Source organism: Coenobita brevimanus, chromosome 84, assembly GCF_032717465.1.
Source record: "Coenobita brevimanus isolate Jiangsu-jjx chromosome 84, ASM3271746v2, whole genome shotgun sequence".
NCBI classification, from domain to species: Eukaryota; Metazoa; Arthropoda; class Malacostraca; order Decapoda; family Coenobitidae; genus Coenobita; species Coenobita brevimanus.
The window spans coordinates 47,023,419-47,095,507 of NC_137037.1; the positions used below are offsets into that span (position 1 = coordinate 47,023,419).

Consider the following 72,089-nt stretch of genomic DNA (forward strand, 5'->3'; position numbering starts at 1 on the left):
CATCCACATGAAGGCATCCCTCTCCAGCACCGAAGTCTGAGCAAAAGAGTAATGATGGTACAGTGGTTAAAACGCCCCAGTTGGAGTGACGGCCTTGCATAGGTTCGATCCCCAAGAGCTAACTGATGGTTCTTTGATTTTATAGTGTCACCAGTGGGTAATAGGCTGATCTTCTACCCTCAAATATACTGGACTACGGTGGCCTAGCCTAGGGGCCCGTACACTTCGAAGGAAGGTAAAATGGGACTTACTGTTACCGATTCACCTAACGTCCCCGCATTGTTGTTATGGTCCCGGGCTCATCTGAACATGAACCCAGTGGACTGCTGACTGAAGATGTCCTCCTGCAATCTGTCGTCCTCCTTTTGGGGGACAAGGAGCGAAATGATGGACGTTTGTTCAACCGGGCAGCCAAGCCGACCGGCTATATCTGTGCCACCCCCTAAGGGTGACCCTCTCCAGCACCATTCTCATATTACAGAGTACAGGTCCCATAAAACTTCTCATCCATGCTCGACTAACTCGCCCATCCCTCCCTAACATCCTGTCTCGCTGGCTGTCACTGTTCATTTGCCCTACTTGACAAGGCTCTGCCTAATGTTGCCTCACTCTCACAACTGAATATTCTGCCTTCCTATATAACACCCTGCCACTCTGCCTCCCCGTGAGCGCCGCCTGGTGTAATGGCAGCAGTGGGAACGACATACAGGGCGGTCCCACAGGCGGCTGGAGGCAACGGGCTAGTGTGTGTAGTGTGGTGTGTGTGTATGTGCGTGCGTGCGTGGGAAGTGGAAGACGCGCCCGCCGTTGGCGCGCCACGCCTCTCGCTTGCCCCCATTGGTGTGTGGTGGCGGGTGTAGGCGGGGCAGTGACGGGGGCGGAGCAGGGCGCGACACATGGCGGGTGCCGGGACGCGGGGTGGCGGCGGACTGGAGTGCCTGCCCCGAGCCCGCTGCTGCTCGGCTCACCTGACCTGTGTGTGTGTGGTGCCGTCACGCTGCCGCCGTGAGCCGCCGCCGCCGCCGCCGCCACCACATGGCCCTGGGCTGAATGATGCCCTGCGCCCCCCTCATGAAGCCCAAACTCGGCTTCTCCATCGAGTCGCTGGTGGGAGGGAAGGGCGACTCTGATGGCCGCGCGTCGCCGCCGCTGGCCGATACCTGCAGCGACCGCGGTGTGTCTCCGCCCGCTATGCCACCCTCACCACTCTCGCCCGGCCCACCCGCCTTCAGCGACCTGCGGGCGCCGCTGGCCGTACGGGCGCTGCTGGAGGACAAACCACTACCAATTCAAAGGCCACAGCCCATTAACGGCGCCACTCAACGACCGGCTCAAGAGATCAGCCTGCCGCCCTCGCTGCTGGCCGCCGCCAAGCTGCCCACCGGTCTGCCACACGCCCTTCTACCGCCACACCTCAACCTGGCCGCGCTGCCACAGCTGCAAGGGTTGCCCGCAGCCTTCCCGCCGCACCTCAACCCCCTCATGATGGGCGGCGGGCCCGGCTTGGCCGCACACCTGCCTCGCGAGTACCCGCTCTACCCGTGGCTCCTCTCACGACACGGCAGGGTCTTCCCACACGGCCTACCCAGTGAGTACCCCCACCCTCCCTACACACGCAAATCGTAAAAGAAATTCTTATAAAGCACGCAAACAAGACAAGTGGAATAACCTTAGGGACGCTTCTGATTACATAACAGTAGGCAGCAAATTCTGGAGTACAGTAATAAAACATTCACATATCCAAAAAGTCAGTCCTTCCAAAAGCTCACCCCCTCCGACAAAAAAAAATCAGTACCCAATAACATCTTCAGTAATATCCACTGTCTCACATTCTATATCCTACTTGATAATAATTCCTTTTTATATTAAGAAAAGCCAGCAAATTTACCCACTCCCAACTTCGGCTCATCATTATCCTGCCCTACAACTCCACAAGATGCACCTTTATTAACACCTGAGTCGAACCATCACCTGCATAATTAACCCATTCACACTTTACCTGTACCATCATCACCATCAACATCATCATCATCATTACCCTGCCTTACCACACTCGCTAAATGCACCACTATAAAGCATCCCTGCATCATCATCACACCTGCATAAACTAACCCATTCACACTTCATCATCATCATATCATCATTATTATCAATTATCATCATCATCATCATCATCAACACCCTGCCTTACTACCCCTTAATGCACCTTTATTTATCACCCCACCATCACACCTGCATAAACTAACCCATTCGCACCTTTATCAATAACACCTTTACCTCACCACCACGACTACCACCATTACCACACCGCAACCACAAATGATCATCCCACCTAACATCGTCTCGCCTGGGTCCTGCCTGATCCAATCCACTCATTTCACTGCCTCACTTCTGGCCTACCTCATCTCTTTGCTGCCTCATCCATGTTCTACCTCACTCCTGTTCTGTTTCGCCCCTGTCTCGCCTAACCCCTGTCCTACCTCACCCCTGTCCTGCTTAATCCAGTCCCCCTGCCTGCTCTCCTTCCTGCCTCACCTCTACCTACCTCAATAGGTCATTCAGATCAAAGTTTCGCCACCACCCTCGACAAACAGAATCTCTCCCCACTACTGTTAAAAAAGCTTCCCTCCGGTCTGTTCGCAGGAGGAGAGGAGGGGAGGTATGTTTCTCTCTTTCTCTCTCTCTCTCTCTCTCCATGGCAATTATATCCTCCAATTCTGCTCGCCTTCGCTAATTAACGCTGACACAAAACTTCCTCAATCTACATACCTCTTCCTTTCCTATTAGCCAATTAACCTTCATTCCAGCTTGCAAATATCATCCCCTTGTGCTATTTCCTTCCTTCCTACCAACCCTCATTCTTCCTCTATTATTTAACCCCTCCATTCTTTAACTGTCTCTTTTCTGTTCTTTTTCTCACATCTCTCCCTCCCGTTCTTTCCTTTTTTTTTTTTTTACCTTCATCTCCTACATTCTCTTCTTCCCTTCATTTCAATTTGACTTCCCTCTCACCTCATTTCCCCTTTCCCTTTTTCTCCTCCCTCCGTACCCTCCCTCCTTCTGTTTTCGCTCCCATTACATTCCCTTCTCATCACCTTCCCCCTCCCTCTGTCCCTTCTCTCTCGATCCCTCCCCCCTTCCCTGTCTCCCTCCCTTCCTTTCCTGCCTTCCTCCTGCCCAGTGAACACCCTGCCCACCCTATCCCCTCTCTGCCAGCCCTGTGTCAACACTTATTATCGTACTCACCGCCCAGATGCCACCCTCCCTTCCTTCCTTCCTTCCCTCCCTCCCTCTCCTCCTTCCCACCCTCCCTCCCTTACCTCCCTTCCCTTCCCTTCCCCTACCTTTCCTCCATCTTTCTCTTTCCCTCCCTTCAATCCTCCCCAGTCTCCTCCTGCCTTTTCTCTTCCCTTCCCTCTCTTCAACCCTTTCTATTTTTCCTCCATCTCATTCCCTCCTCTATCTTTCCTCCATCTCCCTCCCTCCCTCCCTCTCCTTCTACCTTCACTTCCTTCTTCCCTCCGCCTACCTTCCCTCCATCGAGTTCCTTGTCTCCTTTTAATCCTCCCTTCCCTCCCCCTACTCTTTCTCCATTTCTTTCCCTCCCTCGCTCCACTCTTATCTTTCCTCCTTTTACCTTTTTCTCTATCTTTCCTTCCCTCACTCCCTCCCTACCCCTCCCCTACCTTCCCTCCATCTCTTTCCCTTTCTCTCTATATTACTTTCTTCCTTGGACCCTTCCCTCCCTTCCTATACCTTCCTTCTATCTCTCTCCTTCCCTCCTTCAATTCCTAGCTTCCCTCCCCTGATAGTAACTGGTATACAGTAGGAAGGGACACACACACACACACACACACACACACACACACACACACACACACACACACACACACACACACACACATACAAAGTACATGTTTAATCAGAAGGCTGCGAACTTTTCCCTAATGAAACAAGCTGAAGGATAGTCTCTTTCCCCAAGGACTTATTTTATTATTATTGTTATTATTATTATTATCATTATTATTTTATTATTACTGTTATTGTCATTATTATTATTGTTATTATTATTATTATTATTATTATTATTATTATTATTATTATTTATTGTTGTTACTGTTGCTCTTATTGTTACTGTTGTTGTTGTTACTATTATTATTACTATTATTATTATTATTATTGTTATTATTATTATTACTATTATTATTATCATTACTATTATCATTACTTCTACCTCCAGACGATTTTATTCAGTTTAGAAATAATCTCTAGTACTCAACGGATTACTGACGGCTGTATCTAACCCCTTCTGTTAAGACAATCAGTCCTAAGCTAAATTAAATCGTCTGGAGATAGCAAGGAATAAAAAAAAATCGCAGTGAAGGAGTTACGGGGGGAAAAAAAGCGAATCTTGGGGTAAATAAATCCCTTCCTCCGTTCAGATTTTTTTTCTCGTTTTTTTTCTATTTTCATATTTGTCTTTGTCTTTATTTTCCTTCTTAACCTTTTTACATTACCTCCCTGCTTTATTGGCGAGAAAATTATTATTCGTTCTGATGGTTAGCAACTTTATATGATACCCTGAGTGGTCTTTGTGTTCTGCATGGCGAGATAACATGCACGTGCAAACACCTGTGCTTCTGGCTACCGCACCTGCACTTAGCCAAGCAGGTGTGTGTGCTGAGGCTGCGTTCTCTTTCATTTTCTCATTCCCTTCCCCTCAAGCCTCTATATTCATTCACTGTTCTCTCTTCTTATAGTCTTTTTTTTAATCATTTCTTTTTCTCCCCTCTTTTTCCCCTCTGTCTTCCTCCCCACAACCCCTCCTCCCCACCCCCGTCCCTTTTACACATTCATTATTGTTCATTATTTTCATTTCTTTTTGGTTTTGTTTCATTTCCTTTTCTCTCTTCCCTCTTTTCTCCTTCTATTTTCCTCCCTCCCCTCAGTCCACTCACCCATCTCCCTCCCACCCACCCCATCCCAGGTCTCTTGTCTATTCTCTCCCTTTCACCCCTTTCTCTCCCTTTTTTTCTCCCCTGTATTTCTCTCCTCCCTTTACATTCCTCTCCCCCAATCCCTCTCCCTCCTTCCCGCCTCATTCTAACATCTACTCCCTTCCTTCTCACCCTTCCCTCCTATTCCCTCCCTTCGTTTTCTCCCTCACACTTTTTTTTTCTCCCCTCTCCTTATTTTCCTACCCCTCAACTCCCCTCTCCCCTCCCCCACCCACCTCCTCCCCCTGCTCACTCACTGTCATCTCTTCCATTCTATCACCCCTCTTCACTTCTCTCTCTCTCTCTCGTTTTCCCTTCTTTGTTTCTCAAGATCACACTCATCCACCTAACATCCACTATTTTTCTCGCTTTCATCCACGTCCTGCATCCACCACTCACATCCACCTAATCCACCTCATTATTTACGTTATTCACCTAACATCTAACATCCACCCAACATCCATCAAACAGCCACCTATTATCGTTCTCATCCACGTCCTACATCCACATCACGCATCCACCTAATCCACATCAACCTAATCCTCCTAATCCACCCAGTCCACATTCACGTAATCCACCCAATCAACATTCACGTATCCACCTAATTAACATCCACCTAATTCATTCAATCCATCCAATCCATCTCATCTACCAAACATCCACTATCCTCCTCCTTGTCAGCCTCATCCACACCTCACATCCACCTCCACTACACTAACATACCCATGAATATTCAAGCCAATCATCCTCCACCCCAAAAATCCACTACATAGACCATAATATTATGTGATGCTTCTAATTTCAATGCCACATCAGGGGAGGAATTTTCGTCTATACTCTTTTCACTCTCACCTGGCTCAGATTTCTCGTCCTAAGCTTATTTCACGTATTTCAGTGGCAGGTTAAGACAATGCTACAGCTCTGAACTAATTCCAGAGCACTTCCTCTTGACTAGCGTGATATTCTAGATTGATTTATTGTTACAGATGAGTATTTTAGATGGGAAGAAGGCAATTTTTGGCCAAGTTAGAGTGAAAAGACTAGTTGCTTCATTTTCTTCAATATATAAAAATCTATGCACATGAATTTCACATCATTTAAAGACATATTGTGTAGTCCTAGTTTTTATATTCCTTAACACTAAACGAATTTATTTCTCCTAAAGTGATTTCTCATCCTCAAATGATTAAAAAAAACAAAAACAAAAAAACGACCCTCTCAGCTCGTGTGTAACCCTAAAAAGTCCTTCAATTATTAGATATATTTCTTGAGATGGTTTTATATATTTTTTGAGATGATTTTATATATATTTTGAGATGATTTTGATATAATTCTTGAGATGATTTTGTATAGTTCTTGAGGTGATGTTCTATATTTCTTGAGAAGAGTTGATATACTTAACATTACTTTATGCTCTTCTTGAGATGATTTACATAACGTATATTTCTTGAGATGATTTCATACATTTCCTGAGATGATATGATGCATTTCTTGAGATGGTTTTACGTACTTCTTGAGATGATTTGATAATTTTCCTTAAGTCTTTTATATATTTCCTTGAGACGATGATACGTATTTACTGTGATGACATTATATTTCTTGAGAGTATTCTACACAGTTCTTGAGATGATTTTGTACATATCCTGAGATGATCTTATACATTCCTTGAGATGATCTTGTACATTTTTTATCATGATTTTATTGAAGGGACAGGCATCTAGTAGTGAAGGGGTTAGGAAATACCATATCTTACTCCACTAGGTCGATAATTTCCAAAGCATTTTTATACAACCTGACCGTAGCAATAAGTGATGGGGTATTACTTTTTCTTATTCATTCCTTCACTGCTATGATGTCTTTACTGCTTTACTCAGGCTACACTCAGACGATTTTACTCAGCTTTAGGAGGGATTTCTAGCTTTGAGGTGGCTGATAAAGACTAAGGACGGTATTCTAGTAAAGTTAGGAAGCTTACTAACTCCTCTTCCTTACCGATTTATTTCTGATCCTGCTCCGTTTACTATATTCCTGTGTGTTGTTCATGCAGTCTCTGTCGATATTGAAAAGACTTAAGAAGCAACCCAGGGGATATTAAAGAGTAGTTTGGAAAATAAATCGCTAAGGAAGAGGTGTTAGGGCCTTACTCGATGCTGAAAAGACTTAAGAAGCAAACAAAAAGATAATCGTGAGTTGTTTGGAAAATAAATCGCTCAGGAAGAGGTGTTAGGGCCTAAGTCTAATCCTTACAATTAGAAAAGTCTCCCTAGGCTTATTAACAATCTCCCGGAGAGGCCAAGAATAAAATATGAATAAGTTAATAATAATAAGTAGGATTAAATAAGGACTCTCACTCCCTTCTCCCTGCTACCTCAAAAGCACAATAGACACTAAAAATAATAACAAAAATGCAAACTTTACCAACATTGCATTTAACTCTTTCCACGTCCTCGCTAGAGAATACAAGCTGCCCTAATGTTACTTCCCTAGGAGCTTAGAGGTAAGAAATAGGCCTAGTGTTTTCCTTATGTTCCGAAAAAAAAACACAGAACACATAGGAAGATAGGGAAACACAGCAAGAACAGGAAGACACGAAAACACAGTAAAACACAGGAAGACAGGGAAACACGGCAAAACACAGGAAGACAGGGAAACACAGTAAAACACAGGAAGACAGGGAAACACAGCAAAACACAGGAAGACAGGGAAACACAGCAAAACACAGGAAGACAGGGAAACACAGCAAAACACAGGAAGACAGGGAAACACAGCAAAACACAGGAAGACAAGAAAACACAACAAACACAGGAAGACAAGAAAATACAGCATTATAATTGTGATTTTTCTTAATTCACTTGTCTTTGTTTTCGGGTCATTTCCCCCATTTTTTTTTCTTTTTTAGGAAGTCTGTGTTACCTTCTTCCCCCTCCCTCCCTCACTCCTCCACCCCCTAGTCCCCCTGCACTCACTCCCTACCCTCCACTCCCCCACTCCATGACGTTCCCTCCCCCCACCTTCTATTCCCCACCCCCTAACTTCCTCACCCACACCTCCCTACCCGAATTCCCCCATCCATATTCCCCAACCCCCTAACTCCCCTATCCCTAACTCCTCTACCTGTGACTCCCCACCCCTATTCCCCCAGTCCCCACTTCCAACCCCAACCCTACTCAGCCATTTTAAATAACAAATGCGTACAAATAAATTACCCCCCAAAAGAGAAGATTGTGACGCCGAAATTACAACAGCTCTGGAAATTATAACTAAGATAATTAATGTAACACGTATTTAATTTTGCACCATTACTCTTTTCGTCAGGTGAGGAAGCTCCCTAGCACTTTTTCCTAATCGATTTAGTTTTGTTTATCACACCTTGCTGTCCTCATCTGTATTACACAAATCCTTCTAATTTCGCTATACTCTGCATGGATAACGTACAAAAGGATAATAACCACCCATATCCAGAAATAAATCGTTACGGAATAGGTGTTAGGGAGTGATAATACAAGCCTGGGAAAGTTCATTCTGTAAGCATTAACTCTTTCGTGGACGGTGCTAATTTAGGATTCAGTTCCACTCACCGCCAGATGACTGAAATTTATTGTTAAGTGACCCATAGGAAGCTGAGTGTTAGTATTAGTACCATTAACCCTCTCATGGTGGGGACAGCTCTGGTTATGCTCGTAAAGCTAATGACCTACGATTTTATTAAGCTGAGAGTGGGTCATAGGCGTGTCTTTGCGTCTGGTATGAGTGTAATAAAGATGAGTAAAGTTGAATTAAAGCGCTGTTTTCGTCGCTGTTTGGGCTGTCTCCTTCCGACTGATATTAACATTTTACTTCCTACTAATAATAAAGCTTTCAGGCTCCCATTACTTACCCTCGGCTGCGTAAAATCGTCTGGCATTAGAAGCAATAGACTACCAGAGCTGTACCGACCATGAAAGAGATAATGCATATAGTATTAACACTCTCAGTCCCCCATGACTCTATGTACACTGAAAAACATTGCCTGACGTTAGCTGGGATAGAAAATTACAGAGTGAAGATAGAAGTAAGACAGTGTTCAGAGCGTCACTTTATGCAGCAAAAGGTGTATAGAAATTTCAGTCAAAATAGGAGAGATTTTTAGACCTGAAAATTTCCATATAGCCTTCATTAACCCCTTCACTTCAATGAGATCAGCTGAATGAAATCGTCTGGAGGAAAAAATAACCAAAATGGGGGGTAAATATGAATCCCCCTCCACTCCTCTCTCACAGGCGGGGGAGGGGAAGAAGAGGGGGAGGGGGAAGGGGAAGAAGAGGGGCGGGGGGAGGGGAAGAAGAGGGGCGGGGGGAGGAGAAAGAAGAGGGGAGGGTGGAAGGAAAGAAGAGGAGAAGGGACTGGGGTGCGGCTAATCACTTCATAATCCCGAGTAAAAACCAGGGTCATTTATCTCGCTTAATATCCCGCCCCCTCTCGTAATTGACATAAAAACCCCGCAGCGGCAAGGGACAATTAGTTAGTCACGTTATTAGGGCATTTATTCTGGTTATTAGTGATCATTTTCGCGTTCCTTAATGAGGCTTTTAATTCGCTTGATGGGTTTACGTAATTTTATGGCCTGCTTAACCCCTTCACCCCGAGGTCGTTAATTATGCAGGGTGGTCCATGGATAGATAGATAGATAAATAGATAAATAGATACACTGCCCCCTCTCGTGTGTTGCGGGGACGGCTCTCTTTACCCTCCAAGACCATGACGTATTTAATTCTTGCTAATGACTCTCTCTCTCTCTCTCTCTCTCTCTCTCTCTCTCTCTCTCTCTCTCTCTCTCTCCTTGCAGACGGGTTAGGCGTTTACGTAATGTTATGGAGACTCATTCTGTTTCGTTATGAGTGATCATTTCGACAACGCGTTCGTAAACACTCTCGGGGTCGCATTCTACGTGGCTTTGGAGATGTCGCAACACCTCCGCTTTACGGATTTTTTCTCCATATTGGACTCCTGTATCCTCTTGTATATTACTAAGGCAATCTCTGTCGATATTAATCCGAAATAAATAACACGCAAGGGAATATTTGGGTGTAATATGCAAAATAAATCGCTAAGGAAGAGGTGCCACGAAAGCCTCCTATATTAATACGATATAAATAACAAACGAGAGAATTTTCGGGATAATATACAAAATTAATCGCCAAGGAAGAGGTGCTACGAAGCCTCCGATATTAATACGGAATATATCACATGAAGAGGATTTTTAGGAATAATATATGAAATAAATCGCTAAGGAAGAGGTGCAACGAAGCCTCCCATGTCACCCAGAACACAGTCCTTGGTCTAAATGGTCCGGTGGCAGGAGGGGAAAAAAAAATCTGATTTCTTGATTCCTTTTGGTCCCTCCTAAGGTTAATAAAATCGTCTGGCGGGTGTAGATATAATCCGGAATCGTCTTGGAAGAGAATGTACTTGAAACCTCTTACTTAGCGATTTATTCTACTTATTACATCTTACTGTCCTCCTCTTTGTCTAGATTGACTCTATTTGCCTTTCCTAAGTTAACGAAAGCGCTTTTTGTCAGTAAGAAAAGACTACAGGTCCGTATTTTCATCTTAAGAAAGCTCCCTAACACCTCTTCCTAAGCGATTTATTTTAGCTACTTATTTCACCTTCCTGTCCTCTTCTGTTATATAAATCCTTCTAACATCGCCACACTCTGCATAAATAACTCAGAAAAGGATATTAACCAGCAATACCCAAAAATAAATCGTTAAGGAAGAGGCGTTAAGAAGCTTCCTTAACCGACGAGAATATGGGCCGCAAACCACCAGAAATATCCAAAATATAAATCGCTAAGGAAGAGGTGTTAGGGAGCTTTCTTAACCGACGAGAATAGGGACACATCGCAGTACGGACGGGGTTAACATCGTAAATCAGCGGCTTATTTTGCAGTCTCTTGTTCTTATTTCCAGACCATATTTTTTTTCAGTTTTGGATTGTCTTTTTTTATTTGAGGGGGGGTGGGGGTAAAATTAGCTTTGGTTACCCCTATCAGCGTGGAAGATCGTCTGGAGGTGGTATGAATAAATGAAAAAATAAGCTAAATAAAAAATAAATATACTGAATGGATGAAGCCACTAATGGAAATAAAAGCAAAGTTCAATAAAACAGGTTATCATAATGAAAGGATGAAGGTAGTAAAGGAAGCAAAAGTAAGGTTTAATTAAAAAAAAAAACTAATGTAAAGATGCAGAATTTCTAGGATGGCTTTCATATCGATCACCGTGGCATCTTGGCGCCACGCGGAACAGCTGGCGCCGACAACGTTCCCATTGTGTACTCCGTCGCCAGCCACCATCACTCTCCACACTCACGATCACCCTCGCCCTTGTAGGTGGTATGGGAGACTCCGCAGCGTCCCATTTTTAGCGATTCATTTCGCGGTTTGCAGATTAATTTCATCCTTTGCTATTTATGTATTTCTGCAAGAGGATTAAAAGATGGTATGGGCAAAGTAAATCGCTGAGGGGAAATGTGTTTTGATACCTCTGAAGCAATGAAAATATGATCCTTTCTCTGCCATTTTTCACGTACCACACACACCTTTGCATATCACGACTTCGGCGCTGATATCCACCGTCTATACTGAATACATGCTAGGATTTTGACATGATTTCTAAACTGTGTAAAGAGACTACTGACGGCAGAGGTATCAGGAAGTGTAAAATTAACAGACTTGTGGGTCGTGTTATGGGGAAATGCTTGGTTGCTGCCTCTCTCTCTTAGTCTCTTGGTGAAGATGGTTTCCTCGTCACAATAGCACTGTAATTCCCGGGTGTAGCCTATTCTGGGTGTTGAGCGTTTCCTTAGCATTGTCGCTGTGTGATTCGAGGGCATATTGTGAGGAAAGAGCTTGTGTGTTCTTCCCGTCTAAATCGTTCTGTGATAGGTTCTTTTCCTGTCATGAGCGCTCAGTGATGCGTGTTTTCCTCTGCCTTGTAGACGTGTAACTGTCGGGAGTATGCATGGAAAAAAACTGGGGTATTTTCCTCGTCTCTGTCTCTCGTCGAATCCTGCCGACCACACCGCGTCACGCTGTTGGTCATGTGCAGGTCGATTTAGCAGTCATAAAGGCTAAACATGAGGGAGGGATGAGACACGCTAGGGAGGGCCGATGGAGGCGAGGGGACACATTAACAAACCAACAACCATCCCTATACCATACCACTGTTTGCTGTCACTACCTTCTGCATGAACATCTATGCCTCTCAAACACCACCATCTTCTGTTTCCTCGACTGTACCAACCAAACCTACAGTACACCACAATACCGTCTTCTACAGTAATCTTCAGTTTTATTATTTCTGCCTTGCATGGGTCCTACCTTCCTCCCAGTCCACACTATACCTCTGTCTACTCCCACCATCTTTTTGTCTGACCGTCTGTGCCAACCATCTGTCCTACCTTTTCCCTAACCCCCCCCTCTGACACTATACCCTTCATCAAATCGCCGTCTGCTTCTACAGTCATTTGCTTCAGCTCCTGTCCCTTGTATGTCATGTATTACTGCTGACTTCACAACTCTTGCAACGTCTCTGTCAGTGATATATTTTGCAGTGTACACCTTCATAATCGCCCTGTAAACTATTGGTGCAAACTAAGTAGATTTAGAAACACACACACACACACACACACACACACACACACACACACACACACACACACACACACACCTACCATAAAAGATAAAGTAACAAATATGCTAAAATAAGTCGGTTAGGAATAAGTGCTACGAAGTCACCTATGCCACTAAGAATGGCACTCACCTCTACTACCCTCTCCTAACCCCTCCGTGCCGGTAAAGATGAGGCGGACGAAACATCTCTTCCTTAGCGATTTACTTTTGGATTTTATAAATTAAATATGCAGAGTATGACAATATTAGAAGGATTTATGTGACACAGAAGAGAACAGTTTATGTAACACAGACGAGGACAGCAAGGCATAATAAGCCAAATAAATCGCTAAGGAAGGGGTGTTAGGGAGCTTCTGTTACCTACGAGAATACTGGCCCAGGTGTCTCTGTACGGGAATTTAAGCGACCTGAGAATTAAAGAAGAGTCTGCACGTGAATCAGGAATAAAGAGGATAGTATGGGATAAGAAGCTAAATAAATCGCTAAGGAGGGGGTGTTAGGGAGCTTCCTTTATCTACGAGAATACCGGGAATTTAATCGGCCTGAGAATTAAAGGAGAATCTGCACGTAAATCGGAAATAAAACACTTGGCGATCCCTCAAAAGCGTACGGTATTATCCAGCAATTTTTGGTGGGGGAAGCGAATTTGTTGAGAAATATTAGACGTTTGTGTCCATGTCGTATAAGAATATATATCCTAGTACTGGGGGGAATATTTTCATGGTGGGGGGGAGGAAGGACATGCGAGTTAATATTAAAGATTTGTCTTGATGTCTCTGAAGTATAAGTATTCTAGTATTTATGGGAATACTTTCATGTGGATCTCGAAAAACAAACATGAAATTTCTCAAGATACACAATACAAAATCCACAAAATACAAAGAAAATACACAACAATAATATATGACGAAAAATATAGAGAAAATACAGAGAAAAACACAACACGCCATTGGCCCTCAAAATACACAGGCTTACGTAATAATTTTTGCTGAAATGTGCAGGTAAAGGGAAAATATTACAGGTGTTTGTTTTCCGATGATCGTAGAGCGGTGGTATTAATTTTGTATGATTTAAAGGGAGATTTAGACGTAAGAGTGTATCATACCTATATATATAACAATTTTTTCAGGTATCATGATAATAATAATGATGATTAGAAGAAGAAGAAGAAGAAGAAGAAGAAGGAGGAGGAGGAGGAGGAGGAGGAGGAGACATAATAATAACAATAATAATAATAATAATAATAATGACAATGATAATGATAAAAACTCTTATGAACAGCGTACAGGCTAGGACATAAAAATCTATATACTTTAGAACGATAAACAACGAGGCGTGAACAATGGCTTTTGAAACACTCCTCTTATCTTCGGAGACCAACAAAATATTCAGAATATCATGTAAAAGTTTCATAATTCTTAGAGAGAGAGAGAGAGTAGTTTCTTTCTCGATGCCACAAAGCGAATCTAAATTTCCTGCGATTCAAGAGAGATATTATCACGTGAATCTGGTATAAGGCCCATAATGATCCTCTAACTACACAATATTACCGCCAAACGCTATAGCAATATCATTTATAGTGGAAGGAGAGCACACGTAAGCCTGTATTTATTCATTTATTTCATTTATTTTTTTTTTTTAGGTCGGGGACCCATTTTTTATTTTTTTCTTATTTTTTGCTTGTCATCTCCTGCCAATTTCAGTCAGCCTAGGATTTTTCGACCTGGAGGAATTAGAGCCTTAATACAGGAGAAAAAATACACGTGATGATTCCCAGAGCAGACAGTGCTAGGTCAGCACGCAGTAGTTAATCACTTACGACGGAAGGACACACGCAAAGCAGCATTTATTCTTCTGGCGGCGGCAAGTGTCTGAGTTGAACAATATCGTCCGCGATAGGCTAGAATAAAATATTGTACGAAGGTCTTCTTCCATGGTCAAACGTTTATTATTATTTTCTTTTCCTTATGCCGTAGGTGTCTCGTCCTTTGTAACATTAGGTAATGGGTGTCCATACCAAGCTGTGGAACGTTTTCCAGAGAGAGGAACGGTTGAGTCGAGTAGGCCTAGCCATTAATGGATATTGTGTTAAACGCATATGTTACATGCACCACCTTCCAATGCAGTTTCATCTTTTCCTTTAGTTAAAATGAGTTTCGGTGTGTTGTTTCCTCTCCTCAAAAATCAGTTATGCATGTCGCGACTTGTGACTGGCACCAAAATCTAATCCACGCGCTCTGCGTAAAGCGACAGCGGTACCAGGTGTCACAGAACAAAATCAGTCACTCATCATCTCTTATAAAATCGTTTTTTCTGAACTAATTTTCATAATTTCATTAGTAAATTTTATGTTTTTAAAGACGCCCAATCAGATACAGTACTCTTTTAAAAAATCGTAAATTCAGTTATGGCATCACTATGATATTTTAGAAAATACCTTCGGCATCTTTTATATAAATTCTGGTGAATTTCGAGAAAGTAGTTTTCACATGGTCATATTTATTTTTCATGAGAATTCCAAAAAGGTATAACTCATATCTGCAAGTTCAATATTTCCACAAAACTGTATGACTAGAGGCTGCCCTAGTTTACACTCCGCCCACCCGCCGGTATGGGGAGCAAACGTTAACTGTGTGGGAGTGTTGTCGCTCGCATACTGGAACAATTACCTGACGCTGACCGAAAGTATAATGCAAAGTCGGCATCTCGCAGCTCCGCCTTTCGCAGCTCGGTATTCCGCAGCTCGGGATTTCGCAGCTTCGCCTTTCGCAGCTCGGCATTTCGCAGCAAAGGCATTTTACAGAAAGGCCTTTCGCAGTTCGGCCTTTCGCAACTCGGGATTTCGCAGCTAGAAGGTTACGAGACCCGTATGGATGTCTTTGCATGGGAATTTGTTTGAATGTTATAGTACTTAAAGGGGTATTTTTATGTGTAACTGCTGTAAGTACTAATTAGCCTTTTAAGTACGTTGTAAATCCCTAAAGCCGGGCTACAATTTGTAAATGAGAGGAAATAGTTTGTACAGAGTAGGGCAAAAGTCTGGAGGTACAAAGGGAAGGGTACATTACAGGATATCCTCAATGTGTCGTCCAGTAATCTCTCTCTCTCTCTCTCTCTCTCTCTCTCTCTCTCTCATTAAATTTTCCCCCCCAGCTTTCCACACCTCTTACTCACCCTCTAGGTTTGCTGTTTTGGACCGTATTTTACGGTAAGTGGCTTTGGATATGTCGCAGTACCTCTCCCTTAGCGATTTATTCTGCACGTTGCATGTAATAATCCTCTTGTATGTTTCTGACACAAACTATACGCTCATATTAAAACGAAAAACATACAACGAGATGTTAAGGTGCAATACGCAAAATAAATCGCTAAGGAGGAGGTGCCACGGATTCTTCAGTGCCACTTATAATAGTCCTTCTATGATTTAAAGGGTACGTGAATCCAGGACAAAACCCGCAATGACCCACAAATTACGCAATATCAACGCCAAACGCAATATCAATCACGCTGGATGGGGTACACACGCAGAGCAACACTTAAAGGCCTTTGAGAATAACTGCGTGGGTGAAAGTGTACATTTTCTATTATTTTAGGGGATACTTCGGTGTAAGGATGTCGTAAAACACACAATGGTTCTCCCACACACTCAGTATAATCCAGTCAATGAGAAAGAAGAAAATGTACGAAACGAGAAATATAACACCGTACCTATGGGGACCCTTGCTTGGACGTCTGTGCATATTTTCCGTTATTTGAATGGTTATTTAGGTGTAAGGTTCCCGTAACACACAGATTAGTTCACCCAGATACTCGATATTAATCCAATTCGTGAAAAAAGAAAGTGGACGGAAAAGGAAAAGTAACATTATTAAGGACATGTGAGAATCATTATGTGGTAGCCGTTGTATATCTGCTGTTATTTCAATGGATACTTTGGCGTAAGATTGCCGTAAGACACATATTAGTTCTCCCAAACACTCAGTATTGATCCAGTTCATGCAATTAAGTGGAAAAAAAAATACAGAGGTTCGATTGGCGATGATGGAAACTGGGAGGCGAAAATGGGATAAAAACAGTAATTCGCCTCATGAATACTAAAATATGGCCAATGCTGAATAGCTGGCAAAAAAAGAAAAAAAAAAAAAAAGAAAGAAAAAGAAGGAAAAAAGAAATACTATACCAACTTCTTTCTCTATATCACAGAACGGGAGTCAAATTTTTCGAAGAGTTAGAGGGATATTACAACGCGAATTAGGGATGAAACCCGCGATGATCCACAAAACACATATTAATGGCAGTCAAACGCAATATCAATCATGCCGAGAGAACTATACACACAAACCAACACAGAAGAGACTCATATGGAGGTGACAGCGCTGGAGTTTGGCTTTCTTATGTAGTTTTATGGACTCTTTTGGACGTGAGACAGCAACAGACTCTAAATATTGCTCTAAATACACACACTTTTCTCCAAATCAAGTTGAAAATCGCATATACGAGGAAAATAACTTTTTTTTTTCCCAGTGTTCTTCTGTAACATTACGGCACCAAAACTACTGATCTATTTAGCTGTATTTAATGGGATTACTAACACGTGAGCCAGACGTAAAAATTATAACAATCCCAAAAGTACACAATATTTCAGCCAAGAGCAACGCCAATGATGCTGCATAGAGGAAACACGCAAGACTACACTTAAAAGCCTCGTTAAGAAGTCATTACGTGCGAGTTCGTGTCAATTCTATATTATTTTAGGGAATATTTGGGTGTCATACGATCATAAAACATGCAATAGTTCTCTCACACGATATCGGCTGAATATTTTTGCGGAAAAGTAAACAAAAGCGGAAATGCTACAGATATGTGTGTAGATCATCGTAAATGAATCCGTGTCGGTTTTCTATTACTTAGTTTTTTTACACTTATATTTTATTTATTCATGTATTTTATTTATTTATTTCATGTGTTTCTACCTTGCCACCCAGCGACTGCTCCAATATTCAGGGGAACATGTCACATAGGGGCCAAGAGGGAGGGCTATGAAGAGGGAGAGCTGTGATGAAGGAGAGCTGTGATGAGGGAGAGATGTTACACGGAAGAGCTGTTATATGGAAGAGCTGTTATAAGGGAGAGCAGTTACAAGGGAGAGCTGTGATGTGGCAAAGGGCAGCTACGGAGGGGATGTCAGGGGAACTTGCTGAAAAATCCCTTCCCACTGAGGGATTCGAACCCAGACAGGCCCAATCCTCGCAGCCAGAGCGCGGCACGCTACCAGCGTCGCTACGGTCACCTCTAAGGGCGTCGCACACCTGGACCTACGCAAGTCACGCTCCAAAAGTGTGCTACGTGTCTTTGAACTACGGCTTCGTATATGGAGTGGGTTACGCGGCGTACGTAGCGTGGCATCTAGCATGAGTTACGTCACTGAATAAGCTCAGTTGTAATTCCGAGACACGTAACACACACACACACACACACACACACACACACACACACACACACACACACACACACACACATCGCCGTAGCGTGATTTGAGTGTGTGAGGCGCCCTAATGTGAGGCTGCCAAAAAAAACATGCAATTCTTCTCTCATAAAATACTAGCCGATCATTTTGGCAGAAAAGTGAAAAGAAGGATAATAATGCAGATAAGTATTTGGATGTCATCGCGTACTAGTCTGTCAGTTTTCGAATACTTTACAGAATATATGAACACCTCGATTAAAAAAAAAAAATGGGTAACAAGAAAGTTTATAAAAATATTGTTTCTTCGTCCTGCAAACGGAAAAGTAAGTTATCCATATATTCAAAGTTTTTTTTTTTTTTGCAATCAGAAATAAGTTCGTAAGAGCTAAAAGCAGTTATTTTACGCAGTACGTACTATCATATACTTGCCTCCCGTAGTATAGTAATTCTTAGCTGGTCTCCAAAGACTAATAATAATAATAATAATAATCATCATCATCATCATCATCATCATCAAATACAATACTGCCCAGCATCTTTGTCGCAAACTGTAGTTACAAAGAAAATAAATGAGAAATTTTCATCGTATCACAGCCTAAAAAAAAAAAAATCTAAAAAATCATAGGACAACTGCATCAAAAAGTGAAATAAAACATACAATATACCCTTAAAGTACGCCATATTGTCCAGGATCTCTAGCTAAAGCACTGTGTATACAAATTATGTTGTTTACAGTTACAAAACTATTTATATTTCTCTATTTTATATATAAATTCACGAGATACTTGTATGAGAAAATTAAATTGAATACGCAATGAACCCTCAAAATACGCAACATTGGCCAACATCTCAAACCAAAACATTGTGTATATAGAAAATGCAAATTACTGTTAAGAGAGACTATTTCCCGTAAATCTACGAGATATTTGCACTACAACAAAAATTAAAACAAGCAGTCACCCTTCAAAAAGCAGTTCCATGGGTACCTATAGAGTCGCTTTGCCTGCCTCTCTCAAGTTACAGACGTTGTATCGAAGAAGTTGTGATATTTTTGAACGTTCTGTTAAAGAAGGGGAAGCGAAACTAGAAAGCGATGATGGAAAAAGAACGGTAAGGAAGGACAAGCATGGCATATGGCATAAATGAGGAGGATATATATTCAAAGGGAGGGAAAACATTAAAAAAAAAAAAATAGAAATACAAGAAAAAAAGGTAGAAGAAGAATTCCAAATTACGAGGAAAATGAGACTAGGAAATGGTGATGACAAAGAGAATGGCAAGGAAAAACCATGATTTATTGCACAGTTAGCCCGCGTTATGGAAAACTATCAAGTAATTTCATAAAAGCATAGCAATCTCGTCCCCTTCATGTCCAGCGAATGACGAAGAATTTGCACAAAATGTCATTCCTGTCCACGGTCATCACTGTCCTTCATCTTCATCGTCTCGAGATCCCTTGTACTTGAGCCATCATGAGAAGACTTAATCCTGCGGTCCCCCCTCTCCCCTTTTCGTCACATAAGCCCCCTCACCCATCCCCCTCCCTCCTATGGACTTCCCCACTTGTCTCCGTCACACAGACCCCCTCTCCCCTCTCATAAACTCCCCCAGACCCCCTCGCATGGACTACCTCTTCCTTCTCCTGAACCCCTCCCGCCTCCTCCTTTACATGCTCCCACTCCCCCTCCCTTACATGTCCCCAACTCCTCCCCTTTTAAGTGGACCCCCACCCCCTCCCATCATCAGCTAATCCCCCTGATAAACACAACGACATTAATTTTTTCCGGAAGACCGCGATTGTCAGGAACTGGAACACGCGCCTCTTACACCTATCCCTCCCCAACCTGATGGCATTACTGGGGAGACGATGGGGAGGTTAGAAGCCTCTTGGAACCCTAGTCTTCCCGGCCGTGAATGAACCCCTTTAAACCCATGAACCCCCAGCTGTTAAAACCCAGTATCTAGTTCCTCAGTCTTTATTCTACCCTGGAAAACACATGACCCCCTACGCATGATTCTTATCCTTCAAACCCATATCGAGTCTCACCGGCTTTGATTCGAACCCTCCATAACCCATGTCTCATTTATGATTCGAACCCTCAAACCCATTTCTAGTACCACCAACCTTGATTCCAACTTTCAGACCTTATGTCTAAACAGTATTTACATAAACCCCCCAAGCCCGCGTCCCCCTCAAAAGCCTGACTTCGACCCTCACAACCCGTATCAAAAACCATTGATTCGAACCTTCAAAATCATTTTTAGTCTCATCTTGATTCCAGTCCCATAAACCCAGGCCTCCTAGTTTTGTTTCTAGCCCCTAAAATTCATGCCCCCCCTCTTCCCTAACCCTTATCTTACCCCCCAAATCCCCATACAGTTTCATTCCTCGCCCCCAAACCCCCTGCGTCATGGAATCAAATTAAAGCGTAAGAAAGGTCGACAGGATTTTCCCGGCTAAAGGCTTGTTGATGACCTCTGTCGCCAGATTATCCCACGAGGAACGGCGGCCACGACGACACAAACGACGAGGCGACACATCACGGAGCGACATAAAAACGGTAACAGCCAGTCCCATATTACCCCTTCGGAGCGTAGGTTCCTGAGGCTAGGCTTCTGAAGACTAGTACACCTAAGGGTAGATGACCTGCCTATTCCCCTGGGCGGCAATACATGATCTAAAACTCTCCACTCACATCTTGGGGGTTCAACTTATGCACGGCCGTCACTCAGATAAGGACGCTCAGACCACTAAATAACCAGGGAGACCATTTTTGCGTGGCTATGTCAATCGAGTTCTCATGCATGTACGTACAGTATAATCCCATAATGTCTTTTTTTCGTTTTTCTTTTTCGTGATGAGGTTGGCTTGTGAGTACGACGTGTCTTGGTGAAATCAATTGTAATGTGCAAACAGTTTAGGCAAAAATATTACAGTAATGACCCGAACATCAGAGCGCATTAAATAAATATCATAATACTCCGGATTTGCCAACGCTATAAAAATGGCACACGCGAAAATTCCTTGACCTGATCCAGCGTCATACACAATCGAGGACATAAGTGTGCTTAATACTTCACCTCACCTGCTATTTCAGTTTCCTCTGTTGGCTGATATTCCTAAGTTGAAAGAGGATATGTTTCTCTCCCTCTATATTGGGCTCTTTGATATGATGCGTCGGGGTGGAAGGTGACGGACATGCCCCAAGCGTGACGAAGCATTAGCGGAACAGTAGGGGAACTTTTGACCGTGACTGTAGAAGGGACCTCGAGACTACGAAGATGGACAGGTAGGCAAACTTTTGTCCCCGGCTGTAGGCTACATCAGAACCAGAGAGTGCGTTTTGACGGGGCACATAAACCCACATCCAACGACGCATAAGCAACATAATCACGGTCAGTCCTCGATCAATTGAAATGAGATTAAACCTTTCATGGTCGGCGTAATTCTAGTGTTTTATTCTAGATAATGTCAGGCGATTTATTCCGCCAATACTGAGTAGCATGTGCCTGAGGGTGTTAATCCTTGGGTTGGTATGGACACTCTGTAATACGTACCTCTCCTTTTTCGGTGGAGGGGAGAAGGGGGGAAAGGCAGGGGGGGGGGGAGGGCGGTGATGCACAGGGTAGCACGTTCACCTCTACCTTTCTAGCATCAGGGGGACGCCTTCACGTGTTGGCACCGATATAACTGAGCGGCTCCTCTGCCTGCTTATACGCACATCCCTCAACTCCCTCCCAACCTCTCAAACGGTGATGGTAGACTGCCGGAGCTGGGCAACTTCATCCTACAGTTTCAGATGAAGCTAGGGCTACAACTACTACTACTACTACTGCCACAACAACTACCACTACTAACACCAGACGGTTTTGTTCAGCTCAGACCCAAGATGACGATGTGCTTTTTACTGTACTCTTGCTACCTTCAGACGATTTTATTTAGTTTAGACAAAATTTTCAGAGCCGGAGAGGTTAGATTTACCCTTCATTAGTTCCTCCCTGTCCCGAAAGGAGGATGGTGGACTGCAAGACAAGGGCCCGTATTTTCCTCGGTTAAAATAGCCTCCTAACACCTTTTCCTAAGCTATTTATTTTGCTTATATCACCTTACAATCCTCCTTTGTGTTACGTAAATCCTTCTAGTGTCACCTCCTTTTACACACATAGCGTATAAAGGGGTATTGACCTGCCATATCCAGAAATAAATCGCTAAGGATGAGGTGCAAGGGAGTCTCCATACCCGACAAGGACACGGACTAAGGACAACTTTAGCCTGCAGTCCACTGGGATCACGTTCGGACGAGGCGGGGACGACAAGAACAGCAAAACAAGAGAAAAATGTCCTAAAATGAAATAACATCGTCCGAGGGAAACAAAAACACCACAACACAGGCGTCTGATGGCCATGAAGACGTCGGCGGAAATGGATCAGATGTGAGAGTGAGTTTGTAAGAGAGGAAGAGGGGAGGAAACGGAAGGGATATTGTGAATGGGGGAGAGAGGGGAAGGGAAGGAGAGAGGGAGAGAAGGGTAGATATGAAGGGGAGAGAGGGAAGGGGAAACGGGGAGAAAAAGGGGAATATGGGAAAGAGTGAAGAAGGCTTAGGAGAAAGAGAAACGTTATGTAAAGGAACTTGAAAGAGAGAGGAGGGGAGACGGGAGAATACGAGGGCGTTAGAGAGAGAGAGAGAGAAGAGTGGTAGGAAGAAGGAAGAGAGAAGAGGGAGAAGGGAAGAAAGGGGAGAGAAGAGGGAGAAGGGGGGGAGAGGGAGAGAGTACAAGAAGACAATGACAAAGGGAAAGAGAAGTGAATGAGAAGTGGGGGGAAGGAAAGGGGAAGAAAAATTAATCAAATGTGAGATATATCATAAGGGAGAAGAAGACCTGGGGAGATAATAGGAAAGACAGGAATGGAAGAGAGAGAAGAAAGGGAGATGGAGGGAGAGAACGAGATAGTAAAAACAGGAAGAGGGAAAAAGTGAGGCTAAATACACACAAAAAAACAATCGTCAGGAAAATAAGGAAAGAAGAGAAACTGGAGAAAGCAGGAAGGGAGAAAGTAGGAAGGGAGAAAGTAGGAGAGAATGGGAGAAGAGAGAGAGAAATGGAAAAGGGTGAGAGACTGAGATAACAGGAAAAGAAACGAGAAGGGAAAAGGGAAAAGAATAACGGGAAAGGAGAAAGGCAAAGAGGACAGGAAGATCAGATTAGGAATTAAAGAGAGTGAAAGTAAGAGAGGAATGTGATGAATGGACTTGGGAGATGAAGAGAGAGAGAGAGAGAGAGAGAGAGAGAGAGAGAGAGAGAGAATTAAGAAAGAGGCATAAAGGAAGCAGAAATTAAATAAAAACATACAGGATGCAGAGTAATGGCGGAAGTGCAAGTGAGAGAGAGAGAGAGAGAGAGAGAGAGATGGGGGAGGGGGAAATTTGTGTGCGTATGTATATATCTATGTATGTATGTATATGCGAAAAGAGTTACTTCCATATGTGAGAAGGGGGAGAGGAAGGGCAAGAGGGAGGGGAAAGGGTGGAGGGGAAGGGGGAGGGGAACGGGAGGGGGGGGGAAGGAATGGAGGGGAACGAGAGGGAGGGAGAAGGGACGGGTGAAGAGTGGAGGGTGCAATGAAAGGGGCCCTGTTGAACCCTTTTATCGGCTTTTAATACATCTGGTGATTATGTCCGTCCCACCCCCTGTATTTACGACACCAGGCCTGAGCGAAGCCTCCCAGGGGTTCAATCCGAAGGTGTAGGGTTCAGAACGAAGCCTCGGTGTCCCCCTAGCCCTAACCAAGAGCGAATGGCTAATGATGCTGAGTTTTTTTGGCGATGTCGAGTGCTGATCTAGATGACCAGTGCTGAGTTTGGATTCTATTATATCCTTTACTATCATGACGTCTTTTCAGCGTCATTTCACTGATGGGAACTCTCACTTAGAGGAAATAAAATCGTCTGGAAATAGCGGAAAGAGTTTTAGAGGCATCTTCGTAGTGAACGGGCCAAGGAATTTGTGTACAGAGACGGAAAAATCGCCCCGAAGTTTGACGAATACATAAGGGAAATATCGAACCCTCTGAAACACGCTTTAGTGGAGATAGGGTTTTCACTGTACTTCGCCCTTTGTAAATTACCTTCAGACGGAACTGGGAAGATGGTTATTTCTTAGGCTTGTACCAGAACCAGAGAAAACAACATTTATTTTGCCCTTTTTCTTCCATGATGTTGATAAGGGAATGATGATTTTTTAACACAACTAAAAACGTTCTCTGATATAAATAAAATCGTCTGTGTTTCGTTATAATAATCGTCTGTCCTTCGCTATAATAATCGTCTGTCTTCCGTTATAATAATAGTCTGTCTTTCCCAATAATAATCGTCTGTTTTTAGTTATATTAATCGTCTGTCTTTCGCTATAATAATCGTCTGTCTTTCGTTATAATAATCGTCTGTCTTTATAATAATCGTCTGTCTTTCGTTATAATAATCGTCTGTCTTTCGTTATAATAATCGTCTGTCTTTATTATAATCGCCTGTCTTTCGTTATAATAATCGTCTGTCTTTCGCTATAATAATCGTCTGTCTTTCGTTATAATAATCGTCTGTCTTTATAATAATCGTCTGTCTTTCTTTATAATAATCGTCTGTCTTTCGCTATAATAATCGTCTGTCTTTCGTTATAATAATCGTCTGTCTTTCGTTATAATAATCGTCTGTCTTTCGCTATAATAATCGTCTGTCTTTCGGTATAATAATCGTCTGTCTTTCGGTATAATAATCGTCTGTCTTTCCCAATAATAATCGTCTGTCTTTCGTTATAATAATCGTCTGTCTTTAACCATAATAATCGTCTGTCTTTCGCTATATTAACTGTCTAAGAGGTAAACATTTCCCTGACATGAGTAGAGTCGTCTGTCTTTCACTATGAAGAAGTACTTAAGTGAGTCCCTGGCCACTTAAGGAGTTAATTAAGTTGTAAGGACTGTAAGTACCAGTTTTAAAAAGGCAAACACTTATTTCACCAGATTAAGTTAGTCAGTGAGTAGAATAAGTTGGCTATTGAACTGTGCTTAGGTAATGGCGAATGCTGATTAAGTTAGGATGTAAGGGCTGCGGGAATCTGTTTCATAATAGTTACACTCATTTCACCTGATTATGTTACAGTGAGTAGACAGACAGACAGACAGACAGACAGACAGACAAACAGACAGACAAAAACAAGAATGGAAAAAGGAGAGCAATGGAAAAATGATCATCCTGGGAATTTCAAACTTAGCGAAATCTGTATCTAGGTCCTGGCATCTTCATTTTGTATATATTTATCAATCTATCTATCCATCTATCTATCTATCTATTTTCTACGGAACTCGTCTACCTCGTATAACACTACATAAAGACGTAGATTATATGAACACCTTTGCTGGCGTGTTTATATCCGACTCCATTGATATTAAGGGGTTTTGTGCTACATATTATCTGAGGTATTTATAACCCACTCAAGTATTACTAATCGTTATATCAATAATTTCCTGCTTCTAAAGGCCGATATGTGAGAAATGATCAAGCAATGATTTACAGTTTAACGAAATAATCTTGAAGGTCTGTCTGTCTATATCTATCTGTCTATATCTATCTCTTTATCTACATCTTTTTATCTATCTATCTACCTCTTTGTCTGTCTGTCTGTCTGCCTGTCTGTCTACTGATTTTAAGTGTCATACCTATAATCTGACGACCATATTTGCCATGAAATACTGACAAGGACAAATGTTAAAAAAGAAAAAAAATGAACAAAAATGAAAGCAAAATGCAAGAGAAAAAGAGTCAGAAAAATATATAAAAAAAAATAGGAAGAAAAATAAAATAGTAAGCAGAAAAAAAAAAAAAAAAAAAAAAAAAAAAAAGAAGAAGGGCGACAATACATATTAAGAAAAAAAAACGCATGAAAGAAATGAAAAGCAAAAGAGGAATAGGAAAACAAGGAGAAAAAAAAATACCAAGAAAGGGCATAGCATAAAGAACCAACGAGGAAAACAGAGGGAAAACGAAGACAGTAAAAAAAAAGAGGGAAATAATCAAACAATCAAAGGAAAAAGAAAAATACAGGAAAACAAAGAGGGAACAATAACATAAATCATAAAGGAAGGAAATTATCTTCGAAGTTAAGATATATAAAAGAACAAATGGGCGAACAGAATAGCGAACATTGAGAGAGGTCAGAAATTACAACCAAAAAGAGGAAAAGAGAAATCAGAAAGCCTAAAAGAGAGAAGGGGTGAGAGACCGGAAAAAGAGGGGAAAAAAGAGTAAACAGGAACATATATCGTCCAACAGTGTCCAATCACCTGCGCATACCTGACAAATATATTGAGGAAACTGCATTCTCATTCTGGATTTACTCTCTCTCTCTCTCTCTCTCTCTACCTACCTACCTACCTATCTACCTACCTACCTAAACTAAGAACCTCCTCTCAGTCTACCCCTGTCTTATTAATTTACTGTTTTTTCTACCAATCATACTTCATCATCTCATTTCCACCCTTCCTATACCAGCTACAGAATTCTCTCTCTCTCTCTCTCTCTCTCTCTCTCTCTCTCACTAACAAGGACATCACAACGCGTACGTCTGGTGGCAGCGGCATGACGGCGTAAGTGCGTGGCTGCCGGGGACATCTTTATGCAGGAAGCAGCGTATTACGGGCTCTCAAATTTCGCATAATTATTTTCCCCCGATTTCAACCCAGGATGTTAGGCCAATTTGGGTGTTTCCTCGACGCCCTCTCATCTATACGGCACCCCAGGCTTCCCCTCCCACCCCATTTTTCTATATAATTTATGGGCTGGATATAAAATTTAAGAAGAGGGTCTCCATTTCAGCTTCCTCTCGTTGTGGGTAGATAAGGGTGAGTCTTGTGGATATTCATTAATGGGGAGATTATGAAAATGGAGGGGAATATTCACTTTCTCTCTGTCTCTCTCTCTGTCTCTGTCTCTGTCTCTCTCTCTCTCTCTCTCCGTTGGATATTCATTGCCGGGAAGATGATGAAAATGATGGGGAATTTTCTTCTCTCTCTCTCTCTCTCTCTCTTACCTCTGTGACCGGTGAGAGTATTACTTAAGCCCTTATTCTCCTCATTTAAGCAAGCTCCCTAGCATCCCTTCCTTAGCGATTTATTTTGGGTATGGCTGATTAATATCCTTTGGTACTCTATTAACGCAAAGTATGGCGACGATTTATACAGCACAGAAAAGTACAGTGAGGTGTAATAAGCAGAATAAATCGCTTAGGAAACGGTGTGAGGGCCCCGTACTTGCTTGAAATCTTAGCTATCGGTGCACACTTCTTCCAAGACGCTGTTGTAGGAAAAAGGTGAATCATACCGCAAAATACCTGTTAATTCTACACCATGATATAGCCTGGTTTTATGAGGGTGTATTAAACTGCCTGCTGGTGTTACTTCCTGGTCACCATTGATACCAGAGGAACACTGGCTTTATAACAGATTAATTTTCTGCAAGAGTTGTATTCATCGTTTAAGATATCAACGCCTCCTTCATGCGCGATATTTCTTGGATCTTGTGTTCATATATCCCATGCTATACCGACGATTATATTACTACTATACTAGCACAGTACTACTTAAACGTTATTGTGCTACGATTCTACAGCTGCAACTACTACTACTTCTACCACCATCACCACTACCACCACCACCCATGCCGCCACCACCACCACCACCACCACCACCACTACTACTACTACTACTACTATTACTAATTCTACTACTTCCTGTATACGCGTGTAAGGAAAAACACTCTTCTATTAACGAATGACTGGGAAATGAAAAAAAATAATCATGTCCAAGAGAATCATCAACGGACAGAGAAACATACCAAACTTCTTTCAACTTAGGAATATTAACTAGCAGAGAGAAGTAAAAAAAAGAAAAAAAAGTGAAAAATTAGGTGAAAATTTTTTGTCTTTGCAACTGGGTCAGAATGATGATGATGGTGATGATGATGGTGATGATGACGATGATTTTTATATCTGCGGGAAACGGAGTGATGATGATGATGATGATGATGATGATGATGATGATGATGATGACGATGATTTTTATATCTGCGGGAATCTGAGTGATGATAATGATGATGATGATTATAATGATGATATTTATATCTGCGGAAAACTGAGTGATGATTATGATGATGATGATTATAATGATGGTTTTTATATCTGCGGAAAAGTGAGTGATGATGGTAATGATGATAATTATAATGATGATGATGATGATGATTTTATGCCATTATGGGAAACTGGGTTCTGATGACGATGATGATGATGATGATACTTCTCTATATATCCTTTTTCAACTCAATATATCTTTTCTTTTCCTCTTTCTTTTTCCTTTTTTTTTCCTTTGCCTTCACCGTGGCGTGGGTGTCTGGCGCACGTAATTCAAACTTCCCGAATGTAAATGAAGGCAAGCGTAATGCGGGTGTAGCCAACAGTTTCCCTTCCAGGCGAGGCAGGGCACTAAATTAAGAGCCCACGGAAGCGCCCAATTGAGCTCTTAGGTACCCAAACAACCCAGCAGTTACCCAGGGAGAGATACCAGGTTACACAGACCACACAGACCTTACTGGACTAACGAGGCCATCCGGTAGTTAACCCTTATGCTACAAGGTGTCTCGTTAGCTGACCCGACTGAGTTCTTTATGGGGAGAGAGAGAGAGAGAGAGAGAGAGAGAGAGAGAGAGAGTTTGCCAATTGCAAGTATAACTCCTTCACCCCAAGAACATTTTTATTTTCGTTACCTCCAAAATCGCGAGGAGGTATAAGTACACAGAGATCTCCAGCTAAGATTCTTAAATTTGGGGAAGATCATCTAAAGTGACGGGGTTAGGAACGGCCTCCATCAACCTCCTCCATAACCTCACTCCTCCAAAAGCTGAATAAGAACCTGAACTCCTCCCTCAAAGCTGAATAAGAACCTGAACTCCTCCCTCAAAGCTCAATAAGAACCTGAACTCCTCCCTCAAAGCTCAATAAGAACCTGAACTCCTCCCTCAAAGCTCAATAAGAACCTGAACTCCTCCCTCAAAGCTCAATAAGAACCTGAACTCCTCCCTCAAGGCAGAATAAAGAACCTGAACCCCTCCCTCAGAGCTCAATAAGAACCTGAACTCCTCCCTCACAGCTCAAAAAGAACCTGCATAATTAAGAAAAGAATAAATCACAAATAAATCACACTCTCAGGCTCCTATGACTCACTCTCACCTAAATGAAATAATCTGATGTGAACAGGAGTAGATTAAGAGAGTTGGTCCATACTCTGAGAGGCCCCAGTCACCTGAAGGAAATCGTCTGGCGTTGAAATAGTATAGTATGAACTGTCCCGACCATGAGAGGGTTAATGGAACCAGTTATTAACACTCTCAGGCTTCTGTGATTTCCTCTCTCAACTGAATAAACTCGTCCTGGCTGGATTAGAGCACTAGAGTTGTCCCGGGCACGAGAGAGATAAGGCAGAGCTGAGAGGAGTTAGAGAGAGCAGTAAGAGGCGATTAAGAAAAGAAAGAGAAAAAAAAAGGAAAATTAGTCAGAAAAATGAGAAAGATGGAAAAGGAAAATTAAAACGAGACATAAATGAAGAAAAAAAATGAAAGAAAAAGGAATAAGAGAAATACGAAAGATAGGTAACAAAATAAATATGTGATTACTTAATAAATAAAAAGAAAAGAGAAATGTAAGTGAGATTTTGAAACTGAGAAATGAGAGAAGAGGGAAGTGCAATTAACAAATTTAAAAAACAAAAAGACAAAAAGCAATGTAGGATAGAGAGTGGGTGATAAAGAGTCATAAGGACACAGAAAGATAAAAGATGAGAGAGAGAGAGAGAGAGAGAGAGAGAGAGAGAGAGAGAGAGAGAGAGAGAAATAATAAACACATCAAAGAGGAAAGCTGCAATAAAGGAAACATAAGCAGGAAATAAGCAATGGTTTAAAAAAGGAGGAAAATGAGAGAATTACACGCCATTTGCATCTTAACAAAACACTCGTAAACCAACAATAACAAGACCATCTCCCGTTTTCTTCCAGGGAGTTTTGAGGGGGAGGGGCGTCTACCCTAGTTGTACCTAATTTACTTGTCTGCCTCGCCTTTGAATAATACTTTCTCTACGGTAACGTGGTGATCGAGGGGGAAGCCTTCAAGTGGTGGCACGGAGATAACCCGCTTAGCTGCCTGATAATACAAACTTCCCTCTGCTACTTCCCAATCCCCTCAAAATAAGATGGTTAACTGCATATCAGCTTAAGCCTGCAGTCCACAGGGTTCACGTTTCAGATGAGCTTGGAGCTACTACTACTACTACTAGTACTACTACTACTACTATTACTACTACTACTTCTACTACTACTACTACCACTACTATTACTACTACCACTACTAACTACTACTACTACTACTACTACTACTACTACTGCTACAACTACTATTACTACAATCACCACCATCACCACCACCACCACCACCTCTACTACTACTACTGTTCTACTACTATTACTACTACAATAACGTATGGTTTGGCTTATTCTTACTATCTCCAGACGATTTTATGCAGCTGACGAGAGACTTTTCGAACTGGAGGGGTTAGAGAGAGACTTCATTAATCCCTTCTCCACGAGGGGTTTCTCCTAATTACACTATACAGTAATTCTCTGCTGAAAGCATGAATAAAGTTTACAATACTCTCTCAGGTGAAGAGGTTAATTGAATATGGCAGGTGTTAAGGGAAAGACATGTCAGTTTTTTACACCTGAGTGGCATGTGACAGGTATATGACAATTTGAGGTGAGATATGTGACTGAGAAGCATGACTGTAGAGGCAGGTGGTGAAGAAGTGGGAAGGATTGAAAGGAAGTAAAGGAAGGTTCGTGTGTGTGTGTGTGTGTGTGTGTGTGTGTGTGAGAGAGAGAGAGAGAGAGCGAAGAGAGAACAGAGCAAGAGAATCGAGTACAGAGAGAAAGAGAGCGAGCCACAAAATCCCCACTCGGCCACTAATCCGGCATCATTTAATCCCCGTTTCATCCCTCGGCTCCATAAATGCCAACTCCACCGCCCAATTACCTGACACGGGGCCCAGGTGGACATGGCACTCGTGTCGGGTTATTCGGCCTCGCTCCGTGTCAGCACTCTCACGGTCGGGACAATTCTAGTATTCAGATCGTTTTCCTCTCTCTCTCTCTCTCTCTCTCTAAATACTTGGGAAAACTCTGGCATTCTTTCCAGCTACCGCCAGACGATTTTATTCAGCTGAGAGTGAGTCATAGGAGCCTGAGTGTGCCTGATATTGGTACCATTAGCCCTCTCATGGTCGGGAAAGTTCTAGTGCCAGACGATTTTATTCAGCTGAGAGCGTCACAGGAGTGCGAGCATTAAACCCTGCTCGAACATGCACTTTTTTTTTCTTTTTTTTTTTTTTCTTTTTTTTAAAGCTACCATTTCATTTACTTAATTTAATGAGGATATGGAGACGTGTATACGGTCCATAAAAGCTTCAGTTACCTTCTCAAGTTCGAAAAGCCAGGCCTTTGAAAGAAAAATATGTAAAGAAATAAAGAATAATATAATAATAATGATAATAATCGTCTGGAACTAACAATTACGGAGCATGAACTACGTCCTTGGAATGAAGTGGTTGACTGTTGCAAGATCGCGTGTTCTCTGACATTATATTGCAACTAACGCCTATCGATAGATGGAACATAATACAAGAGTTGCCCCAATCGTGAAGGGTTAATGGCCAAGTATGAACACTTTTAGGCCCTTATGACTCACTCTCAGCTGAATGTAATCATCCAGCGTTCGCCAGAGTAAAAAAAAAAAAAGAGTTGTCTACATCTTGAGTGAGGTAATCCATCCCCGATTTATATGTCAGAGGAAAAAAAATCGTAAAATCATCCTCACACCCGAAATATCAATGTTTTCAGGGCTTCTGCAACACATTGATCAACACCAAACACGCTGTCACTTTTTTGCTTTTCGATAATATGGAAAAATGATAGAAGCACTGTGAGTAAAGTGACAGGAAGCATGTACGGTTGAGGACAAAAGTTAGCCTATTATTTCACCTCTAACACCCCTTGCTTTTCTTTCGCTGGCTAATATTCCTAAGCTGAGAGGGAATTGGTATGTCTCTCTCCCCACAGATGATTGTCTTTGATAGGATGCGTAAGTGAGGAAAGTGTGACATGCCCTACGTGTGACATGGATGCAGTGGAATAATATGAAAATTTTGGCCCTGATTGTACAAGGGTGGAATATTATACACTACCAGGGGATATATTTATAAATTTTCTTGTGCTTAAGATACGAATGTGTTCACTGGTTTATAATGTCGCTAAACACTTCATCATCAAACTGGAATGAAAAACAGGGCAAAAAATAAAGCAAATCTAATTGACTTGTGAGAATAACCATAACTTCCAGCCTACATAGGGGTATTTATCGTAAGGACTGATTATGGTCCCGCAAAAAAAAGAAGCCAGGCATCCGAATCGCCGTTGTGTTCTACATTATACACTCGCTTCATCCATACATAATTTTGACAAATCGACACCACACCTGCAGTACCACACAGTCATTATCACACACACAGACACACACACACACACACACACACACACACACACACACACACACACACACACACACACACACACACACACACACACACACACTAGCACTAAAACACAACGTACTCATAAATCACACACCGCCTTTATCACAAAGACAGAGTACACATTCACCACGCAAAGCAAATACGTCATACAGACATCTCATACATTTCTGTTCTCACACACACACACACACACACACACACACACACACACACACACACACACACACACACACACACACAGAGTAGGTGTTTGATCTTTTCATATCTGATTCCCCACACCAATCCCATACCTCTCTCCCCACCCCATCCCCAAAAGTATCACCCCATCACACCTGCGTCTAACACCTGCGCAAGTCGTAAACAAACAGGTGTGCTAAAACACCTGTTGCCTCTACAGAAGAATAACACTTGCTCTGTAATCTCGCGCAATAACCAGCAAAACCCGATGTCAAATGCATATAAATCGACAGGTAGCTGTATTTACGAAGAACAGACTACCGGGATTTTATATATAGTCTCGCGATGTCGGATTTCTAAAAACGATAGTGTTGTGCATTTTCGGAAAACAAGGAAAATATTTACACAAACATCAGTCCTGCTCAGAAATATGCATAAAACCCACATTCGTTATACAAGAATAGTCCCCTCCAGTACCACATATGCAGCTGGCTACAGACTTCACGCAATATGGCAGAATTGCACTTGTTTATATTCGACTGGATAAGCCTCTTTATAGGAAATGTAGTGTGGAATCACCAGGAAATTACTGAACAAAATTTATGGTTTCAAAGATGCTCATGGTAACGTGGGGCCTTTGTGTGCGCAAAGCTGAGGGGAGACTGTAGGTTCAAAATTTATCTCCTAAAATATATGCGAGTATGCCGTGTACTTTACTCGTCCCCATCTTTGCACTCGTACTATAAACAACTCTCTTTACGGGTACCTACTGTCACTTCCCCAGGCTATCCAGCAGTTTGGTGGAGAGAGAGAGAGAGAGAGAGAGAGAGAGAGAGAGAGAGAGAGAGAGAGAGAGAGAAAATCCATTAGGTCAATATTCGTGTTTTCTAAGCTTGAGGAGTTAGACACGGCCTTGGTTAACCCTTTCATTATCAGATGTGTTTTCTTATAAAGTCTTGATTTAACCATATCCCTACAAGAGGTCCTTACAAAGTTGAATGGAATCGTCTAGTAAGAGCATGAGTAAATAGCTGAAGAAGTCCTCGGGCTGAGGGTGTTTATAAAGCCAAGTGACCAGGGCGTCGTGTAACCTGCCAGATAATTGCCAAACCCCCCCAGCTACCCCCCCCTCCCCCGACACCCTGCTACCCCCCCAATCCCCCTGCGACCCCCTCCCTACATTTCCCTGCCACCCCCTCCCCAACCCCTGCTACTCCCCTGTCCCAACCCCATCTATTCCCCTCCCTAAACCCCCTGCTATCCTACTCCCACAATCTCCCTGCTACCCCACTCCCACAATCTCCCTGCTACCCCACTGCCACAATCTCCCTGTTTTCCCTTCCCCAACCCCTGCTATTCCCCTCCCCAACCCTCCCTGCTACCCAACTGCTACAAGCTCCCTGCTACCTCACTCCCACAATCTCCCTGCTACCCCCTCCCGCCCTTCCCCACCCTGCCCCGCCCCTTCCTAGCTGAGGGCGTGGTCAGCCTTCAGCGCGGGTAATTGGACGTTTTATTGGAGTAATTAGGCTAATTAGCGAGGTGAGACGTAGTCATAATCGTACCCAAATTACCTCCACAGCCATGAAACTCAGGCATATAAAACCCCCTCCTCCCCCTTTCCCCCCCTCTCCTACCCCCTCTCCCTCAACAGCCACGCCAGGATCCCCCCCCCCCTCCAAGACCATATCCCTAAGTGTCATAATCCTACCCAGTCCTGCTGTGTGGTGAACCTTATTGACCCCCCCTTGCAGTGCCTCGCATTAGCTTATTCTCGCTGGTATAGGAGACCGTAACACCTCTCCCTTTGCGATTTATTTTACACACAGGATCTTCATAGTCACTTGTGTGTTCGTAGCAGCTCTCCGTTTGCGATTTATTTTATACACAGAAATTTCCATATTCTCTTGTATGTCATTTATTTTTCTGTAATATAAACATAGTTTGTATCAGTGCCATACAATATTATATTAAGTACTAAATGCAAAATAAATCGCTGGGGAAGATGTGTTACGGTCTCCTGTGCTAGGGACAAGGCCCATAGTCTTAGCTGAATAATTCCCCACGTCCCTCCCATCTACAGCACTCCTTCCCCTCCTCCCCTTCGTTACATACCCAGCCATCCTTCTGCTCTCAGTCTTGTTATACCCTCTTAATGCATTCAACCTTTTTCCCATTACTTTCACAACAGGTAGTAAATTTCCAGTCGCATACTTGTTTCCACTTTCATATGATTTAAGACACTAAGAATCTTCCTCTCTCATATATTTTGTTTTAGCTTTTCGTAAGAGTTAAAGCGGCAGATAAAAGTTGCAGAATCCTTTTCTGTATCCAAGTGTTCTAGGTAATTATTAATTTTTTTACTATAAATCCACACACTTCCTCAACACCTATAAACTGTTTCAGATCAGGCAGACTCATTTTCTTTGCCCCATCATCATCATCATCATCATCATCATCACTATGACCGTCATATTTTATCATCATCATCACCCTGAGGCGGCCCACTGCATCCTAAAACCAATCTCACATCTGTTTACTCTGATATTTCGGTTTCTTCAAACTTTATGTAAATGGCCAACATATTTACAAATTTATTCCCGCATTTTCATACTTTTCCCATCTACGACCACTGAATTCTCTACGGTTTATTTCCTACTCTTGTTACACTCTTAATTTCCAAGTTCTGCTGCCTGCTCATTACTAATCGATTTAGGATTTTTCGTTTTACGCCCATGCTTACATATCCATTACTCTATTAGCCTAACATAATCCATATTCTTAATTCCCACTACAATAGCGGTTCATATTCCCATTCCCATACATTCCAAGGTAGAATTCCCAGTCCCCCACATTCCCAGTTCACATCCCAGCTCCTCACATTCCCAGTTCATATTCCTAGCACATTTTCTCAGCCTCTCATATTCCCAGTTCACATTGCTAGCCCCTCACATTCCCAGTCCTTAACATTCCTAGCTCATTCCCAGCCTCTCCCAGTCCCAGTTCATATTCCCAGCACATTACCTAGGGAGGCTGGCACACAGGAAGGAAGATGTTAGCTTAGATGGCCGGAGCTTAGGAACAATTAGGAGTAAAGCAGAGGTGAATTGGTTAGACGGGCGTTGTGGGGAGGAGTGTGGGGAGTGAGGTGGGGATATGAGGAGGACATGGGGAGGAAAAGATGTGAGGAAGAGGGGAGACCATGGGGATAAGATCGAGGTGGATAAAGCGAAAGGATGAGGAGGAAAGTGAATGGGATGGAGAGGAGGAGGAGCGAAGTGGGGAGATAAGGAAGACATTGGGAAAAAAAACATATGGGGAAGAATAGAGGGAATGGGGTGGAGATCGAGTGCAGCAAAGTGAAGGGATGAATAGGATGGAGGGGAAGGGAGTAGTGAAGTGGGGAGAAAGGAAAGACATCATCGAAGTGAGAGGTAAAAAGTATATACAAAAAAATAGAATACCACGATCAAATTTCTCTTTCGATCAAATTATTAGTTAGAGATAAATGATGGTGTCAGAAATGAAAGGGTCAATACGTAAATAATTTATAAACAAGATAACACGATCAAATTTCCGATAAATGAGAAAGAGGGGAATTAAAGAAGAGAATAATTTAAATGGAATATCTTGTTTAGGATATTTACAGGAGAGAAAAGCGTCATACAACAGAACTGAAAGAGTTTTTATGTTAATAATACACAGATAAAAATTAACATAATCAAGTTTCCGTCAAGCGAGAAGGAAGGCATACATACATAAATAAACACACAGAAAATACATACATACATAGAAAATACATACGTACATACATACATACATAGAAAATACATACATACATACATGCATACATATATAGAAAATACATACATATATACATACACACAGAAAATAAATAAATACATACATACATACACACACAAATAAAACACAAATACAAATAAGCTGTCTCGTTACATGGATTCTTAAAGAGAGGAAGGATTTACGGTGTCAGCAAATGGAAGGGTTAAAAATGTAAATAATATAAAACCAAAATAACACGATCAATTTACCGCCAAATGAGAAAGCTATGCAGGAAGACACTTATGGAATGTCTTGTTACCTGCAGGATGTCTTACTATTACTGCTACAAGATTATTTCATGCGTCTTAAGAAAGCTCAGTGGTATTATAAGGTAGATGAGGAGTTTATGTACAGCCTGAATCTTGAACAGTCCCTCCTAAACGCAGTGTGTCAAGGCATCTCGAAATGAGCGAATCTTTAATTTGGCTCTCTGTTATCTTGTCTCTATTTTTTCTTGAAGGGAACACTCTTGCGGGCTTCTGGTCTTTGGGTCCTTCTTCCTTGCATTAAAAAAAAAAATAATAATAATAATATAATCCACTATACATGACAAAAATAGACTGGAAAAAATACGTCACGGTACTGAAAGAATTAATGCCTGAATGATAATGATAATAATAATAATAATAATAATAATAATACAGTAATACCTGGTAGCCCACAGAAAGAGTTAATACCTGAATAACAAAAGAAATCAGTAAAAACAAAACAGGATCAGGTTTTCACTACGTGGGAAGACTGAGCAGGAAGACATTCAAGAGATGCCGAACGTCTTAAAGGAGATCTGCAAGAGAGGAAGACGCCAAGATGGTACCAGAGCTGGAAAGGTTAATACGTAAATAATAAGGAAACCAGGTAACTCGATCAAATTTCCAAGGAACGAGATGGCGATGTAGAAAAACACCCACATAAATAGGCTTGTTAAAGACATTGCTGTATTCCGCCCTCCACATTTCCCGCTCCTCACTGAAAGTTATAGTAATTTTTGTGCTTAATGTTACTGCCACGTAAAAATATTTCATGTCACACTTTCCAAAGCATCAACTGGCAGGAAAGTGTCGGCGAATTTTTGATCGTAATCCTGCAGATCATATACTGTAGGCCATAATGGATGAATGTATGAAAATTAGGGGATATATACACGATGCAAAAGACTATGACAAAACTAACATGATGCACCGACACACATATGACAATGAAAATACTTACATGGCGCACAGACATACAAAAGACCATGACAAAACGTACATAATGCACAGACGCATAAAAGACCATGGAAATACTTACACGATGCACCGACATTTATTTTCATGGAACTATACTATTTTTTACTTTAACATGATCTCACGACTTATAAATCTGAGAAATAGATTAGCATTACAATACGGTGCTAGTCACGAAAAAGTGCTATGGATGGATGTAGAACCGCAGTACTGCCTCTCTCCGCCACTGAGCTACGCGAAACATACTGCAAAGAGACGAAAATCCGGGCCAGGTTTAGGTGAAAAGAGCATAGTGAGGCTGAAGGAAATTTAAGTACCTCTGATAATAGACGCTTGAAACCCTCTGTACTGCATATAAATTCCTCTCATATATCCCAGGAATTATAACAATCCATATTCATATACCTCACCAACACAGTACCTTATATAGATTTATACATACGGTTTATAAGAATCCAATTTTGTACTCATTTCGAGGTGGATGTGGATAACTGCATTTCTCTGGTGTGAAATTTAAAACATGTATGTATGCACTTGCTCAAATTATTCCCTTTCATCCAAACACTTAACCCTTTCAGTACAAGGCGGCTCCTAAAATTAATATTATCGTCTACCGGTACCAAGAACTAAACAGAAAAATCCTCATCGAACTGAAACAGCAGTTGGAAGTTTATTTATATATATATTTATTTATTTTTTTACATCAGCCATACAGGTGCTTCATAATCTGAATCAGTTAATCCGTTCAGATCAGCACTAAAATGCAAAAGGTGTCATTGGAGAACAGGGATTAAATTACCTGGGAATCACCTGGCAACAGAAGGTTGCAGAACTGATATGAAACTAATTATTTACACTGTACATTGAATGCAAATGTGATTATTGTGTGTACTATTAACACATATTTATGATTACGATACAGGGACATGAAACTTATTTCTCATAACTGAACATACGTCACCACAGCCTATACTTACTATATTTTCTCGTACTTTTGTTTTCTAAGTTATGAAGGAAATTTACATCATGCATAATATCTACCTATCTATATTTATTTGTGCACATACATTATTTGTCTATATATGCTGTACATACATATATACATACATATATTTCAAACACAGATTTAGTATACCTGAACATTAATATAACTAAACCTATTATGAAAACGTGTTAACTTTCGTCTATTCGCAGCGTTAACCCAGCACGTGAGAATGATCCATACAAACTGGCCTTTGGCAATTTTCCTATCCTTTTAAGGGCTAATATCAACAGTTCATTCCTCAGTGTAGGATGTCTTCTGGGTACAGCAATATCTGGATACACTGACCACTTCCTCAGGTCACTGGGTCTTTAAATCCCAGAAACTATTTGAGCAGTAAAATGCAAGGACAAAGAAAGACTCCACCCCCCTTCTTGTATGGACACAAAAATATTAGGACACTATAGAGAGACACACAGGATCCCAGACAACAAGAAGGATAAAAACACAAACAACAACTACTTAGTATGGACCTTATAAACTTCGTGACTATGAGTCGGTAGGCAAAGGGAGGTATGCCAAAAAAAAAAAAAAACAAAGTTCCATTCATAATTCCATGAACTTTAACTCTGCGCCGTAATGAAGTTAAGAGAAGTAATATAGTCGCTAAGGAAGAGGTGTTAAGAAGTCCCCTAAGCCACCCAGAATAAGGCTCTAAGTACCATAACACCCAAGCCCAACCCAGAATTCTAAGCTACACATATTCTCACCACCATAGCGTCATATAAGCAGTTTGTTCAGCATCACATCATATTCTCAGTCGGTGTCATACTAGTGTTGGCATTACAGAGCTCGTTAGGAAAGAGAAGGGAGAATGGAGGAATAGGTGTGTGTGTGTGTGTGTGTGTGTGTGTGTGTGTGTGTGTGTGTGTGTGTGTGTGTGTGTGTGTGTGTGTGTGTGTGTGTGTGTGTGTGTGTGTGTGTCTGTGCGTGCGTGCGTGCGTGCGTGTGTGTGTGTGTGTGTGTATGTGTGTGTGTGTGTGTGTGTGTGTGTGTGTGTGTGTGCGCGCGTGCGTGCGTGCGTGCGTGTGTGTGTTATTACTTCTCTCAAATGACTTACAGGGAAAAAATAATCAAAGAGAGGAGTCCTTCAATTAGCATTACGTAACTAAATTCCCTTTCTTACTCAGATCTACAGGTAAAGATAAGCGAGCAAGCAATATTGACCTCCTCAGCGATACAGCACTCTTGATGAGGAAAATCGCATATAATCGGTGATGTGACTGGAAAGGGTTGGTGACCGAGGGTGGGTTGAGATATGTATGTGTGATTACTTGTCTGTCCGGTAGGGCGTTGTCTTGAAGAAGCTACGTCACATCTCTCCCCCCCCCCCTCGTCCACCTCCCACGATCTTCACACACACACACACACACACACACACACACACACACACACACACACACACACACACACCAATATGCAAGCACCTAAACATGTAGACGCAAATGCACTTACATTGATACACACGTTTCCAGACATAGACACAACACATTCTTACAGCTCAGTACACACACACACACACACACACACACACACACACACACACACACACACACACACACACACACCAATATGCAAGCAACTACACATGCAGACGCAAATGCACTTTCACTGATACACACGTTCGCACATATAAACACAACACACATTATTAATCCTCAGTACACACACACACACACACACACACACACACACACACACACACACACACTGAGAGAGAGAGAGAGTGGTGGAACTACAGTGTGCAAAAGCAGGTGGGTGAAGATTTACGAGTCTGCCTGCTACGCTAGCCCCAATTTCCATAAATAAACAATTCCCACTTAATGAAGAGATCAAACAAATGGCAGATTATAATTGGAAAGGATCGAACAGCATCATAAAACCATACACCGGGCTACATAAATTACAGAAAGCAGTCACTGAACGTCCCTGTAAATCTTATATAGTATTATCAAAGCTTGGCATAATATTAGGCTGGGACACACGGGCACCTTAGAAAATGTAAACACCACGACCTGAAGAAGCACAAAGAATCTTAACTCTCAGGCTCCTGTGACTCAAGATTTAAGGATTCAAACTTCTATGACTCAAAATTTGAAGATTCAGGCTCCTATGACTCACTCTTTGCTGAATAAAATCGTCTGGTGTCAGGTGGATTTGAGTACTTCGTGACTCTTAAGCCAAATGTAAAAAGCGTAACCAAAAGAAGTAGCCTTGAGAATCCTTTGACTCTCTCTCTCTCTCAGCTGAAAGAGATACCACACTAGATTTATTTCCTACCATGAGCGTTCCCGGTACAAGTATTAACACTCTCAGGTTCCTATGACTCACTCTCTCTCTAAAAAAAAAAAAAAAAAAAATCTGTCTTTAGGTAAAACAGAATACAATAATTATTCAAGATATTTAAAGGCTGATTCATTTACAGGAAAAACAAGTCTCTTTTCTAATTAACTGTTATTTTAAATGTGTGTGTGTGTGTGTGTGTGTGTGTGTGTGTGTGTGTGTGTGTGTGTGTGTGTGTTTCGCTTTTAATATTCATCCTATACATAACTTCAGGTCGTATTCTAAGTGGCTTTGGATATTTCGTAACATCCCTTTCTAGGCGATTTATTCTGCACATAACACTTCGATATCCCCTTCTTTTCAACTAATATAAACTATGTCGATATTAAAACGATATAAAAGACATACAAAAAGAAATGTTCAGGTGCAAAAAGCTGAATAAATCGCTATGAAGAAGGTGCAACGAAATCTACAATGCCATTTACAATATGAACTTAAGGTTAAGAAAATTTATAACTACACCCAGGCGAAGAATCTCCTAAAAAGTGGTTCTAAGCTGTCTCACAATTTTTCTAAGTCAGCAGACATCTTGATTACGGTGGCTGTTGTTCCCTCAGCACTTACCCAGCTCAGCAATCGTCCTTCACCCCTTCAGTACGATGGTCTTGCTGTTCTTTGTGTTACGATGGTCTTGTTGGTGTTACGATGGTCTTGTTGTTCTTTGTGTTACGATGGTCTTGTTGGTGTTACGATGGTCTTGCTGCTCTTTGTGTTGCGATGGTCTTGTTCTTGGTGTTGTTGTGGCCCCAAGACGTGAACCCGGTGGACTGCAGGCTGAAATTGTCCTCCTGCTGCAGTCCGCCATCCTCCTTTTGAGGGACAGGGCGTAAGTTGAGGTTGTTTCTATACCCGGGCGGTGGAGGCGGTGGGTTACATCAGTGCCACTGCATGAAGGCGCCTCTCACTGTACCCACGGCAGTTCCTCAGCTGAAAGGTACTGGCAGGGCGGTCATCAACATCAGCTTCAGTACGATCATGCCTTAGCTTCATTCTTACAGCCGTAGGAGGAGTAAATTCGGCTTTGAGGAGGCTTTACAGACTCAAGACGCTTAAATACAGCCTTCTAAAACCCCTGCACCACTAGGCGTCTGTCCTAAACTGATTCTGGTAGCGAGATTAACATGGAAAAGTAGGCTGTCGGACTGAACGACTTCTTTATGGCTATTTCTTCCTCGTTTTGATCTAGGGTGTATGGCAAAGTCTCCCTTGGCGCTCACAGAAAACGAAAGGAAAGCTATAACAAGAAAAAGAAAATATAAGAAAAACTGGTCTTCATTTTGTGTGTGTGTGTGTGTGTGTGTGTGTGTGTGTGTGTGTGTGTGTGTGTGTGTGTGTGTGTGTGTGTGTGTGTGTGTGTGTGTGTGTACTTGCGTGCGTGCGTGCGTCCGCCTCGCGTATGCTTCAAAATCCTCCCATCCTTCCCTCCCTAAAAATCAGGAACTGCGAGAGGGAGAAAAACTGGTCACAAATCCCTCCTCTATCGCACCATCGCCTCAACACGACCCAGAATTACCTACGCAGGAACCGACGAAAGAGATGAAAACTAGGTGATGGAGATGACGAAGGGGGCGCAGAAGATGACGGAGGAGGAGGTAATGAGGGAGATTAGGGCTAGTGACGAGGAGCCGAGTTGATGAGGGTGATTAAGAGAGGCGATGAGGAAGATGGTGATGATGGAGAAGGTGATGGAGAACGAAGATGAGAGGTGAGAATGAGGTGGTGATGGTGGTGGTGGTGGTCGTGTTGCGCAAGGTAGTAAATGGTTGGTTGGTTTTATGATTCTCTCTCTCTCTCTCTCTCTCTCTCTCTCTCTCTCTCTCTCTCTCTCTCTCTCTCTCTCAAAAAAGTAAAATAACAAACTGAAAAGCAAAGAGAGTAAATACAGACAGGCAATTACAGATAATGAAATGAGATGAAGAATAACGAACGACAGAAGCGATGAGGCTGAAATTTTTTAGCGACGGATGTAAAGAAGAGAAAGAATAGACGAGGCCAAAGGAAGTGAAAGAGATGTGAAAGGTAAAGGAAAAAGGGAGGATGAAGGCGACTGATAAAATTACGAATAATAAAGAAGTGAACGAAATGTAAAGGTAAACAAGACGGACCAGCCACAGAACCATTAAAAACAGGGACAATAAAAAAATAAATAAATAAATAAAACTTCATTACAAATGCGTGGAACTTTGTGAGGGAAAATAAAGAGTAATACACATGGAACTTTCCGTATTAATTTTCAAGCAGGGAAGATTTTTTTTTTTTTTATGCAAGGAAGAAGGAACCAAAGGCCGCGAGCCCGCAATTATTGTTCCTTCCAAGAGAAAAAACAAAATACAAGAGAGAGCCAAATCAAGATCCGATCATTTCGAGATGCCTATCTATCTGTCTGTCTGTCTGTCTGTCTATCTATCTGTCTGTCTATCTACTGCATACTTATCTATCTTTGTCCATCATCTATCTATCAATCCTATCATTGTCCATCATCTATCACTCTATCTATCTATCTATCTATCTATCTGTGTCAACCTACTGCTTACTTAACTTTGTCCATCATATATTAATCAATTATTCAATCTACCTATCTGTCTATCTATCCATCTATCTGCTACCTATCTACCTTTGTCAATCATCTATCTATCCATCTATCTATTCATCTGATAAGGAACGTCATTTCTGTGTATTCCGTGTCTAGAATTAACTATATATTCATTTAAAAATACACTTATCAATCTATGTAGTAATGCATCCATCTACCTGTCTCTTTATACATTACTCCCTCCTGTTGTCTATCTATCAGTTCTTCAGTCTATCTCTGTCCGTATCAGTGGATCCATCTATCTGGCTATCTATTTGTCTATGTATCAGTCCTTCTTTCTCCCGATTTACGTATCACAGTCTATCTACGTGTCTGGCTATCTTTTTGTCTATGTATCAATTCTTCTATCTGCCCATGTACGTATCAGTGTATCTATCTACCTATGTGGCTATCTATCTATCTACTTCACATTATGGCAAGAAAAGAGAAAAAAAAAACTAATATTCATACGCGACCCTGACACACACACAAAAAAGACAAAGTAAAAAAAACACAAGATGGGGTGGAAAGGAGCCAGCATCCAACAACTACTCTATCCGTCACACTACGAAACGAGAAGGAAAAAACGTATGGTCATTCAAACGCGACCTTGTCCCATAGAAAAAAAACAAGAGGTAGACAAAACAAAACAAAAGACAAAACCACAGAACGGGGTGCAAAAGAAAACCGCAACCAACAATAGCCTTTCCTCCACATCACGAAACGAGGAGAAGAAACCGTATGATCATTAAAACGCGGCCTTGACACACAGCATAAAAAACATAAATGGTATCGGGTTGCAAGAGGGACCAGACAAAAACATACGTGTTGCCTCACCGGGTAAACACAGCGGCACTAATTGTCTCTATTGAAGGTGGTGCAAATATTATGGGGCGAGGGGAGAGGCAGGGTCACGTCTCACCGGCCGAAACTCGCTACGGATTTGGTTACCGGAGCACCCCAACGCACCCAGGCCGTTTGTTGGGGTGTTTCGGGTGCCACGGTTATGCGATCCGGAGTTAATGCTGGGTTCCGAAGCGTGCCGGATAGCAGGTACAGGTGGATCGGTTGATACTCCGCGGGTCACGTTCCTCTCCACGCTCCACAATGACCCATACAACACCGACATGCTCTGGGGACGTCGCCACAAGCGCCAGGCACATTTTCGCGTGCTTGAGGGAGGAATTATTTGTCGGCCGTCAAGTGTGAGGCTTTATTAAAACGGGCTGAACCTAGACCGTCGCCGCCAGCCCGGGCCCTAACGAGACACCCTCCCTGCCTCTTATTTACAGTCACAGTTTGGCTTCCAGGGCGTGTATGTTTCTCCTTCCTTGGCTGCCCACACTCGCGTATTTTACTTTATTGAGACACCCATGCAATCTTCCTTCCTTAGATACCCACAGACGCATAATCTTTATCTTACTGACACACTTACACACTCCTACTTTACTGAGACGTCTACACACGCATAGTTTCCTTTACTGAGACACCCACAGAGGCATGTTTTCCTTCCTTGGTGGCCCACATACGCATATTTTATTCTTGTGATACACCCAGAGGTATACCTTCTTTTACTGGATGCCTACAGACGAATATTTTACTTTACTGAGACACCCACTGGGATATATCTTCCATTATCAACATCGATCCTTTGCAAATAAGTTTATACACGCAAAGTTTGAGACAAATGTACGCCTAATGTCCCACTTCATCTGCTTCTCACTTCCCCTCATTGGACAATATTCCCATGCTGAGAGACGCTTGGCATGTTTATCAGTCTGCAAAGGCTTCTAAAATTCTAAGTTAGGAAGGAAGCTGGCCAAGAAGCCTTAAGTGTGAAGCACAGTAGACGCAGAGTAGGCTAATTTTTGTTAAGTGTAAAGTTGATGCGGTGAAAAGGTAGGCGGAGTTTTGTCCCTGACTCTCCAATATCCCTTTTCTAAGACGTCCATAGCCCTTACAAACATGTCACCCACATTCCCCCCCAGCCACCAACTAGAACTTCCACGCGACGAGACCAAAGAGTGGGTACGTGTGGGAGAAAAGGAATGGCGCGGCGGACGGTGATACTGTTCTTTACGGCTGCATCAACACGGGTATTTATGCGTCTCCGTGGGCCCAAGTGCTCGTATGTAGGACAGGCTACGGGAAGTATTCTGCCATCACCTTCACATGCCACCGTTTTAGGTCCGAACACGCCGCCAAAAATCCGACATCCCTACCTTAAGGCATCGTCATGCTGGAGTTGGAATGAGACTACAGCCGTATTCTGTGTGGTATGGGAGGCTTGGAGCACATCTTCCTTAGCGAATTATTCTGCATATTGCACCTCAGGATCCTTTTCGTCTGCCATTGATGTAAACCTTGTCAATACTAAAACGATATAAATAACGTACAAAATAATGCTACGGTGTAATAGGCAAAATAAATCGCCAGGCAAATGGTGTTACGCAGCCTCCCTCTCCACCTAGAATACTGTACATTTTCTGACGCAAATTGCCGGGAGAAAAGGCGGAAGAGGAACATGTAGTTTGATAAGGTCACGCTCTAAGCAGTTTGTTTTTCATTTGCGTCTTCGATTCATTCATTTGTCCTCTATTCATTCATTCACTCATTCAATCGTCCTTCATTAATTCATTCATTCATTCGATTTTTCAATGGTGTCTTCTATTCATTCATTCGTTCGTTCGTTCGTCTTCCACTCATTCATTCATCTACATTTTCCATTCATTCATCCATCCTGTCTTCCTTTTACTCATTCATCAGTGTCTTCCTTTCATTCATTCATACATCCGTGTCCCTCCATTCATTCATTCATTCATTCGTGTCTTCTATTCATTCATCCGTGTCACCAGTTTATTCATCCACGTATTCTATTCATGCATTCATTTTTTAGCACCTCTCATCAACCTTTAATGTCAAGTACCAGTCATTCACTCTTGCAGTCTCTTCCACCCACTCATTATTCATTTTTCATCGACCATTTACCCCTTCTTCATGTCTTCTTATTTCTTAACACTTCTTCACGTCACCTTTATGCGTTCTCTAATTTTTATCCATACACGACATTCATTCATTCATTCATTCATTTCTCGCATCCTCGCAGTAATTCTCTGAATCTGTCCATCATCATCATCATCATCATCATCATCATCTTCTTCTTCTTCTTCCTCCTCCTTCTCCTCCTCCTCTTCTTCTTCCTCTTCTTCCTCCTCCTCCTCTTCCTCCTCCTCCACATCATCATCATCATTATCCTTCTTTTCTTCTTCCTCCTCCACATCATCATCATCATTATCCTTCTTTTCTTCTTCCTCCTTTTATTCCCCATTCTCCTCCTCCTCCTCCTCCTCATCATCATCATCATCATCGTCTTCCTCCTCCTGCTACTCCTCCTCCTCCTCCTCATCATCATCATCATCATCATCATCATCATCTCGACCTCTCACCACTCGACTTAATTCTTGTTACTGCTCCTCCATCTATTTGCCGGAGATTCTCGTCTTTCTTCTGATAATAATACTGCTCTTCTTCGTGACTAGCATAATATTCGAGTGTTAAATATCTCATTACAGCTAGGCAGGCAAGATGGAGAGATGGCAATTCTAGGCCAAGTTAAAGTGAACGGGGTATATTTTAATCACATCCCAGCCAGACATAGTTACAAATTTCTTTTTTCAATCTGTTCGTCTCTTCGGCCCGTATTCTCGTCAATTAAGGAAGCTCCCTAACACCTTCTCCTAAGCGATTTACTTGGCTTATTACACCTTACTGTCATATTCCGAATTATATAAATCCTTTAATCATCGCCATACCCTGCATAAATAACGTACAAAAGGATATTACCCAGCCATATCCAAAATGAATCGCTGAGGAAGGGGTGTTAGGGAGCCTCCTTAATCGACGAGAATACGACTCTTCCTCTCACTTCATCTCCTGACTGACAGCCATAACAACAGCCCCTGTCACCTGTCATTTAAATAACCTCCAGATAAGATGATAATGCCTTTGCAATTAATTGAAAAAAAATATATTTGCTGATGGACAGAAAATATACAGACGTGATACAATGGACTGACAGAAGACGGTAGCTAATATCTTTGAAATAAATAGGACAGATAATTTATTCGTTTATAGAAAGAAATAATAGACATCATAATCCAAAGACAGACACATCCTGCCAAGTATACTACCAATATATTCACCAAACGAGGAGATTTTTAAAGGTACATGAAAGATTTAATATTACATCCTTGTAATAAATGAAACAGCTAATCTCTTCGCTATGGGACAGAAAAAAAAACAAATCACAGAGACATAGACAGACCAACCAATGACAACACCAATACAATTACCAAACAAGATTTTGAAAGATACATGAAAGATTTAGAATTACGGTATATCTTTGTAATAAATGAAAAAGCTAATCTATTCCCTGGCAGATGAAAATAATACAAACATCATATTACACAGACAGATCCAACCAATCACAACACGAATATATTTACCAAACGAGGAGCGTCTTAATGATACAAGGAAAGATTTATGCACGTCTCAGGAAATTCCCACCAAAATTGATGCTGATAGTACCGTCTTATAAGGCGCCATTAACATATCATATTAACCTCTGACACTGCATGCCATTCTGAGTGAGGGTCATTTAGCTCCCTGCCCAGCCCACCATCCTCATTTCGGGGGATAGGGAGAGAGGTGAGGGATAGGGAGATGTTGATAGGGAGGGATGCGAGGGATAAGGAGGGAGGTGGGGGATAGGGAGAGAGATGAGGGATGGAGAGGGATGTGACGTGCTGATACCGATAATGACGATGACGAAGACGATGATGATGATGATGATGATGATGATTGTAATGATGATGATGATGATGATGATGATGATGATGATGAAAACGCAACTGTGAAAATAAACAACGATAACGGTGACGATAGTGAAAGTGGTTAATGTCAGAACAATCCTCCACGTCTAACCCCCCCCCCTCTCTCTCTCTATCAGTATGAAGAGGAAGGGGAGAGAGAGACAGAGAGAGAGAGAGAGAGAGAAGAAAGCCTCCCAATACCTATAACTTCCTCCAATTAATCTCAACAGGAAAACGACCGAAGAAATAAAACTGATGTAAAAACCAAAGAAAAAAATATATAAACAAAATTCAAAATAAGAGAAGGGCGTGTCTCCACTTTTAGAAAACTTAAAAAATATATATGTAAAAATAAATCTTAATAAGGAGAGGACGTACCCCCCCCCCAAAAAAAAAGGCAAAATATATAAAAATAGTGATATGTACAGGGCGTGTTTTTTGATATATATAAAATCTGACAAAAATAAAAATCGCAAAAGATAAAAGACGTATAGTTAACCCGACAAAAATCAATGTTAAAATAAATCAATCATAATAGAAACAATTATCACGCAATTCATAAAAAAAAATCAGATTAAGTTATATAAATCAGAATAACTAAAGGACGTGTTTATCAATTTTTATACTCACTTTCGCTGGTTGATGATGCACCTTCGCGACCTGGAAAAAAATATATATGTAAAAAAACTAGGAAAATAAAAAAATCAGGAAGAGACGTGGTAATAAGGTCACTGCCACACTTATTTAAAACTTATAATTAACCAGATAAAACGAAGATCAGGGTCACAAAAAAAACATTAGCTTCCCTCACCACAATAAATCTCCCTTTAGCTAAATAAAATCGTCTGGAGATGAAAAGGAATAAATTAAAATGATGTCCCACTCAACTGCTAGGATTTCTCCCTAATAAATTGCAGTAAACGGTGTCACATTTACGTTTACATTATTAACTGCTTTTACTATACATGAAAAAAAAAAAAATCACATATTGAAGATAATTAACAGTGATGCTACGTGTCACTCAGCTCCGCCACCAACAAAATATTAGCCTGGGACCTTTTTTTTTATTTTTTTTTGTGCCCTTACGTCCAGTCACCATCCCTACTTTCAGCTTGGGTTTTAATTCGGAGTATTCCTTCTCGTAATTAACCTGCAGGCTTGGGTTTTAATTCCGAGGTGTCCTTCTCCTAGGCAAGCTGTCATTTAAAGATAACAGGTCCATTCTAACCCAGGGAACAATCTGTAACTGGGTAGAGGAAATGTGTATATGCAGCGGTGTCAGTCAGGACTCTGGAAATGTGGTTGAGTTACCCGCCTGGGAGTGTTGTTGGGGGCCATTTACCGGGTTTTGGTCCCACGGCACTCCCATGGTAGTACCTCCCAGGGACAATGGCAAATACCCACCTCCAACCAGCCAGATGAAAGTACCTGAGTGCATCCACAGTATTGACAGGAATAAACCCCACATCTTAGAGGCCCTTTAAGCTTATCGTCATTATTCAAATATTTCTCCACTTTAGACCACCTTAAGCACACAGCCAAAATTCCTAAGTGTGCCTTCTTTATCAGCTGTGTTTATTATTCCTCTCTTTATTGCATCTTCTTCGTCTCTCAACACCTGAGCTTATTGCATATTCTCCTCTCCTTATTATTATTCTATTTTATTTTTAAGTTCCCATGGTCCTGTCTTCTCTCTTATTTTATTCCAGTAAATGACAGACGATTTTATTCACCTGAGTGAGTCATAGGAGCTGAAGTGTTAATACTGATACCTTTCATGAACGAGGTAATTCTTATCTAGTACAGGTAACGAAGATGATTATATTACCTCCTTCTCTCTCTCTCTCTCTCTCTCTCTCTCTCTCTCTCTCTCTCTCTCTCTCTCTCTCGCACTCTCTCTTCCAAGCTCTTATCATATTTTTCTCTTCATCCTCTCTCTCTCTCTCTCTCTCTCTCTCTCTCTCTCTCTCTCTCTCTATCTATCTCTCTCTCTACCACTCCAACCTCGAGGGTAAGATGAGACCCCAGCCCCTCCTCATTTCACTTAAGCAGATCATTACCACTCCACCCGCCCCATCCCAGATACTTTGGCCTCTTCACTCCCATGACGCATTTCTATCTCCTTCTCGAGACGCTTTCATTCAGTTTAAGGAGGATTTCTTGAGGTGGGGGAGTTAGGGACAATATTCACAAGCCGTTTCATGACTAGGAGAACTCCCGGACTGGTGTTTTCGAAGCTCCCTAACCCCTTTTCTTAACTGATTTAATTTGCCCTGTGTTATACAAATCCTTCCAATATCAACACACTCGGCATAAATAACGTACAAATGAATATTAAATGGCCTCATCCAAAAATAAATCGCTAAGAGAGTGGTGTTAGGGAGCTTCCTTGACCAGCCAGAATATAGGTCTAGTAATCTATTGCAGCTGCCATCAGGAAACCATTTGGCTTGTCACTCAATATAAAGCTACCTGAAAAGGAAAGAGGAGAAATAAAAAGCGACAGGAAAGATGGGAGAAATAGGAAGAGAGAGGGCAGACACAGAAAATGTGATAAAGGTGAAGGAAGAAGTAGGCAGCACTACATCAAGTGAGTGGATGATGGTCGCCACCTAATTCTGAAATAGCAATGTGAAATGTAAACCCCTAATCACGAAAGGTTATTCAAGTAATGCCTGTAGTTCTCAGGTATGGTTAGCCTGCATCCCATACCACAAAATCCAGTCAGCAACCATACAGGAATTCCAGATACGTTCCAACATATCACGTTCTTCAAAACCATCATCAAAAATTTGGGGTCTGCATCCTACTTTGCGATTTCAGGTTTAAGCATGCGACCTAAACTCATAGTAATACTGGCACCATCAATTTTCTCATGGACGGGACAACTCTAGTACTCTATTTCCACCTAATGCCAGACTATTTCATTCAGCTGAGAGGCAGACTGAACAGTGTACATTTAGACATGGAGCAGGCGTAGCGATTGGTTGGATTACTTTAACTCATTTTAGTTTAGCTTAGTTTGGGTTAGGTTAGGTTACATGGGTAGTAACTAACACGAGGTATGAAGAAAGGGGCATGGATAGTGGATGTGGTTGGAGGTGAGCACGAGGAGTGATTGCTTAGTTAGGTCAGGCTACGTTAGGTTAGGTTAGGTTAGGTTAAATTAGGTTACATGGGCAGTAAAAAAGCCTGGGTATGGAGAAGAAAGGGGTATGGAAGGTGTGTATGATTGGAGGTGGTGAGGGCAGGTGGGTATGGGTGAAGGTGGGCATACGCATGGGTTGGTAGCCCTGTGAGTGAAGTGGGTGTGAGGGTAAACAAAGCGGCGGCACCCTCACGCTTCACCACGAGTGGTTGGACCCGCCCAAGCCATCACCTACCATACCCTGCCTTCACGTCACTCTTATATGCACGCCACTATACCACCTACACCAGCACTAAACCACACCTCTGTATCACATCACTGCATCACACCAAACCATTATACTACGTCACTACACCACACTGCATCACAACAACGCACCACAACAATGCCTCACATCTCAATACCAAACCACAACACAACATCGTTCCATCACACCACACCACACTACCACACCACACCACTACACCACACCGCACTGTCCCACACCCCATTAACCACATTACAGCACCCACACCACACCAACACTTTACCACCACACCAACAGATAAACTCATAAGAAATAAATCGGTAAGGAAAAGGTGCTGAGTGTCATAAACCGACAAAAAATAGATCAACATTTTCTCTCCAATACTGCTGCGTATATCAATCTATCTATCTATCTATCTATCTGTCTATCAGTCTATTTATCTATATATTTATCACCAAACACCTTCATCTGTAAAGAGGTAGCCACAAACAAGTCGCCTACATATCATCTTTCCTCTGCTATCAGGCTGCCTTCTCTAAAAGTCACATCCCTCTCTCTTTCAGCAGACAGGCCAAAATCATGAGACAAAATTAACCTTCACGAAATGCTTCTTAAGATGAATAAAAATCATCCCACAGCAGTTAAGAAAATAGACGTCATCGTGGTGAATGGGTATAAGGAGAGAGAGAGAGAGAGAGAGAGAGAGAGAGAGAGAGAGAGAGAGAGAGAGAGAGGAGGGAGGCAAGCCAGACTTCGGTTCATTAATCAAGTCAAGTTATAGGGCCATAAATACGAACGATAAATTCTGAAGAGAGACGCATATCATCGGGAATATCCAAACCTATGCGCGTAGGGAAAGTGGAATCGAATCCTGAGTGTGTGTGTGTGTGTGTGTGTGTGTGTGTGTGTGTGTAAGAGAGAGAGAGAGAGAGAGAGAGAGAGAGAGAGAGAGAGAGAGAGTCGTCCAACCCGAAGGTGTTTTCCTGAGCCGGATCAGATCACCTACCATTAACAAAAATAAAACTGAATATACTTCCTCGAGATGAAAGGGTTACATTATGAGAATCAGGAGAATCAAAGAATCGAATACCACTGACCTCCTACACCGCGGGAAATTCCTGAACAAAATCACCCGAAGAACACTGGAACAAACGATAGAAAACTCTCTTAATTTAGTCTATGTGGTCCACATCTGAAGGACAAATTGGTTTATCTCGTCCTTGATGCTACCAGACGATTTTATTCAGCTTAGAACAGGCCTCTTCTAGTAGTGTAGGGATTAATGAAGGCATGATCTAATTCCCTTCTATTTGCTAAGTCGTCCTAAGCTTAATTTAGAACGTCCGGAGACAGCAAGAAGAAAATGTAAAGAAAAGTTACACGTCATCGGAATGAGTGTTTTGGTTGGGATAGTTCTGCCTTTTTTCTTTCGTTTTTTTTTTTTTTGTGTGTGTGTTCCGGGTTTTTTCTAAGTATGGTACAATCTTCCAAAATGAATTACAAGGCAGGTAATTCGCCGTCTTAGGTCTAGTAGGAAGCCAAAGAGAGAGGCACGGGTGAAGAAACAACTGACTTTAACTTCTACGCATCTCAGACCACTTGATGCAACTTAAACAGGTCCAGATATCGATTCCTTCATTAAGCTGACGTCTTTTATACTTTATTCCTCCTTCCCCCACACCTTTCTCGTGGCGATGAGGTTGGAGAAGGCTGTATCTAAACCCATCAAGTTCGGAAAGTCTCCCCTAAGCTGCATAAAATCGTCTGGAAGTAAAATGAATATGAGAAAAAAATCGCCACGGGATTTATGTGGACGAACGGATCACTGAAATGACGTCTTTTTTCAATTAAACCTTTTTACACCAGACGGTTTTATTCAGCTAAGAGGAGCTATATGGAAGCAGGAGGGTTAACGAGGGCTTTAGCTTTCAGTCCTTTAGCTGGATAAACCCTCTCCTAAGATGCATCAGTTCGTGTGGAGTTAACAAGAATAACGCTTTAAGATTATTGAAGGCTGCACCCAACTCCTTCCAGCTCGAAAAGTCTCTCCTAACCAGCATAAAATCGTGTGTAGGAGGCAAGAATAAAGCCTACAGGGCGTCGAGGGGCTAAAGGGAGTAAAATGATGTGGGACTGAGTCAATGATATTCTGGGGTGTGAGCGAGGCCTGGTGGGAGAGTGATGGTAAATAAATAAATACGTGATGAGGGTAATCTGACTCAAAGTTATACCACGCAATCTCTCTCTCTTTCTTTCTCTCTCTCTCTCTCTTTCTCTCTCTCTCTCTCTCTACCGACCTACCGACCTACCTACTTACCTACCTGTCTATCTATTTCACCTAAAAAAGACACAAAATGACAAATAAATATTAAATAGGTCTCCTTTGACTGGATTTCATAAATAGGTACTAATTCTTACAAGGAGGGGATAAGGACGGCTAGGAAGTATGGAAGAGAGGGGAGGGATGGGGGAGAAACGGGGGGATTGGGTGAGAAAAAGGGGGGGATTAGGGGGGGACTAGAGGAGGATTGATGAGAAACCAAGGTTAGAGGGATAGGGAAAGGTTGGGGGGTTGAGGGGAACAGGGTAGTGGGGAAGAGAAGGAGACTGAGGGGAGTTATGGAAAGAGACGGAGGACAGTAGGAGGATGAAGGGAAAAGAGGGGAATTATGTTATGTCACAGGAAAATTAGGGAAAAGATGAGACTGGAGAAAATTATGTTCAGAAGGATGGAGGGGAAAGTGGTGAGGGGATGAAGGGAATAAAGTGGTGGGGGGAATGAGGAAGGAGTCATGCTGAGAGGGAAAGGAGGAAGCTGGGGAGGTGACAGGAATAAGGGGTTATGAGAATGAGGGGATAATACGCTTAGAGAGGAAAGGAGAAGACTGGGTAAGAGTGGGGGAGATTATAGGAGTGTAGGCAACAGGGGGACTGAAGGGGGGATGGATGTATAGAGAAGGAATAAATGGAGGGGGACTGGAAAGGGGAATGAACGAATGGGGGGAACTATAGGGGTCTAAAGGGGAGGTCATACTTAAATGGAAGGGGGAAGGTTGGGAGGAGGGGATGACAGGAATAGAGGGGGTAGGAGGATAGAAAGAGGGAGGGGGGAAGTAAGGTGAGGGGGACTGGGGATGGGAATGAGATAACAGGACAGGAGAGGGGGGGGGAATGAAATAGTTTTGAGCGGGAAATCATACTGTAAGGAAGGGAAAGGGTGGAGTAGTGAGGAAATGGAGAGAATATGGGGAGGGGAATGAAAAGAGTGGGGGGATGGGAAATGGAGGAGGGGAAGGAGGGGAAGAGGGGTGTGTGGACTGCAGGTGAGTAATAATATCGCCTTTCATACCTCAGAGTCTTAAGGGTCTCTGAGATGATAAACAAGGAGGCAGGGAGGCAGCTAAGTCTTTCACCCTGAGGACCTCTTGTTTTATTTCACTCTCGCCATCCCCAGACGGTTTTGCTCAGCTGTGGAGGGACCCTGCACACACTAACCTCTCTCTCTCTCCCTCTCTCTCTCTCTCTCTCTCTCTCTGAGCTGAAAAAATCGTCTGAAGGTAGCATAAGCGTGAAATACGGCATCGGAGTGAAGCCTATAGTCCTTTCACCTTGATTAACTTTTTTATTCCTGCTGCTTCCAGACGATTTTATTCAGCAAAGTGAAATTTATTCGAACTGGAGGGGTTGGACACGGCCTTCATTAACCCCTTCATTGCCAGGAAAAATCGTCTGGCAGCTACAAAAATAAAACCAGTACCCTAAATTACGTCTCTGGAGTGACGTGACTGCAAATACTCCTTCCTCCCCCTACCCCCTCCAACTCTCGCAACGTTAAAGAAATCGTCCGGGGGCAGCAAGAATGAAAGATAAACCACGTCATCGGAGTGAAGCGGTTACGAAAAATCCCCCTCCCTCCCTCTCTTCCTCCTTCGCCAGCTCTCGAGAAGTACTTGTGGGCTTCCATCGTCTTATCAGGGCGATTGAAGCTCTTAGGCACATTATGAGAGATTTAGGTAGGGTTCTCTCCTCCCCCAAACACTATTGAGATCTTGAAGGGGGGTCTCTCTCGGGATCCTTTTCTTGAGACGTTGATCTTTTTTTCTTGAGTTTTCTTAATAGGATTTTCTTGTACCTCTGTCTCAACGACTTATTTCCCTCATTATTTTTCTCGCCTATTTAATTCTTTTTTTTTTTTTTTTTATAGCCACATAGATTCCAGAAGCTACATAAATTTTTCCTTAACATTATTTTTTTATTGTATGATTTTCTAGTGACTATGTCTTAATTATTTCTTTTCCTTATTATTTTTCTCATGTATTTAACTTTCATCTTTTTTAATGGCCACACAGATTACAGAAGCTACATATATTTTTGCATTACATTATTTCATTGTATGGTATCTAAGTTTTTCTGGTCAAATATCTATCGTGTTTTGCTTTTACAACTATACCTCTCTCTCTCTCTCTCTCTCTCTCTCTCTCTCTCTCTCTCTCTCTCTCTCTCTCTCTCTCTCTCTCTCAGTGTTTCAAATCCCCATCGTTTTTAGCTTCCTTACCTGCGTACCCCATCTCTCTCTCTCTCTCTCTCTCTCTCTCTCTCTCTCTCCCCAGCGATGAGCCAGGCGATAGCACGCTCCAGTAACAAGCATCTCCTGTTTAGCATGAAGATTAACCCCAAGTCATGAGAGGCCAATTTGGTGTATCGTGATTGAACCCGAGTTACTATTGGTGGGCTGCAGTGGTGAGGTCAGAGAGGGAGAGGGAGGAGGGAGAAAGGGAGAGATGGAGGAAAGGGAGGAGGATGAGAGGGGGGGAGAGGGAGGAGGGAGAGAGGGGGGAGAGGGAGAAGGCGGTTTTAAGTCGTGGTGATGATGATGGTGATGATGATGATGACTGATGATGACGACGACGAAAATAATAATAATAATAATAATAACAATAATAATAATGATCATAATAATAGTAGTAGTAGTAGTAGTAATAGCAGTAGTGGTACTAGTAATAATAATAATAATAATAATAATAATAATAATAATAAAATGTCATTTCACTAAAGCGCTAAAGTAGATTGTCTATAACCACCTTTACTACGAGAGGAGAGGTCTACCCTGCGCTCTTTACTATCATCTGGTTGTAACAAAATATTTTCCTGATTTTTTTTTTTTCAGGGATTTAGCCTTTCGTTCCTTCTTTCTTGAATTATGAAATGAAGGAAAATTATGACAGATGTTTGTACTCTCTCTCTCTCTCTCTCTCTCTCCATCCTAACCACCATCTCACCATATCGTTTTCTCTGCCTAACTGTCTCCCTCCATCCCCGCCCCAACCTACAAAACCACTGGGCGATAAATAGCCCAGTGGAGGCGCCCTATTAATTCTCAATGGCTATATTTGTTTTGGAATCCGTCCGGTGTTCCTGCCTTCTCGCTCCTCCCCGATAACGCTGAATAAATGTTACTTGACGCTCCTGTGTTGCTTAGAAGTATTTCATGTGTATGCCCGTCTGGTTCTATCCACACTGTTACCTCGATCTGTTGTTGTAGGATTCTCTCTCTCTCTCTCTCTCTCTCTCTCTCTCCTCTACAGGTCCGGAATAGCTGGTTTATATTCTACAGCTCTTATTCTTAACAAATCGTTAAGAATACGGTGCTACGAAGCCTAAAACGTTATTCTCCTTCTCTTTCTCTCTCCTCTCTACAGGTCCGGAATAGCTGGCTCAGATTTTACCGCCCCTACCCTTAATAAATCGCCAAGACACCGGTGCTACGAGGCCTAAAATGTTACCCTCTTTTTCTCCCTCCTTCAGGTCCGGAACAACTGGCTTATCTCCTACAGCCCTTCAGAAAGCCCAAGCGGATCCGGACGGCGTTCAGCCCGAGTCAGCTGCTGAAACTGGAGGAGGCTTTTGAGAAGAACCAGTACGTGGTGGGCGCAGAGAGGAAGCAGCTGGCACAGTCCCTTAACCTCTCAGAGACACAGGTGCGCTCCACGACCCTTCCCCGCCGGCCAAATGCGCTCGTGTTTTGTGCTGAACATGACCCAAAAATATGGCGGGGGACGGACTCTTAAAAACTCTCAGAAAGATTTAGGCTTGGTGCATGAGGCTCTTGTCCAGTGGGTGTTGTCTGGCGGCGGGATTACAGGCGAGGGCAAACGGGGTGGCTGGTCCGTGCGGGGCGTGACCTAACCGACCTGGGAAGGGGGGATATGTGACCTAGATACACTCATAATAACTGTACCTGATTTGGAAGCCTGGATTTAAGGGACGAATTTATGAACCATGGGATTCATTTGGGGAAGGGAGAGAGGACCGAGCTTGAGTTCATTATGTCTCTTAACGCCTCAAACTACATACGGGTTCTGTGACACAAAAAGACAAACAGACAGACATAGGAGGACAGACAGACATATAGACAGAAAGACAGATAGATGAATATAGAAAGACAGATAGATAAACAAAAAGACAGATAGATACACAGAGAGATACACAGATAGACAGACAGATAGAGTTCACGTACGTCTCAAGCAGCATTCACTTCACGCCACCACAGGACGATTTAACAACACTTCTCGATGTTTAGGGAAGAGAAAATAATTGCAGCTGCGTTTTCTCTCAGGTTATTTGATTCCCTCCGTTACCACCATCGCTTCCCGGGCCCGCCTTGCCTCCTCACGCCCTCACCTGCCACGGAATTAATTATATCAAAACTATCTAACGTCCTACCTTGATTTTCACTCGGTGTATTAGGGAAGAATTGGATTTTTGAGAGTTGATTTTTGTATTATTATTATTATTATTATTTTTTTTTTTTTGGGGGGGGTATGTGATAATTTCGGAGGCTTATCTTTTTCAGTTCATCTTTACGACTTTTTTCATCGTTTGTATATTTTAGGGGGATTGGAGTTTTCGAGCATTTTTTTTTTTTTTTAAGGATTTTAATGTTATTTTTTAAAGCGTATTATCGATTCTCTCTCTCTCTCTCTCTCTCTCTCTCTCTCTCTCTCTCCCTCTCTCTCCTGGTGTTATGGGGACTGTCACTGCAGATTCATGTTCTTTCTTTTTTTTAAGTCTTCCTGTAGGCTTCAATGTCTCACCTTCTCCTACTGCAGGTGAAAGTGTGGTTCCAGAACAGAAGGACGAAGGAAAAGAGGATCCAGCAGGAAGACGAGGGCGGCGAAGGAGGAGGAGGAGGAGGCGGTGAAGGAGGAACGGCTAACGGAGACGGAGGAGGTGCGGGTGGAGGGGGAAGTGGAGGAAAGACATCGGCAGGAGGAGCAGAATGTGGAGGAAACTCATCCACCTCCGAGAACTGTACCTCCTCCTCCTCCTCTCACCCCGACAGAGCTAAACCGATGGAGGAGGAGGACGACGAGGATGACATAATCGAGGAGGACTCTGATAGCGAGGGTGTGGGTGTGGGTGTAGGTGTGGGTGTGGGCATGGGACGGTCGGACCTTACAAATGGCTGAAACAGTACACCCTCCCACACCCTCAAAAAAATAAAGAAAAGTGATGTGACCAGACCGCTGTTGGGTGGAAACTCGCTTTTATGTGCCAATGTGTCCCTCTAGTGAGTGTGTATGTGCGACAAAAACAGTGTATGACGCCACGGTGAAAGTTTGTCTGAAAAATCTCTCCTCCTCTTATCGTAATATCAGTTCGACCGTACACAGTGATAACAATGTTCGTCTGAAATTTCTCTTACCCCTAAAATGATATCAATTTGACCATATATAATGATGACAATGCTCGCCTGAAATCTCCCTTATCCAATGCTCGTCGGCAAATCTCATCCCCCCAAAAGATTATCAAAACGATCATAATACTTTGATAATGAGCCTCGTATGAATCGTTCCATAATCATTTCAACCAAACGAATATATAGAGCGAAACAGTAAAAAATATCAGCAAAAAATATCTCACTCCAACGATATCAAATCGACCTTAGACACTGATAATGATGAGATATACAGTGATAATGAGGGAGGCAGAGAAGTGCATGGGGATGATGTGGTTACCCAAGGCTGTGTCGCAAGCATTACAGATCCTGGATAGACATTTGATAAGGCAGATAAGGCTGATAGGACTGACAGACTAGCAGCTTCCGTCTCCCTGGTCGCTCCCTCAAATATTAGACTGAGATCCGTATTCAGAAGGTCGTGCTCTAAGTGGTTTCGGAGATTTCGTATAACCTCCTGTCAAGCGATTTATTCTGCACCTTGCACCTCATTTTCCTCCTGCACGTGGTGTAAATAACATGCACCTACGCCCTTATTCAAGTGCGGTTAAGGAGGCTCGCTAACACTTCTTCCTTAGCGATTTATTTTTGGATACGGCTGGTGAATATCATTCTAAACGTTGTCTAAGCAGAGTATGGCGATATTAGAATGATTTATGTAACCTGGAGATGGACAGAGGTGCAACAGGTAAAATAAGTCGCTTAGGAAAATGTGTTAGGGAGCTTCCTTAACCGACGAAAATACGGATCCTCGTATGAGCTCTTTCTTAGCGATATATTTGCCGGAAACGTTATTTTTCTCCTTTGTGTTACTTATATCGCCTTAACATCGATATGGTTTCCCTCAATAACACACGGGAGGGTACTGAGGTGCAGGGAATAAATCGGTAAGGAAGAGGCGCTACGGGATCTCCAGTGCCACTAGGGATGTGACTCGTACCCAGTATCGTGAGGTGAGCGACGGACTTGCAGGTGAGGCCAGCAAATATATATACCTGGGAAAAAAATGACGTTATATGTGGACCTGACGTTTCATGGGGAGATTATGGAATTCTGGAGGGGGACAGACTACGGCAAGACACACATATATATATATCAGAACTACGTTAGATTAGCAAACACGAGTATACCCAGATATATTCAGAAAAAAAAAATGGTGAGGAGAACGCCAGAACTATGCCATAAAGGATGAAAGGTTGCTGAATTAATAAGGCTCTCTGAGTGCCATGAAATAAGCAGTGTGTGTGAGGGAAAAGTTACCCCTAGAAGAAAAACAGGAACTTTATCCCTCCATCAGTCCTATTTTTGTGCAATCCAAACTCGCAGAAAAATAAAAATAAAAACTTCCACAAAACACGAAAACCAGCTGGACTAACGCGGCTCTCCAAGTGCCATGAAACAGGCAATGTTTGTGAGGGAAAAGTCACCCCTAGAAGAAAAACAGGAACTTTATCCCTCCAACAGACCTGTGCAAAAACCCAAACTCGCAATATTGTTGTTGTTGTTGTTATAATACAGGGTGGTTTGTGTATTCCGCCCCTCCTCCTGTCTTGCGTGTTCCGGGGACGGCTCAGTGTGCTGGTGTGGGAACGGCGATTTTGACCGTTTCGTGAAAAAAAAAAAAAAAAATCGTGTAATCAGTGGACGTAAAATAGCGAGTTAAATAAACTATGAAAAAGGTTATGGGAAGTTGAAGATTATGCAGGGTAGATTTCGTGACACCTCTTCCTTAGCGATTTATTCCGCATATAACACCTTAAAATCCCCTTGCATGTTACTGAGGCAAATTTGTCGACATTAGAAAGAATGTTAACGTGGACTATGCTAAATAAATCGCAAAGGGAGAGGTGCTACGGAGCCTCCCATGCCAATCTAAGTATGGTTGAGAGGAGGAGCAATACATGGACCACTCTTGTATGCGTGATCCAAGGCTTCATACTTCATACATTCCGCCCTTAACTATTGTCCGTCTGTGTGAATGACGACTTTCTCGCCCTAACCAGATGCCTCCGTCCTCTGCTTTGCCATCTATCCATCCTGACACGTCCGTCTGTCCTACCTAACATCCTATTCACCTACCCAATCTAGCCCAAACCATCACTTCCATCCTTCACCCAGATCCATCTATCCATCCAGCCATCTATCCAACCTAACTTAAACCATCGATTTCATCCTTCACCACAGATCCATCTATTCATCCATCCATCTATCCAGCCTAACTTCAGTCATCAACTTCATCCTCAACCCAACCCAAGAACAATTTACTAAGGCCATCATCCATGCTCACGAAATTTTCCAGTGTTCAAACTAAAAATTTTCGCACATTATTTTTCCTCCACCTCTCCCTCCTCAGCAACGACCCCTCCTCCCACCTCTTCCTCCTCAGCAACGACCCCTCCTCCCACCTCTCCCTCCTCAGCAACGACCCTCCTCCCACCTCTCCTTCGCATCATCAGCACACCAACCCTCTTCTAAATATGCTTTACCATTAGATGTAATTCGGTCAATGGATTTTTTTTTTTAATAATTTGTTTTTTCCGTCTTATTTTCGTCTGTAAAAAAAAAAAATCGAAAAAGGCACTTCAAATCTCTGACGTCTATTCTTCTTCATTCTTGGTGTCTTCAGACGATTTTATTCAGCTTGGGGAAAAAAAAAACTCAAATTGAAAGGGTTAATGAAAAAATCTGACTCTTTCATTTCGGAAAAGTCTCCCCTACGCTGAATAAAATCGTCTAAGAGGAGTAAGGGTGAAATGCAAAACAGGTCATCGTAGTGAAGGGATTAAGGGTCGTATTCTATGTGGTCCTGGAGAACCCGTGACACCTCATCCTTGGCGATTTATTCTGCAAATCATAATATCCTCTTGCGTGTCATGATGCAAACTAAGCAGATATCAAGTAAGTAGATATTATTATTATTATTATTATTATTATTATTATTATTATTATTATTATTACCTTACAAGAGACTGCAGAGGAAAAATAAGGAAAATAAATCGCTTAAAAAAAGGTGCTACGAAGCCTCCTATGCCAGCTAGAATTCGGACCCAAGTACTTACGTTTTTCATCCTCAACTCCATTTTTTTTTTTTGGGGGGGGGTTCATTCTAATTCCAATTTTCCATTTTGCATAGCCATTTTCCTGCCAATAATTTTCTCCAATAGATTAAGCAGGTATGCCATGGTCTTCCTATTACTATATATATATTGCTATCTGGCTAACATATTAATAAAAACGCAAAAATCCGACATATCTGCCCAAAATTCGTCCCCCAGAGATTAATTCTTGTGGTTACTTAAAAAAAAAAAAAAAAAAGATTAATTGACTAAAAAAAAAAAAAAATGCGAATTATTGAAAAAAAAACACCAAATCCGAAGAAGAACTTTTTCCGTGGTGCTCTGTGTGTGTGTGTGTTTATCCTTTTTTCAAGCTTTATAACATTTCTGTGTGTTTGTGTGTGTTTTTTTTAATGTGCGTTCCGTCCTGTGTGTGCGTGTTTGTGTACGTATCCCTCGCTGATAAGGTGTACATAGTTCCTCCGCTGTATCGATGCTAAGTGACTTACAAATCTTTACTTTTTTTTACTTACATCCTTACCTGTTAAGCCTTTCAGACCGTGGACGTCTTTTAAGCATAACTCTCACAATCTTCAATTTTGCATTTAGGTGAGATTTATTTTCAGGTGAGGAGGTGTATTTTGCATTCAGGTGAGGAGATTTATTTCGAAGTGAAGGAGCTGGGTACTGCCTTCATCAACCCCCTCCAGTACGAAATGCCTTTCCTTCAGCCGAATAAAATCGTCTGGAGGTAGCAAGAATATAAGAAAAAATTATAGAGAAGAAATTATAGAGAGGAAATTAATCTCCCAGACTCCTCCTCGTTTCCTTGGCCTATAATTCTAGGGGTGGAGCGGAGGTTCGACCGTCCTCATAGTTGTCTGACGCCGCGTCCTGTGAGGGGTGGCCTCGACAAAGAAACGCCATGCATTATTTTTTTCCCCCTCCACACAAACGACCTCTCCTTCTACCTCCTCCTCCTCCTAAGTAACGACCCCAGCTCCCACCACTCCCTCCTCAGTAACGACCTTGATCCACCTCTCCCTCCTCAGTAACGACCCCTCCTCCCACCTCTCCCTCCTCAGTAACGACCCCTCCTTCTACCTCCTCCTCCTCCTCCTAAGTAACGACCCCTCCTCCCACCTCTCCCTCCTCAGTAACGACCTTCATCCACCTCTCCCTCTCCAGTAACGACCCCTCCTCCCACCTCTCCCTCTTCAGTAACGACCCCTCCTCCCACCTCTCCCTCCTCAGTAACGACCCCCTCCCACGCCACACTACTCTCATCTCTCCCTCCTCAGTAACGACCAACCCCCCTCCGACGACACACAACCATCGTTTATTATATTCTCCTACCTTGTCTTCCTAAAACACAAATTCACACGCGCAACAGAAGATTCTCTCTCTCTCTCTCTAAAACACACACACACACACACACACACACCACCGCCACCACCACCACACGGTAATAATCTGCCACACCTCACACTACCACACTTCACACAAACATTACAGTCACAAATGTCACGTCATACCTCGCGTCTGCTACTGCGCACACACTTTTTAACATACTGTACTGTACTTTTCAATATACTGTACTGTGCTGATCTTGATTAAAACACACACACACACACACACACACACACACACACACACACACACACACACACACACACACACATAAAAACTCATATTATACAGGTACATCACTTACTCTTTGATATTATGCTTCATACACAAAAAACACACAAATCTACCTACCTACCTACCTGCCTACGTACCTATCTGCCTATCTATCTATCTGTCTATCCACCTATCTATTTATCTATCTACTTGTCTACCTATACCCAGACGCCTTAATCCCGGAGGGGGTGTCCACAAACAGATCGCCTCCTTGTCACCCTGCCCTTCATCAAGCTGCCCTACCTCCAACTCACACAATTTAGTTCCATACATATAGCTAGTTTACCCCTACAATAACCACCACCTTTTTCACCATCACAGACTTTCTTTCCTTCACCACTGTATATCCCGTGAAAGAAATTGTAAAAGAATGAATAATGTAAAGAAATCAATTCAGAAATGAGATGATGATAATTGTGTGTGTGTGTGTGTGTGTGTGTGTGTGTGTGTGTGTGTGTGTGTGTGTGTGTGTGTGTGTGTGCAAGAATAGTTGCACTTGGTTACGGCTGAGTGATCCGGATAGGTGTCAGACTGATAAAGAATGGAATTTATGTTGAGATTATTATTATTATTATTATTATTATTATCATTATTATTATTATTATTATTATTATTATTATTACCTACAGGAATATCCCCCAATTTTTCACAAAGATCCATCCCAAGTTTTTTTCTGTTTTTCGTGCGACTTCAGACAAGCAAATAAAAAAAAACAGGCAAACATGAGCTAAGACGTAACCTCCGATAGACATAGACAGATAGATAGACAGATAGATAGATAGATAGATACATGGAACCAATCATCCTAACAAAATACACATATGGTAAAAATTATATATTTATGATTTACTTCCTTCGTTTGAGCAAAGGCAGTTTTAATCATGTGTTAATTACTGTTCAATTTCCTGAGAGAGAGAGAGTGTCAAAGTGCTTGCCTGTGAGTGTGTTTGCGTGCATCTGCGTGTGTTTGCGTGCAGAGTAACACAGCACCCCACAGGCTCCTGCTCTTGTCTGCGGGGTCCTCATAGAGTTGTGCTATACCCGTAAGATTTAACATGTTGTTTATGTTTTTAATAAACATATTTATCTCTTTATGCAGTCTTATTATCCCCTTGAGGCCTTCACGTGGTGGCATCAATTTCTATCTATCCATCCAGCCATCTATCCAACCCAACTTAAGAACTCTATTTCACCCTTCACCCAAATCCATTCACCTATCCACCTCTCTATCCATCCATCCATCTATCCATCCATCCATCTATCCTTCTATCCATCCACCCATCTATCCATCCACCCATCTATCCGTCCACCCATCTATCCACCTACCCATCTATCCTTCCACCCATCTATCCATCCACCCACCCATCCATCCATCCATCTATCCATCCACCCATCCATCCCTCTAACCATCCACCCATCTATCCAACCAGCCTTCCATGCAGCTGCCCGGTCTTACAAATGCCCCTCAGCTAGTTCCTCCCTATCCCCCAAAAGGAGGTGATGAACTAAGAAAGGGCAGTTTCAGCCTTCAGTCCAGCGGGTTCACGTACTTATAAGCCCAGCGTCAAAACAAGTATATCTTTATTGAGCAGAGTAAAGGAGAGGAGTGGCTTATTTTACTCTTTAACTCCTTGAATCAGGTGACGTATTTCCTTATTTTATCCCCAGATGATTTTATTTTACTTCGGCGTCTCGTATGCATGTGTGTATGTATGTATGTATTGCTGAGGTCGGCTTACACACGCCTTAACAAGAGACAATTGGCTTGACGTTCAATGTAGAGTCACGAGAAGGAAGCACTCCATCTAGAGTGGATGATGGGCACTCCCTGTTGTCATCATTTTTAGCAACAACAACATTTAAATCTATGGAAATTTTCTATTTATTTGGAGAGGGGGCGATCCAGTAGTACAACAACAGTATGGTTCTTCAGGGCTAGGTCAAATCCTCGCTATGTTAGATCACTGCTAGATCACTGTTAGGTTGGGTGGCTCCTTGGTTAAAGTTAGCGCTAGGTTGTCACTGCTAGGTTAGGTCACAGCTAGGTTAAGGCATTAATATTAAAATCACTGCTAGGTTAAGTTATCATCAGGCTGTCACTGCTAGGTTACGTTACGGCTAAATAGTCTCCTCTAGGTTAAATTGTTGCTAGGGTAAGCCCGCCACTAGGCTGAATGGCTACTAGGAAAAGCTAACTGATCTTCAGGGAAAAAAAATAGATTAGGACCTCACGGCAATGTAAGAAATACTTCCCTACCATCACAAGGAGAGAGGAGAAAAGGGGGAGGAGAGAAGAGAAAAGCATATTGTAAAAGAATAAGAAAGAGAAACAAAGGAGGGAGAAAGCAGACGGAAGGATGGGAGGAGGAAACAAGGAAGAAAGGAAGGAAGGAGGGAGGGAAAGAACGGAGGAAGAAAGGAAGAAGGAAAGTAAGAAGGAAGGAAGGGGAAGGAACGAGGGAGGGAAGGGCAGGAGGGAGAGAAGGTAGACTGGAAGCAAGGGGAAAATTAAAGAGAATGAGAAAAGAGTGGATGAAAAGGAAGGGAGAGACGAAGAACAAGAAGAGAAATTTTAAAATGAGAAAGAGGCGAAAAAGAGGCGAGAAGTAGGCGAAGAAGAGGTCAAGAGAAAATCATAAATTATAATGTAGGTTAATGTCTTGTCCCTTACCCCCTAACTCCCTCACTTCCTCACCCCCTCTCTCTCTCACCCCCTCTCTCTCACCTCCTCACCCCTCTCTACCTACCCCCTCATTCTCACCTCCTCACCCCTCTCTCCCTCATCCCCCTCTCCCTCACACCCTCCTCATCATTACCACTTCTCATCGAGAGGACAAGATTGATGCTCCCTCCTTTGAGGTGAGGGTGAGTGGATGGTGGGGTGAGTGGTTGGTGGGGTGAATGGTTGGTGGGGTGAGTGGTTGGTGGGGTGAATGCTTGGTGGGATGAGTGGTTGGTGGGGTGAGGGGATGCTGGGGAGAGAGAGAGAGAGAGAGAGAGAGAGAGAGAGAGAGATGAGTGTGGCAGGTGGTGAGTGGATGATGATGATGATGAGCAGTGGAGGTGGAGTGGGCGGTGAAGGATATGGACTGAATGATTGTAAGAGGTTATCAAGGTCTCTCTCTCTCTCTCTCTCTCTCTCTCTCTCGTTGTTTCATCCTTACTCTCTCTCTCCCTTCACTTTCTCTTTTCTCCTATTTCATTTCCTCTCTCCCTCATCTCACATCTCCCTCTCTCCTCACTTTCTTTGCTCTCCTATTTTCATTTAATTCTCTTTCTCTCACTTACCTATCTCTTTCTCCTCACTTTCTTTACCTCCTTTCACCCCCATCCCATTTTCCTTTCTCTCCTATTTTATCTCATCCCTTCCCTCACATTCTCCTTTCTCTTTCCCCTTACTTTCCTTTACTTTACTTTCTTTCTCCTCCCTTCATATATCCACTTCTCCCCTACATCATCTCTCTCCACCTCACATTCCCCTCTCTACCACTGCACCTCTCTTTCTCTCCTCTCTCCCTTACTTTACCTCCTTTCCCCACCCTCAAACTCCCCCTTCCCTCCTACTTCACACCTTCTCCCCACCATTGCTTCACTCCCCTCTCTCACTTTCTCCCCGCTTAGCACCCCGCCCTCTCGTCTGTCTTTACCTCCCTCTTTACTCCGATAGTGCAAGGGGGTGAAGGGGTCGAATTACCGGATGTCGAGTATTAGGGGTAACTCGATCGTTTGCGGGGCGGGGTGTGAGTGAGCTGAGGTGTTGGCGTTGCAAGAGTTTTTGTGGATTCCATGACTTGCACTGAATTCGATCGGGAAGCTTAGATCGTAAAGGATGATAAGAGGATTAGATTGCAAGGCTATATGAGGATCGCGTGGCTTACGATCACTGCTGGGAATAGGATCGTGAAGCCTATAGTGTACGAGATGGTGAAGGATTAACTGCAAAATTTGGGAGGGGGAATCTCAAGACTTGCGATGGAATACGATTAGAAAACCTATATCATAAGAGAAATAAAGGGATTTGAGTGCATGACATTCTGGGGATTCTATTACTTACGATCCTTTAGGTGAATAGGATCAAGAAGCCTATATCGCAGCGGTATATAAAGGATTAGCTGCAAGTCACTAGAGGTCCGTGACTTCCCATCCTAGCTAAGGATATAAAATGGACGTCTCTCTATCACAAAACAAGATAAAGCATTGACGTAAGGTAGTTTGCGTTGTACTGGTAGAGCGTGTCTTGATAACGCGGTGCAGTTAGTGTTATTGAGGAGATACAGTAGTGCTCGGCTAGACCTGGATCCTTTGATGAATGGTCACAAATATTCATTCTAAATAATACCTGGCTTGCCTCCTCCTGCTCGACTTCGATTTTCGGTCCATATTCTCGCAAAGAGGCTTCGTAGGGCCTCCTCCTAAGACAGTTGGCTTCTATACCTTCTATACCTTCACATTTACATTGCTTTAACATAGGCACAGTATGCACCAATAATATACTAGAGGATATTTAAGGCTAATGTGCAGAATAAATCGACAGGGAGATGATGCCCCGAAGCCTCTTATGCCACCTAGACGACGGCCACTGATAGGACTCTTAGATATGAGAGGGAACTTGCCTAATTTTTCAGGCATCGAGGAAAATTCGAACTCAGGCTCAATAAGAACCCGCCAGGAAAGCCCAAAACTACTGCTGATGAGAGTTTAAGCCCACGTTCCCTATTTTGCTGCCAAAGTAGGGCTCGAACCCTACATCTAACTATTCTCAGTCATGCAAAGTAATGTTTTAGATACTGGAGCGGTGTTATCTCATTTTGTGGGGGGTAGTGTGTGTGTGTGTATGGGAGGGGTTATGTGGGTGTGGGGTGGGGGCTTTGTGGGGTCTATAAGCCTGTGTGTGTGTGTGTGTGTGTGTGTGTGTGTGTGTGTGTGTGTGTGTGTGTGTGTGTGTGTGTGTGTGTGTGTGTGTGTGTGTGTGTGTGTGTGTGTGTGTGTGTGTGTGTGTGTGATGCCGTGTGCTTGAGATTAACGATGCGTCGGGGAGTCACCTGTCGCGGTCTGCTCCCCAGGTAATGGACACGGGGACATGCACACCTGACAGGGACCACCTCTTAAAGAAATGACTATGTTAATCTGCCCTCAGACCCTCGCGATGCACCGTGCTACTGTTCATGGTCTAGCAAGTATGGCGGGATTTTTATGTTTTTCAGAAAGGACTAGGATTAAGTTGGTATTTACTTCTTCCCTTACTTAGAACAAAAAAGTGGTGATGATGATGATGATGATGATGATGATGATGATGATTATGATGAGGACGAGGAGGAGGAGGAGGAGGAAGAGGAGAATGAGGAGGATAATTTTGATGGTGATTTTGATGATGATGATGATAAAACTCATATATTCAAACTCACACATAACAAACAACTATTGATCATGTTCTAATAAGTATAAAAGTATATTTGCGTTAGTCAGATGTGGCAATAATGACATACAATTAATAAAACACATAAAAGCGCTCTGATAAACTGTGCTTCTATTCCTGTTCTAGTAAATATGAGTGAGAACACTAGATCTAGAAATATATACAACCCCTTCAGTCCGGCCACGTATTTTTGGCTTTTCTTCTCTCGCTCCTTTCTTTGCTTTTTTCTCGCTACCTTCAGACGATTAAGCCCACCTTAGAAGACACTATTCAAACGATGAGGGGGGGGAGGGAGTTAGAATCTACCTTAATCACCTCCCTCAAAAAAATAAAGCTGAATAAAACCGTTCAATAAAATCTTTAGGAAATCTGGAGAAATAATCAAGACGTAACTGCAGTGAAGACCATAAACCGCAGAAAAACCACTTATGATAATGTCACCTGGGGGTCGGACAATGGCATGTGAGTCTTTCCACATAATAGCTAGTAATAAGATGGCCCTTTCTTGTATTCCGGACAGACTCTTTATCAAATGGCTATGATAATCAGGGAAAGGAAAACACACACATGAGTATAAGCGCACGCTCTCACAGTAAGAGATGAAAGCCACACACACACACACACACACACACACACACACACACACACACACACACACACACACACACACACAAAGAAGTTATGACTATAGTATTCCAAACATGCACACACAAATGCAGACCTAAAATACGTGTAAACTACTCTTACAAGAGAAAATAATGGGTACCACACACTCGAAAAACGTCCACCCTAACAGTATAGCCTATAATTAGAGAGAGAGAGAGAGAGAGAGAGAGAGAGAGAGAGAGAGAGTGAGAGTATATAAAATGTCAGCTAAGTCAACCTCCAAAATCGAAATTGTTTGTAATTCTGTTCGAGTGACTCCTCTGAACTGGATAAAATCGTCAGGCAGCATGATGAATAAGGTAAATAATTCTCTCATCCTACCGAAAGGTGAAGTACGTCAGTCATCCTATAATGAAAACGCTTAGGGCTAAAACATGGGATAATCAAAGAAACTTGTCTATATGTGGGACGCGTGGAATGCATCGCAGAGGGCGTGGGGAAGGGGAGGGGGAGGGGGAAGAGGAGGATAGGAAAGGAGAGGAGAAGAGAGGAGAGATGGAGAGGAGAGGAGTGGATAGGGGGGCGGGAGGCGAGAAGGGTAGTGATCAGGAAAGACAAAAGAAAAGGAGAGGTGAGATGGAGGGGAGACTTCACCATTATTTCCAATCTCCCAGCATCCTCACAACGAGAATGGTCAGCTGTGGACCTAATCAACACAGCAGTGGCGCCTAAACCAAGTCATCAGGCGAATCGACAGACATTTAGGTAATATCCCAAACCATCCCTCATTACAAGACAACCCGATGGAGGACCAAAAATAAAAGATGAAAAAAATGGACAAAAAAATAGAAGAACGTCCACTCGTCAATCAGGGAGCTGGAAGAATGTCGCTGGTGATTAGTGGAAATGGACAGAAAATGGATGGGTAGTTTGAAGGGGCTGATGCAAGACGCCTTATATAGAGAGGACGGGGCTCAATGAGGGTATGTGTTGTCACCCGCTGATTGACTGGCTTGAGATGGAGAGAGAGGAAGAGACTGATAGATAGGTAGACAGATAAATAGATAGACAGGAAGACAGGAAAAGAGACATCTCAGGTGGACAAATGCGTTCATACATACATACATGTTATATACAGGCAAACATACGCATATATACAAACATAAACATGAATACATAAACACACATACAAACACAGAGAGAGAGAGAGAGAGAGAGAGAGAATGAACAAACACACAAAAACACAGACAGACCAACAGACAAACAAAGATAAACACAAGGAATGAGAGAAAACAAAACAAA

At 42.5% G+C, this 72,089-nt stretch overlaps 1 protein-coding gene across 1 annotated transcript; it reads left to right on the forward strand.

Moving 5' to 3' along the window:
- The first annotated feature begins 1,050 nt into the window (after positions 1-1,050).
- LOC145410194 (uncharacterized) lies at positions 1,051-59,757 on the forward strand. The gene is made up of 3 exons (XM_080280393.1): positions 1,051-1,588; positions 58,094-58,266; positions 59,398-59,757. Exons 1-3 carry the CDS (start codon positions 1,051-1,053, stop codon positions 59,755-59,757), a joined length of 1,071 nt encoding a protein of 356 aa, XP_080136519.1.
- Positions 59,758-72,089: the final 12,332 nt, after the last annotated feature.

Coding starts and splice junctions, on each gene's coding strand:
- LOC145410194 (XM_080280393.1), top strand. CDS start 1,051: ATGATGCCCTGCGCCCCCCTCATGAAGCCCAAACTCGGCTTCTCCATC. Junction 1,589..58,093: donor CTTCCCACACGGCCTACCCA/GTGAGTACCCCC, acceptor TCCCTCCTTCAG/GTCCGGAACAACTGGCTTAT. Junction 58,267..59,397: donor TTAACCTCTCAGAGACACAG/GTGCGCTCCACG, acceptor CTCCTACTGCAG/GTGAAAGTGTGGTTCCAGAA.